Raw genomic sequence first — 72,089 nt, forward strand, 5'->3', positions numbered from 1 at the left:
TGTTTACTTTTTTTGCTTTTCGAATTTATGTCATTTTGACAGTTAAATGTTTCACAGCTTTATGAATTGTTACCATTCTGTCGTGAATTACGTGTATCTCAATGGCTGGCTGTCTTTTCAAATATCTAATTTGCCCTGCTATCCAAATGTTTATGACTGAATTTTTTTTAGTCTAGTTTATGTATTCAGTTTCAAAATAATATGTGTGATCAGATTGCTTATTATTTTATTGCAGTAATAAATTTATGTTAAATAATTTGAACAATTGTATAAAAATAAGAGTTTGCATTGTTTTGTCCAAAATATGTATGGTTGAAACGTTACTTAATCTAGTTTGTAATTCAAGTTTTTTTGGGGGTACTGTTCTGTTATTGGGACCAGAATCGGAAATGTATGAACCTGTGTTCGTAAGTATGTGCATAGATGTGTATATGTAGACACACAAACATACAAATATACAAGCATACATAAATACAATTCTGAACCCGGTCCTGATAACAGAACAGTACCTTTTTTTAATCTTTTTTGAATATTTTATAAAAGGATTAAGAATTTTTCAAACTGCATATCATTTTAAGATTCGACATGCAGGAAGACAAAACATGGTCATTCAATCAAATGCTTATGATTGCTTTTGACATTTTCTCATAAATATTGTTTGCATTTTTATTGTATTTTAGATACTTTAGTTATGTAAAATGAACATGAGAATATTAGGAAAGCTGAAGAATATGAATAGCTACCATAATACATGTATTTTTTCATCGAGCCCATTGTTTTAGAAACCAATGCACCATTATTATATGCTGGCTTATTTTATAGTTATATGCAGTTTAATTTTATGTTCATGTTACTGTAGTATTGTCATTATAATAAAAGTATTGATAATTTTTGTTGAATCTTGCAAGTTGCCTAACATTCAGAATTATTACTACCGAATTTTACTGATAGGTTTTTTCTAGTTGACATAATCTGTCTGATAAATAAAATAAACTTGTGTTTAAATTATATGCATTTCTCTTAATGTTTCATTGAAAGTGAGATGGAAATATAAATGCTATCCAGAAAAGTGAATTCTTTTTGCCTGAAATAACAAACTGTACTAAATGATTAATGTTTATATCATTTTAGAAATGTCAATATTAAAGTTTCTCCCCCTTCTCTTTGATTTTGAAATAATTTATAATAAAATAATATATGCATAAGTGTAATTAATGTAAAGTGTCATTCAATATAATTTATTTTTACTGATATTTTTATATTTCTTATCTGGGTTTTCTTTTGGTGTTAGAAGGAGGAAAAGACTGTAATGTTTTAATTAAGGAAATAATTAAAACATTACAGTCTTTCAAATAACACAGTTACAGTAATGTTTATTGAAGCAATCAGTACTGTGTGATTGCCTGTGATTGAATAATGTTAAAATGCATTGTTCATAAGGAAATTTGCTTATCTTTGTGTTATAGATTTTATTTTGACACAAGCTGAAATTTGAATTATTGGAAGCACTTTGAAAACCTGAATTATTTCCTGAATCATTAATCAGGCCAATATATAACATACAAATTTTCATGCAAAATCATTTCTTTGAGCATATTATAAAGAGCTCATTTAATTTTATTATTTGTACAAATGTTAGACAAAAGTAGCATGTAACAGTTAAAGATTTATTGAAGCCTACTTGTTACTTGTGGTAACAAAGAAGTGTGAAAGATATTGCCACATTAGCGAACATGACGATCATTGATGCTTAGTTTAGTAATTTAATAATATATTGAGAAATGCTGGGAACTTTCAGAAGTAGACATTTTGGAAATGACGGGCTTGATAAGAAATTTACATGGTTTTATTATTTATTCTTTAGTTAAGAATGGATTTTAGATGTTCATGTGAAAGAATTCTGTTTAATTATATGTGAAAGAATTGTTAAAGTTTGGCATTTAAAAAAATAAATTAATAATATGCAATTATCTTTTTATTATACATATATTACTATATATTTCTAATGCGCTATGTAAATGTCAGGGCTAAACAACAGAGATACTATTGTCAGGGCAATCTTTTCTTATACATGAAAAATTCTGATACTTTCTTATCATCTGCCCTCACAGCTTCAACTTATGCTAAAACAGCAAGAGTATGCACACGATAATAGCAAACTATGAATATGCATACCACACACATGTATTTACATGCTTTATATTTAATCTTTATTTCTGAATAGTATTCCATTGGATGAAAAATATGTGAAAATTGACCCAATGTATATATTTTTGTGTGTGTGCATCTTAAAATTTCTTGTTTCTTATGAAGTGCTTATTTGAATTACTACTTGTGAACAGAGCAGTAGATATGAACCATAAACTAACCATTTTGCCAATTTTCACAGCTTTGCAGATAGTCAGAAAGCACCAAAATTTGTAATAATGTTAAGTTTAAATGATGTTCTAAACTTTTGTGTTAATTTTTCTATTCTATTAATTCTATTACTGTGTTATCAAACTTTCTGCAGGAATTTCAACTGGTTAAGATGTTATTACCATGTGGAGAAGAATTTGGTTTTCAAGCTAGAAAAAATTGCAGCTGAAGGATTTTGTAGAAGGTCAGTCAAACTGGTTTTAGTTAATTATAATTTAATTTTGGGTGAAGAATTCTCAAATTTATTTATCATAAGTGTCTAAAGGTCTTCTAAATTAAATTCTGCTTGTTTTTGAAATTTTTCATGACATTCATTCTTTGATTATTATTATTATTATTATTATTTTTTTTTTTTTAATTTACTAACTTATATCCAGGCACATAATGTTGCATTTAATGCCATACCTTAAATATTGTAAAATGTTAAAATAATACATTTCACTTAAAAATGTAGTTGTGACAGTAAATTTTCTGTTACATTTAATCATATCTATAAACATTGGTATACATCATTTTTCAATAATCTGTATATTATTTTGTGCATTTCTTTTACATCCAAGATCTGGCATATGACTTGCTTTTCAAACTGATAACATGGTGTAATAATGTAATCTAATGGTTAAAGTTTACTATGGAATGGGCCAAATTTAATAAATTATTCTTTGATAGAAATTTATTCATGTGTTCAGTGTGTCTCATCTCTTTAAATTGCTAAAGTAAATTTTATGTACTTGCATTTAGGAATTTTGACTGTATCAGAGTTATTTTGTTTCAGTTATTATAACATGCAAGGGAAAAATATTCATTCATAGCTCCGTATTTAAAATTAGTTAATTAAAGTCCTTAATAAAGAAGGATGTTTTGTTGTTTTTAATGTCGATAGAGTTTAATTCAAAAATATGCCACATTAAGGGTTACTTTTTAACCTAATTTAAAATTTTCATTACTTTAACATGTCCAATAATTGTTATTTTAACTCTGATATTGTAATAATATCAAAATTCCTTACTTTTTGATAGGTAATCCAAATGTAAAACAAGAAAAGAAAAAATTAAAATCTAGAAGTGTATTTATTTCATACCTCTAACAAATAAAAACAACACAAGCACTTTTTACTGTCTATCTGCATAGTGTGGCATGTCCTGTAAGACTGAGATTTGTATGGTCAAATCCATGTTTCAGTTAAAGGAAAATGCATGCACAGTCTTCTGATTTTCCCTTCGATTAAGGATTCTGTATATACTAGCATAAGAAATATATTAGTTAATGCAGTGTTATACATCAATATTTATAGACAATTATTGTGGCTATGTTTATTATAATTTTGTTCACTGTAATGGCTGGAGTGCCTAAACCATCATGCTGTGTAAACAAAACTCAAATCTTCATCTCTGCATACTGCTCTACTAGTGTTTAAACCACTGAAATAGTGATTATGGTAGAACATCTTTGGTAAAAATTTACTCTACTGTAACCCTTGGCAAATCGTTTCTTTTTTTTATATCAAGATCGTCACCTGAGAGGATCGGCACCAATTTCAAGGTGGCCGCTACACAAAACCAAAATAAGAAGTCAAAGACATACACAAACTCTGTGTCCATGTACACATCGACCTATTAAAACAGAGAACTGCACAAACTGGGCATTGTGCACTGCCTTAACTTTATTCATGTACACATTGATCTATTTTCACTTTAAGAAAATCAGAAAGTTAAAAATATCATAGTTACCAGAAAAAATTCGCCACTGTCTTAACACACAGACAACCAAAAATACACAAACAGAGAGGAATAAGTTACCAAAAATACATATTTCCTAACATAAAAACATTAAACAACAAATCTTCTAACAAAAATTAACACACAGAGACAAAAAAATAAATGAAACGTCATTTTTTTAACATACCTTTTTTTTCACATGCATATGTTTAGGCTTCCCACCACCATCCTCCAGGTAAGCAATTCAATTAAATTTTTCGTCTCTTAGTCACCTCAGACATACTCAAACGATGGTACCCACACCAAAATAATAAATAGCATGTTCAAAATACAAGACCATACCACTTCCGTGCAACCAAACACAGCAATTGAAAAGAATGGTAAGAACCAAAAACCTGGGACCGTACAAAAGGTTTACTATTAAAACAGTAGCCCAAAACTAAATTTATCACAGCACGTTGGCAATATTTGCAGAAATAACTCCTTTTTATTGACAAAATTTTTTTTTTTTTTTTTTTTTTTTTTTTTTTCCGCAAAGGCTACTTTCACCAACATTATCAGCATTAGGGTTACCGAAAAACTTATTTGACGCAATGGGCTTCCACATTTCACAAACAACCCATACCACTTTGCGATTTTTTTTCAGACAGAAACCAAGGTGTACCATACAGTAAACATTAGCCACATCTTCATTTACTACTGTTACAAGTACTTCTTTGGTAAATTTCTGCGGTTAAATTCAAAAGTTTAAAATTGCATTAACATGATCAGATTCAGAGTCATAGCTAGGGTTTTCAGCGCTCAGGGACAACTGAAGATTTCGTGCCCCCTACTGCTTGCCAAGGATGGAAAACATTTAATTCTAAAATGTTCTAACATCAGTTTGGCACCTCTTGGATTCTGCACCCAGGGACAGATGCCCCCCTTGCCCCTCTCTAGCTACGCCCCTGATCAGATTTTATTTTCTGCATGTAGCTAACAATTACTTATGTGTTGTCAGATAAATGTTACCAGATGCAGTTAATTATTTTTTACTTGCCAATCTCATGAGACAAGTTTTTTTTTTTGCTCCTGCAAGACTACTTTGTGTTGCAAAATAAATTCATTCTCACTCTTTTTGGACTTGCCTACACATTAAATTTAAAATAGTTTTATGAATAGGTAAGATGCGTTTATCATAATTTTGTTTCTCTCTTTATCTTGGCAACTTTATATGTTGATTCAGTATCCAGGTTACCTACCAGTAACTGATTGATAAAACTGCTCATATGTTCAGCTGGTGGTTTGAGTTTATTTTCTGACATAAAAAATTTTAAAAGGCATCCCCCATGTTTATTTTACTATAATTGAAAAATCAAATAATTGCTACTCTGTTTATAGGTACTAAATGTTAAAATATTTTAAATGCTTCCTTTAATTTGCATTCTAATAGTCATTTGTTTAAATTTAATTATGAATTATATTCACATATAGTAATTGTGAGTGTTTTTTTATTTTAGGTGCTGTGAAAGGCAATGACAGAGATCCAATTTATCAAGAGTTCTTATATACATAAGAATACATGGATATAAGATTGTTTTTCATGAATTCAAATAAAATGTGATAAATTGGATTAATAAAAACTATTTTGAATTTTGAAAAGTGTTTTTCCTCTGTTAATCATAATATAGTGTCATAAATTTCTGAATGTGTTTATTTTTCATCCAAATAAATAGCTTTACAAAAATTTGTCATATTAATAGATATTGCATAATTTAGCATTATTATAAATATTTATTATAGCAGATTTAGCTGAACTACTTTTTTAGTCTCTTTGCAGATGAAGTCACAAAGGTAAGTGGTTAGATATTTTTCTGTATTCCCCATTAAGTAATTTTATCTGGTAAATTACCATTACTTATATACTAAAGGTGAAAGAATAAGCTTTTCTTGAAGATACAAAAATTTGCAGATATTTCAAAAAATTGGTATACGAAAAAAGTTCTTAAATTGCCACATATGCGAAACTGAAAATGTTATATATGAAATAGTTCAGAAATATAAATATTTTCACTATTTTTTAACTATAATTCACTGCATTTGTTATATATAATCACAGTTTAAGGTAGCAGTGCTTTTCTCACTGTGATTTCTCATGTATTTTGATTCATAAATACATGTACATAAATCCACGTATTTTGATTTCTCTTTTGAGACCGAATAAAAAATGAACTAAACATTGACATTGAGAGTTGGGATAGCAGCTCACCTCGAAATAAAATAATTTAATAAATTTATGGAAAATTTTTCACACATATTTAGCAGAAAGAGGGAACTCAATATACTTAGAAATATTAATAATTGGTAGAGTTGATTGCAGAATAAAGTGCCTTAATTGCATGGTAAACAGTAGATCTTCTTTTGGAGTTTCTCTGTGTTTCTGTGTTCATGTCGTCAATCGTAAATTTGTTTCGCGTTTCATTCAAATCTTGCCATTTGGCAAAATTTAACATATTTACCTTTAAAATCTAATATATTATTGACTAACAAGCCAAGCTATTTAAAAGCATTACACACAGTTCTTAACAATGCTTTTTTTAATTTTTAATCTGATTGATTTAAAATGCATTTAATTAATGATATATCTAATTGAAAACATTTTAATATTTCTACATAATTACATGATATATTTCTTCATTTTTCAAATATATAGAAGATATATAACTTTCTGGTGTCAGTATCTTATAAAATGTTTTGCTATTTCCACTGCCCCATCTGTATTGATAATCTATGCATTCATAAACTTTTAGCCTCTTTGAGTGACTGCTAAAATCTGAGGCCTTTCAGATTTTTTTTTTTAATTGTGTGAGCAGAAAGATAGAATTTTAGAAGAGCTTCTTGAGTTACCTTTTGAATGATATAAAGAATTGTTAACATAATGTCAAATTTTTACAACTAAATATTAAATATATAAAAAAGCCTGCAGCATTCTCATGTTACGAAAACATATTTATTTATTCTGAGGCTAGGAATTGATTTAGTTTTAAAAATACAATTTATTCCTTTTAACAATTTCCCAACAGTGTCATCAAAACACTATTAATTCCTTACGTGTTTTAAAGAAAGATGATTCATTTATGTAAAGATTATTAAATGGGTAATTTTATTATTCAATTTTTAATACAAATTAACTGAAATTAGAAACTGATTTTGTAAAATAATTTAATTATGAATAATTCAATTTGGGGGCTATTGGATGTTTAAAAATGATCAAAAGATTTTTAATATCTTAAAAATAAAAGCAAAATTTTCAGTTTTAATATTTTGTATTAATAATTCATTTTAATTTCCTTGCTCAGTTTTAATATATTCACAAATTCAGATTTAAAAACAAAATAAGTTGTATAAAGATTTTCAACATTTCTGATTTTTCCATAGTAACCATAGGAGAACGATTTGAGACTATCTGTGTAAAAAAAAGTAGGTTTTAGATCATCACACCTTCACATACTTTCACTGGAATTTTCCTCTGTATATATACTGGGATGTGACACTAAGCAGTTGAGAGTATGTATTTAAGAGGTTAAAGGGATATTGTAACTAGCGTTTCAAATCCTGATAACATCCCATACGCTGTCGGTGGGACGTAGATAGGATGTCCTAAGGATATACTGGGATGTGACATTAAGCACTCAGGAGGATGAGTTTAGGAGGAAATTGGGATATTACGGGATGTCCTGAGGATGTAGTAAGTAGGACTTTAAATCCTAATAACATCCCATATGCTGTCGATGGGACATAAGATGTTTTTAGGATATAATGGGATGTCCTGAGGATGTAAAGTAGGAATTCATATCCTAATAACATCCCGCACGCTGTCGATGGGACTTGGTTAGGATATCCCGGGATGTGACATTAAGCACTCGGGAGGAGATGTTTAGGAGGTTCACGGGATGTCCTGAGGATGTGCGCATATCCCGCGAGCAACATCCTTGGGATATCCCAAGGATGTTTTTGTGCTATGTGGGAAGAGACTCTTGCGAGTGCTGTGTTTAGAGGCCGGATCGGAGTGGGAGAAACATCTCCCATCTGTTCTGCTAGCATTGCGTACGGTTACACACGAAAGTATGGGATTTAGTCCCGCCGAATTAGTCCATGGTAAGAACCTAAGGACCCCAGAAACACTATTGTATGAACACTGGGTTGAGCCCCAAGAGGAGAATGTCACTGTTACGGATTACGTTCTCTCGTTAATAAATAGACTGAAAAGGTGCCAAGATCTAGCTTTTGAAAGGTTAGGAGAGTTGCAGGGAAAACGTAAACTCGGGTATGATAAGAAAGCAGTTAAGAGACAATTTAAAGAAGGGGACTGTGTGTTAGTCGTTGCCCCCTCGAAAGATCGATTATCAGTTCAATGGTTCGGCCCTGGTATTATTGAAAGTCAACTCTCAGAGACTAATTACGTAGTGAAATTACCGGGAAAAAAAGAGCGGTCTCAGATATATCATGTTAATATGCTGAAGCCGTACCATCAGCGGCCGGAGACAATTAATCTACTATTGCAAGAGGTTGATGATAAAGGTTTAGAACCGGAAGTTGCTATTCCATACTTCACTGCTGATCCAAATGTGTACGACCTTGAAGATATAACTCGGGAGAGTAAACTAGAAGAAAGGTTGAGTTCTGAACAGATAGCTCAGTTGCAGACTTTGCTAAATACATACATGTCAGTGTTCTCTAACGAACCTGGGATAACCGATTTAGTAGTTCACGACATTGAATTAATCAATAATCTGCCCGTGAGATCGAAGCCATACCGCACATCCCCTAGGAGAAATGATATTTTAAAGTCAGAAATCCGGAGAATGCTGGATATGAAAATAATCGAAATCGGCGAATCGGATTACACCTCTCCTATGATTTTGATGGAGGCTTCGAACAAAGACCCCCGGCTTTGTATTGATTACAGACGTCTGAATCAAGTAATTAGGACCGAATTTTTCCCGTTACCGAATATTGAAGAAAGGGTCGAGATGGTAGCTTCGGCTAAATATATTACTATATTAGATTTAGCAAAGGGTTATTGGCAGATTCCGCTCAGCCCCAAGGCCCAGCGTCTTGCCGCATTTGTAACTTCCTTTGGCACTTACCGTCCGCTAAGAATGCCCTTCGGGCTTAAAAACGCTCCGTATTTCTTCAGCAAATTAATGGCACAAATACTTCAGGGATGCGAAACATACGCAATTCCCTATCTAGATGACATCGCCATATTTTCAAATGACTGGAGTGAGCATTTGCCAAGTGCTACAACGAATATTGCACGCAAATCTTAAAATTAAATCGTCAAAATGCAAGTTTGCACAAAATCATGTAAAATACTTAGGGCATGTGGTAGGAAACGGTTTCCGAATGCCTACGGAAGTGAAAACAGAAGCGATTCTGCAGTTTCCTCAACCCACAACAAAGACTCAAGTCAGAGCGTTCCTTGGTTTAACAGGATATTACGGACACTACATCCCCAAGTACTCTATAATAGCTGCACCCCTCACAAACTCACTGAAGGGGAAATCTAAGAAAGGAGCTATAGACTGGACTGAAGAATGCGAGCGAGCCTTCCGGGAGTTAAAAAGGCTATTAACCGAAAAAACCTGTGTTATTCGCACCTGACTATTCAAAGGAATTCATTGTACAAACAGACTCCTCCAATGTTGGAATGGGAGTCGTTCTTTCGCAACGGGATGATCTCAACAAGGAGCACCCGATTTTATATTTAAGTAAAAAGTTCTCAAAGGCAGAACAAAACTACAGCACTACGGAAAAGGAGTGCGCGAGTATCATTTTTGCCATAAAAAAATTGCATCATTATTTAGATGGGCAAAGGTTCAAAATCGAAACAGATCATAACCCCCTGGTGTGGCTAAACAAAAACGCAAGTTCAAACCCGATATTAATGAGGTGGTCTCTAGTGTTGCAACCTTATAACTTTGAGGTAGTTTACCGCCCAGGCAAATTGAATAAAAATGCCGATGGGCTGAGTCGTTTCAAATCGGGCGAAACATAGAGTGTAAAGAGGTGATCATGCCAGTTTCTTATCTGAATAAGTATTTTGTATACAGTAAAAGTGTAATATAAGAACATATCATCAATTATTTTGTCCCTTTGTTAAGAATATTTGTGATGTGTATATGTATATATATATGTGTGTGATTCTGATTTTAAATATCCTATTAATTCTTGCTCCTAAAGTTAATGCCTTATTGACTTATATGTGAACTTTTCAATAGTGACATTACTAGTACTGTTATTAATCAATGTAGCTGTGTTCCTGTAAAGGTGTGTTTGAAAGTGTTATCGAGAGAACAGTTTATTTCGTGTCATTTTTAAATTAGTGAAATGATGAGAACTTTCCTCTTCGTTTCAACTCGAGAAAAGTTCTTCCGAAGGGGGAAGGAATCTATAGCTGTAACGTCGTCAGCTATTTTCCCACGAAGTCTGGGAAAAGGAGACTTCAAATGGGTGCCAGATGACCACCCTGATGACACTTACAAATTCTTGACGTCGAACGTGACCCCCAACAAAGTGCGGAAAGCATATTGGAAAAAGGAGAAAACTTTCATACAAGTTCTCACGGGTTGTGGAGTGTCCATTGTGTGTATGCGACAGACTGTCGCCAACTGCCTGTTTCTCGAACTAATTCAGGTAGACCTCCCAAAAAGACTTTCTGAATTTTCCCACAGAAAATTTCAGTTTCTCAGGCCGTCAAGACAGTATCTGAGAACAAATCAGCGCCTGTTAACCAATGGAGAGATGCTCCAAAAAAGACGTTTAGCGAATCACTGCAGCAGACGCACAAGACACGCCCAGAAAACCTGGACATAAAAACAGTGAGTGAAAATAATTAGATAGATTAGTCTGAAGAATACACAGTCGTTGCGTAGAGAAGAGAGCCTTTTTCTTGTATTTTACGGCTCGTCCCGAGTCGCTAGTAAGCTTTAGAGAGTCCTTTCTCTCTTGTGTATTTTACGGCTCGTCCCGAGTAACAGAGCTTAGTAGCTCTTAACAGAGCTAGCTCTGTTAAGAGCGGAAAAAGAAACTCTCAAAGAAGCGTAGCCGAACTTTTTCTCCGCTACCTTTGTTTGAACTCAAGTGATTATCGTTTCCTATGTAAACGGACTATTTTGCTAAGCAAACTACTTTGTTATGATAAGCAGTTGAACTTACCTTAAAATTCAACTTGTGTAATTTAGCACGTATCCTTCGGTTAAATAAATATTTTATTTACGCTACCCAAAATAAAAATCTGACTGTTCTCAAATCGCTACACTGGCTATACACTCTCTATAGGGTAAGAGCAGATTAGTAGAATTGGAAATAGTTCTGCCTCAGTTGTACTATGCAATTGGAATTTTTGTTATATTACATACCAAAACATTTTCAATTGGCTAAACAGAGTATTTTCCCCCTTAAATTAAGTTTTGGTAATTGCTTATAGCAGTTATCAGTGGTAATGTTTGAGTATACACCACAAGGTTTAACAAACTGGCCATTCTCTATTTTACCTGATATGCAACAGTTCCTCCCCGTCCTTAGTAAGCCTATAAAAAGTCAGACCTAGATAATCATTTTTGACCAACCTAATATATAATTTTTTTAATTGTTGACACTGTATTATTACTCTGCTTAAATTTTCAGTACACATGCTGTGGTAAATAAACTATGTCAATGTATGGATTTATGAACTAAAAATTTAAAAGCATATACCATATATTCGAGAGTATAATGCAAACCTATAATTTCAAATTACATTTTTTTTTTTTTAATGTTTAGGTATATTCTCCATATAAAGTGCACCCTTTTCTTATGAAGAAACCTGAAATATTCATATGTGATGCTCTTATTTTTTGAAGTCACTCATTCAAACAATAATATACTGAATTGATACGTGATGTGATAAGGGGAACAATAATATTTGTGTGGAAGAATAATGCTTGAAGGAGTAAATAATTCTGCAAGCAGGATGGCTTGTATTCAGTGTAGGTGAGCACAAGAGTTTTATTCTAATTTTTTTTTAAAAAGGGGGCACAAATTGGAGTAAGAAAGCATTTCCAACCAGAACCAGTTCACATAATTAAGAAGTCAGATTTTTTTTTCTTTCTCCAGTCATTTGAAGCCATGCTTTTGAAATGAACATCAAAGGCTTTAGTAAATCACATTTGCTTCAGTTGAAATAGAGTTGATTTAGTGTTCTCTTTAGCAGTAAATATGGCTCCTGCCAAATGAAGAAAAAAAAAAAAAAAAAAAACCAGTGTTCATTTTTTCAAATGCAGAGTCATTCAATTTGAGAAGAGAAAATGGAAATTGTGCTGGAGAAAGAATGTTTGGTGTTGGTGAAAGCTTCATATGCAAGTGGAAGAAAAATGAAATCCCAATAATTAAATAATTAATATACCAAAGAATAAATGTGCTTTGAGTAAAGGAATAATGAAATGGACTATCCTTGCAGAAAGTGTTGTGAACTGGGTCCTAGAAAATCAAAAGAATGGATTAATTATAATAAGAAACAGTGTACATTTACTTGCCTTAAAAAGAGGGGGGAAAATATGCAAATGAAAGAAAAAAACTGTAAAGCAACTTATAGTTGGTATAGTAGATTTATGGTGTAGTATGGTTCATGGTATAGTAGATTTATGGTACTTATAGTTGGTATAGTAGACTTATTAGTTGGTATAGCAGATTTATGGCAAGGAATAATTTACTTCTAAGAGAAAAAAACAAAAGTTTTGCAAAGGCTTCCGAAAGATTTGGATAATAAATTGATTAGTTTCCAGAAGTATGTTATTGACCTACGAAGGCAAAAAAAGTATTTACTGTCACATAGTTGGAAATATGGATGAAACTCCAGTAATGTTTGATATGATAAGAAATAAAATAATTGATACGAAAGGATTCATATGAAAATATGTGAAAAGAAAATGGAAACTGTTTGGTGTTGGTGAAAGCTCCATACGCGAGTGGAAGAAAAATAAAATTACAATAATTAATATGCTAAAGAATAAATGTGCTTTGCATAAAGAAGTAATGAAATGGCCTATTTTAGAAGTCAGAATATCCATTATTTGGTCACGAAAAATCTTATTTCATTGTAGGGCTTCCCTGCTTAGCGGACTGTACAAAATTAAAACCCATGATTACTTTTAAAAAATTGGCAATGCTTAAATGTAGGTTAGTTTAGTTTAGGTTAGGTTAGGTTAAGTGCAAGGGCCACCTATAATTTACCCCGAGTAGGTAGGTACAGGCCGCTTTCATTAGCTGTCCAGATTAGCAACACCTTCCTGGGGCCGATGGTATTGTTCTGGTGCCAAGGTGCCACTGTTACCTGATGCAACTATCATTGCAAGATCTACCATTGCTGGAGGAGTCACCGGTTCTCCCATCTTATGCCCAGACCTACTCTGGCTGGTGGAGAACTTAATTGCATGTTCATTATGCCTAGCCATTCATTGCTTATAGATACAATCCATGTACTTAGTTCTTTTACACACTTTGGTTATTATTGAGCACTTTGATTTTTTATAGCAATGTAATTTACACATACTGATTCGTTGACTTGCTGGTGTGCTTAGGTGCCTCATACTATTTATATAGCGGTGATTGTGTATGATTTGAAATGCTTTCATTGTTTGCTATGACCACTTTCAGCTAGAAATTCAAACAATAATAATTGGTGGCTTTTCTTTGTATATTGATTTGGTGAGATCACTGTGTGTTGCACAGTTCTAGACTCCTTGATGCCAGGATATCTATTATTTGGGTTATGCACTTCCTAATATGGCTATTATTGATTGCTCATCTGAGGTACTGATTCACATCTTGTTCCAATCTTTGTCTTCTCAGGTGCAGATTTATTGTCATTGTGTATCTTTTCAATGTTTATTATTATAGAATTAAACATTGCTTTTGCATCTTCTTATTAAATTTTATATAAATATGAAATAATGTGTGTTGGTAGGGTGCAAGATTTCAGAGTGGTAGGGTGCTAGATTCACTTATAAGTACAACAGTTTATTATTAAATAGTTTTTTTAAAAAGCAAATATATTAGTACTAACAAATACTGGTTATTTCTTTCACAAACATTTTGTTTTTTATTATATAAAATTGATACATAATAATGAAAATATAATATATTTAAAACATACCAAATAATAACAGTTTTTGCATTTGATATTATTTTCCAGGATCCAGATAATCCAGTTATAAAATCAGTCAGGACTAGATTACCTAAATATTCTTCTAAATTTTGTTTTTGTATTTCTCAATACACCAATCAACTTGGGAACCTCGTTCCATAATCGTAAAGCACAAGAAAGAAGCACTTGAGTCCTCAGGTTATGCTTATTAAATTCAGGTAGCATTACTGGTCTCACTCGAAAATTTAAACACCAGTTCATCTGATATTCATTCTGCATCAGTTGATATATGTAGCGAATATGCATAGCAGTACCTTGCGCCTGCTGTTGGGGGTGAATTTGTTCCAGGAATGTCATTGAAACTATGGGAACTATAAAATCCACCTGTAAAAAGGTAATTATTAATTTTTTTAAATTTTGAATGTTACTTTTATATAATAGCAGCTACAGAAAAAGTCACAGCCTTCACAATTAATCACCGAAGCTGACTGCCAACTAAAATCCAATCAGATTTCAACACCTTGTGCAAGCAAATTTAACTATTGCTGTCAACAGTTATTTTAATTTATATTTTTAATTACTTACATTTAATGGATAGGAGTTCTGCCTCAAAATATATACAGCAACACAGAATAGAACAGTTAAAATTAGTAACCAGGAACCAGAGAACAAATTTTCATCATAAATAGCTTTATCCCACAATTTTTAACAATGCATCTCCAAATATTTTCATCACTGATATACATGAATTTTGTTACCATTTTTGCACACTCTGTTATGAGGTAAAATACATTTTCTTGAACAAATCCTATATATAGCTCAGCATTGCCTTCAGTTGTACCAAAATTCATGTGGTACCAGTACAGAGGAAATTAAACTATTTTGAAGCTATATTCTTCTGTAATATTTTTGCTATTTTTGCCTGACCTTGCCCTCCTTTTTTACACCAGGCACAATTTGTGCTCTGATTTCATTCATAATAAGTTGCTATAATATTAAAGTAGCATTTAAATTATTACAAAATCAGAAAATAATGAACACTGTTTAACACTTTCAGGGGCATTAACGTGATGTAGTTATTTCTGTTAACAAATATTCACTTACAAGGAAAGTGCACAACCTTTGCCCTGTTCATTTTACCTGAATTCTGCATAATTAAAGATAGAAAGAGATCTTCTCTCCCCTTAAAAACTGGCAAAAGCATATCATTTATCACTTTGCTTCTGATTTATTATTGTCGTGGTTATTAAATATTACCCAGGAATAAGTCTTCTCCCATTCTTTGTCATACTGACAAATTCCTCACATTCAGATGTTGGAGGAATAATATGACAATTGTATCATTTAGGTTTTTTTTTTTTTTAAACATTCATTTGATATTTATTCATCTTAACAGTTTTATATCTGAAAAAAAAAAAAAAAAAAAAAAAGGTGAAAAATAGGGTTAGAAACTAACACAATAAATAAAAAATACGCAAAGTGTTGTGATGTCACCCAGAATAATGCCCAACCTTTGTAAATACAGATTAATATTGCCAAAGCAATAATTACTCCTGTTTGAAATTACACAGGGTGTCACTTGGACATTGCACTTTTGAACCTTGCTTTTGACTTAAATAAAAATTACCTGACAGGACTTTCTAACTTATGTTTGGTGGTTATTACCAGATTAAAAAAAAAAAATAATAATTTTGGAATTTTTGTTGTGAAAAGCAATTTAAAATGGGGTATTTCTAAAGTTTTCTCAAGTTAGCCATTCATAAACAGTAAAAGTATTTTCTATATATATATATATATATAAAAAGTTTACTCTTTTTATGAAATAAATAGTAAATAGACTGTTAACATAAATGTAGAATAGAAACATCTGTCAACCCTACCGGTACTGCATTTTTGCATTTTTAGTTACACACTAATTTAAATATTTGGCTCTTTAATTTGCATATGACCCTGACCTTTCTAAAAACATGACCTCAAACTTTAAAACTAAATATCTCTGTTGATTTTCATTACATAGGTGTCAAATATCTTATATTTTACTTTTTAGAATGCATATAAACTTTTACTAATTATAACTGTAGAAATAAGAATGGGATCGTGTAAAAGTTAGATTTCATAACTTTTTAATTTTTTTAAATGATAAAAAGCATGTATATATGTTTTCTTTAAAACCCTTTTGTAATTGGAAATATATGTACATGACCAACAACTGTGGAAATTAAGACCATATAAAGACCTTTATGGATATACAGTGGATGGACAAAAATATGGAAACACCTTGTGAAATGCATGTTTGAAAAGAAAGATTGATTTTAATGAAATATGTAGGTGGTGCTGGCATTTTTGACTACTGATGTCACCTATACAACTTCGTAAATGTGCTAGTTCAGTTGTTGTCGGAGTACTGTTATGTGAGGTTGTCATTGCATTATGTCAGAGTTAACAGACTTCAAACGTGGGCAAATTGTTGGAGCACGTATGGTAGGTGCTTCCGTAAGAAAGGTAGCCGAGGTGTTTAGTGTTTCAAGAGGTACTGTATCGAAGATTTATTCCGCATATTTGAAAAGCAGAAAAACATCATCTGCTAAATCACAGCGCGGACGAAATTGTGTCCTGAGTGATCGTGACAGACGATCATTAAGGGCAATTGTGGCGAAAAATAAGACCATAGCTGCAAAAGTTACTGCTGAAATGAATGTTGTGTTACTGAACCCTGTGAGTACCAAAACAATTAGAAGGAAGCTTCATAAACAGGGAATTGCTGGCCGTGCTGCAATTGAGAAGCCACTCATCAGTGATGCTAATGCCCGTAACAGGATAAGGTGGTGTTTAAGTCATAAAGCCTGGACTATAGAGCAGTGGAAGCGAGTAATATGGTTTGATGAGTCTTCTTTCACATTCTTTCCCACTTCTGGCCGAGTTTACGTCTGGAGAACGCCATCTCAAGCCTATAATACAGACTGCTTGTTGCCAAGAGTGAAACATGGCGGGGGTTCTGTTATGGTTTGAGCAGCCATATCGTGGTTCTCTGCTAGCCCCATGATAACTGTGTCAGGGCACATGACTGCCAAGACTTATGTGAACATTTTGGCCGATCAAGTTTATCTCATGGTACAAACTTTGTTCCTCGATGGTGATGGTGTCTTCCAAGACGACAAAGCCCCTGTTCACACAGCTCACATTGTCCAGGACTGGTTTTCTGAGCACGAGGATGAGTTGTCCCATCTCCCCTGGCCACCACAGTCACCAGACCTGAATATTATCGAACCTTTGTGGTCTACATTGGAACGGAAAGTGCGTTCTCGTTATCCACCGCCAACATCGTTATCTGAACTTGCCACCGTTTTGCAGGAAGAATGGTATAATATTCCCTTGGCAAACATACAGGAACTGTATTTATCCATTCCGAGAAGACTGCAAAGGTGTTTCCATATTTTTGTCCAGCCCCTGTATATTATAATGATAAAAAGTCAGCGATAAAATTATAAGCACCAGTAGACCCACTATGCATAAATAATTTAGCATGAAAGTTTTTGAAGATAATAAGCGCCATTTGCTGAAGACTATTTAGCATAAACAACGACAATACATTCTTTATAAAATAACAGGATTATGTTTTATTTTTTAATAAGGAAGCAACATAAATCCAGTCTTAGAGCTATCTATCTTCTACTGAGTACATAGCAGCCATGATTACAGTCATCTATGGAACCATCTGAAAACAATCTAATTAATTACTTTCCATATATATTGCTCAGCAAAATAAATTTAGATAGCAGACAACAGCATATTTACAATATAAAAACCTTCAAAGTAAATAAGTTTTAATAAAAAATGCACTTTTTTGTAAAATTATTTATCCTATACATCTATTTAGTAAACCCATTCTCAAAATTTCTTGTCATCTATATTAGCTGTCATTTGTTTCAAATTTCTAAATTAAGTACCCATCATTTACTTAAATTAAAACTCTAAAATAGCAATTAATTAGATACTTTAGCTACTACAATTCCAGAGAGTTTTATGACATCCAAATAAATACAAAAATCACTTTACAGAAAGACTTTGCTTACCTCGAGAAATATGGCACTTAAAGCTTCAAATGCATCAATCATTAGCAAATAGTCAACCTCATATAACAGTCTGACAATTAATCCTTCACCTTGAAGTATATTTGACAGTCTTTGAGCTTCTTCAAAGTCCATTTCAGTATGAAGAATAAAAACAGAAATAGTATCTACTGGAGGTGCAGAAGGACTAGGTGCTCTATCTATTGAAAGGGTTGAAATCTGCTTTTCAACACAAGACACTGTTTCATTCTCATAATTATTTGAAATGCACGAAGCGTTTTGTTTTTCAGCATTAGAAACAGTTCTATTTTTAGATGTATTTGGAATACATGAAATTTGTTTTTCTAAATGAGAGACGTTATTATCTTTGGAGCTCCCTTGTATACTACTACTTTCATATACAATTTCAGATGCAACAATATTCTTTTTCATACTTTTATGCACATTGCTTTCAGGTGTTTCATCTTTATGCTGCAAATCACACTGCACAGATACACAGAGACCAGTTTTCATCAGTCTAGTATTAAATTCATTATGAATCACTACTTGGCAACAATCACAAAACACAGCATTTGTTTCTAAATAAGAACTGTCATTTTCAGGAAATCGAAGTGTTATCTTTCTCAGAATACCTATAAAAAACTATTATTTAGAAATGCATGCAACAAAGTAAAAAGTTTTTTAAAAAGAAAAGAAAAGTCAGATAAGATAAATTTAATTATTAGTAATACAGTTTTCTTTTATTAATTGAATACCTGAATCATCTTTCTTAACTTGAAATTATGGCAGACAAAATAATACCTGAAGAACAGCGAATAAAAATAAAAAATAAAAAAAAAAAAGAAGGAAGCAATTAACTTTTAGTTAGTGAATTGAGATATAACTCCAGTAACCTGACAGCAAAGGAAAATAGAACAAATGTAGTTTGTTTTATTATGGCACAAAAACAGGTAATTTTATTATCATAAATTAGTTTGACTTTCAGAGGGAAAAAATATGGCAATAGAAGAATAGCATTTGCATTAAGGAAAAATCTAATTCATGATTAAGCACATCAAAACTTTAAAAATTATAAAAAATTTTGGCCTATTTATTCACTAAATTTTCATTGTAGCATTTTGTTTAAAAAATAAATAACTCAAAAGAATGAAGTATTATTTGTGGTGGGGAATTAAGAGGCAAACAGCAGGCAGTCATTCATTATATTATAATAGTGAAACTACATATCGAAACTAAGACAGGAAACAATGACATAGCAATAACCTGAGTAAACAAAAACAGAGTTTGATTGCTATAGCTTTTATTTTAACATAAATGCTTTCAATAATTCAATATTATCACCTTCTTCAATTGCAACTGAATGAAAGATAAATACTACAAACATAGATATAGGTGGACAAACATAAACATAGGTGGATTTTAGTACCTCAGCTGTCGAACCTCACAGGTGGACTTACTCTGCCCTAATTTTCATGCAGAAATCTTGAGCAATGGATCTGAGGGACTCCTATCTCTTTTCCCCTCTCAGTAGCCTCTCAAAAGGGCTTTCAGCTCAATAGTATTTTAGTGCTCCTATGCAGAAAAGACACTACAGATGTACAAACATCCATACATTCTAAGTATTCAAATGAGCTATTATAGTCAACTCATCTACCGCAAATCAAAATTTCAAGAATTTACTACAGTACAAAGTCTAAAATCTGAACATTCAGTATACAAGATGATCTAATTTTTAGACACTGAGAGGAGGGGATTCTCATTAAAAGTCTTGGATTGGAGAATATAATACTTAATAAAAAGTAATTTTTCCACTGACTAACTGAGATTTGTGGAGGTTATGAGCAGGCTCTTGAGTCACTGTACGGGGCTAGCATTTTTCTACCTGATGTAAACAGTAAATGAAGTCTCAAGACATATTTTTTAAAATGGAATGTTGCTTTTTTGGGGGGGGGCAACAAAGAAGGTAGGGGAAAAAAAAAAGATTCTAAGGAACCTAAGCTGAATTTAACCTACCAAACTATGCTTTCTAATTTGACCCAGCCTATTATTTTTTCCAGGCTATTTTTATTGCAGCTATCTTATCGGAATTAAAGCTTGAATAACTGCCATAAAAAGATCCTCAGAGTGAAAACATGCTTCAATGCTAATCAAGCAAAAAGAGGAATTGCTTTAGGAAAAAAGAAAAAAAAAAAGATGGATGAAGGTACATATGTCTCAACATTATGCAAATATTATGGGACTGCAAAGTCAACAGAAGACAATATAAAAACAGAAAAAAGAAACTATTTGAATATCTTGTGGATTTTGATATCGCACTCAAAATGAAAAACAAAAAATTGTTCATTATACTAAAAATTCTCATCATGACAGAATGATGATTGAATGGATGAGAGAGCATCAAAATGAGGACATGTAAATTATGGGTCAATGCTAATGGTTTAACCCTAAATATTTCACGAGAAAACAGGCTAAAAACTGAATGCACGTATTCAACAGGTTGGTTAATCAAATTTAAAAACTGCAATGGTACAAGGCAGTTAAAGCAGGTGAAAAACCTTCAGTTGATACTGAAACAGCTGAACAAAACGTTATCTTCAAGACAAATTTCTAACATTGACAAAACTGATCTTTTCTAGCAATATATAGTCCTCCAAATACTGTGGCAACCAAACCTGATGATGATGAAAAAAACCTGCTGCCAAAGATTTCAAAGCGAGACTAATGATTATGGCATGTGCAAATGTTGCAGGAAAGCAAAATGCATAACCATGGACATTTAAGGAATGATTTCATTCCCAAGGCTAGGCAACATTTGAACCTGGATGTTACTGGAGATATAAAAATTGCTTTTCTTACTATTATGTCTGTATTATATTCTCCAATCCAAGACTTTTAATGAGAATCCCCTCCTCTCAGTGTCTAAAAATTACTATGACTATTTGTATCACATTTCACTTAAAATTGTAGTAAAAGATAATGTCCCCATTTTGTTCTTTCATCCAAATTCTACATCAATCATTCAGTCATTCAGTTAGATTTTATGCACAGAAAAAAATCAAATTTTATTCCACACATACACACACACAGAAAAAAGAAAAAAAAAAAACAAACCTGAAATTACTTTCTTGCTAACCGAATATATGAAGATGACATGACAGAAGTTTTCCATTGCGATGACACAATGCCTCAATCATCAATCAGTTAAAGAATTGCGAATTTTGCAATATGATTTTAAATTTGGAAAATTTCCCTGCTGATAGTGAAGAAAGTAACGAAGAGTTAATTGAAATGAAAAGATACTGAATGACAATTTAGTGAGAATTCTCAACACAGCAATTATAGGACTTCAACAATGAAATTTTCTAATTGAAAAAGAAATCATGAGTCATAAAAAATGAAATAGCTTACATTGAAAGAACTGTTTAATAAAACAAGCAAAACAAGATTGAGCTTTGTTTTTTCTTTTTGTTGTTGTTATTCCTCCCTCCCCCCTTTTTTTGTAAATTTTGATTCTTTTAAGGCCATAAATGTTTCATTCTTTAATAAATAACTATTTTACATTTTTAATTTTAGAATTTCTACATATCATCTTACTAGATTTAAAATGATAATCTAAAATCTAGAATTGCCGAATTTCTAAAATTCCAGATCTTGGACTTTGTACTGTAGTAGCTACCCATGACACTATCTATAATGGATCTTGACACAGCTAAAGCATCTGACAGGACCTGGCATACATGTATCATAATCAAGCTCATGCAAATTGATTTTGCAGCCCAATTTATTCACATAATTAATAGTAGCTGACTAATCATTCTTTCTCCTGAGTTAATTAGATTATTTCATCAACCGTCAAGTTCTTGCTAGTGTCATGCAGGAATCTCTTCTTGAGCTAACATTATTCAACATTTTTATCAATGACATCCCAAGATCATTTAATGTCATTCTAGGACTTTATGCAGATGACACAGCCATCCGCTCACAACACCCAAGCTTGGACTATTCTGGTACAAAATATTATCTCCCCTGCCTTAAGCTCTGGCTCGTTACCTAGAAAATTACGATAAACATAATTAAATGTATTACCATGATTTTTTTCCAGATCACCCACCCTGTATCCCTCAATTAAAAGTTTTTTGATGACTATATTCCCTTGTCAAATACTTAAAGCATTTTAGGAGTGATACTTTATTCTAAATTACGTTGGTATCTCCATATTGAGTCCATCCTCAAAAAAGGGAGATTATCAAGTTCCAGTTATATCCATTATTAGCTTGAAAGAGCCATCTGTCTATTAAAAACAAAGCTCTTCTTTACACCTCAATCATCAGACCAATTTTTATGTATGCTTATACAATATGGGGTACTGCAGCAAAGATGCATGTCAACATGCTTCAAGCCTTTCAAAGTATGGTCCTTTGTTTAATCCTTAATGCAGCTCAGTACATTTGTAATGATATGATTCATTCAGACCTAAAAATTACATACCTGCATGCATTAATCAATATAGTCAAAATTTCTTTTCCAAAATTGAACAAATTAATAACTGTCTTCAACAACTCCCTGCCTATGACTCCGCGATTCACAGTTCAGTACACTTTGAATTGCAGGATGGGATCTAGATCCATCCAATGACGGATCTAGGTCCCTCATGGAATCTTTCTGATTGTTAATAGGCAACACCATACTCCCTTTATGTCAGTTCCAATAGCGCTGATGCCAATGATGGATGCAACACTCAGAGCTCCTGCTTCAAGAACTTAAAATGCTATGCTTATCATTCTCCAGCTCAAGATATCATCTACTACCTAAAAAGAGTCCTTTTTTACACTGTTATCAGTCTGTTTGTACTTAGAATCATATCTTACCCACATAATTAATTTCTGCTTATGGATCTTACCGCACATTATAAGCCTATAAATCATTAATTGCTTTTTTCTCTTCCTTAATTTATATTGTTGTACTGTATTTAAAAAATATTTTTAAAAAAACCCTAAAATATAAAATACAAAAAGAATACACTTTAAATTCTCTCTTCATGAGCTTTCTTGAGCCATGTGGCTAGCTAAAAATTTCCCATTATTAACTACTATGTATATTTCTCTTTCTGCTCACTTTTAAATTTTCTGATGAGGAGGCAGATGTTTACTAATTGTATGTAACAAAAAGAAACAAAGCAGGTAGTGCTATGTAAGAGTAAAAAATGGAATCAGAAATCATCTCTTTGTGAATAGGTGGAACAAACAGGCTAGAATTTTAGACATTGTTTAATGTGGGAGATAGTTATGGATATGTAAAATCCCAAGCAAATCTAATTTGCCAATTCAGTTTTTCTAGAAGTATTCATTTACAAATTCATGCCACCAATTTTTTAAATAATTATTTCCTTTAACCACTTGCGCTACGACTAAACTTCACAGTTGCGATGCCGTGCGCTACAATATAACAAGCGGTAAAGTGCCTCATTTACGCCACTCCAGGTCTGTGTCTGCAAGTGCATATGTGTGATTATGGCAAAGCCTCGACGGCCATCTGCCTAAGGGGTGGGATGCCTTTGTGGAGGACTTTCTATGGGAAACCGGCTCGTATACACGTTACACATGGGGAAAACCACGAAAACGCCCATGCAGCCACCCCATTTGTGGTATTCGAACCTCGGACCAAACTACCAGTGTTCAGCAACTTTATCGCTCGGTCGCTAGTGAGCCCGCATCTGCGAGTGCAATCCAGAGCTGTAACTCAAGAATAAACAAACTCAAGAATAAACAATCTCGTTGTCAGGCGACGTGTGCACCACGTTATTTTAATTTTTTAGCACGGTTTGAGACAAAAGCATCTCGACGTGCGTGGCACGTCTTTTTAGCGCAAGTGGTTAAATAGGGACTATATTTTGTATATAAATTAATCCATATGTCACTACTTGACATGGCCATAATTATTAATACATAGTCAGTCATTCACAAACACTAAAGCTGGCATGCATGGCAAAAGAGTACTATCACTCATAATGGGAAAAACCAAAAAAGATGAGAAGTTAACCCTTTAACTGTCAAGTTATTTTGATGATTTGGGTACACAAATTGTCAATTTTTTTTTATTGGAAAAACCAAATGTAGCCGAAATAAACATCTCCTGATATATATTCGGGTATGACAATACGATGCACTCAAAAAAAAAAATTACCCCGAGAAATACTCGGGCGTGACATTTTCGAACACCAGTGAATCTCGGGCATGACAGTTAAAAGGTTAAGACATGCCTACATCATAAAACTAATTGCTGATCCTCTGTGGCACTAAATTACCTCTGCTTCTAAACTTCAGATACATAAACTTTATAAGATTTGTTTACCAATAACTGTAAAGCCCATAAAGGCTATCAATATTATAAGGAATTTAATAAAAATGAAATTATGAATGACAGTAATGCATTGCTATGTTTGTCTTTCTGCACAGCACACATGTGGGAAAAAATAAGGCTATACATGCAGAACTACATCCTGCAGTCATCATATAGATATAATTCACAGATAATAAGATATGCAAATATACTAATAATATGCCATATTGTTTTAAGAAGCTAGTAGCTTTTAAAACAACTATGACCTTCAAGTACTCAGAACAATATTAAAATATCAGTTCTTTTCCAACTTTACTATTATTTTTATTTTTATTTTAGCATATTTTTTTAGCATCAAGAACACCAGTTTATTTTACCTTCATTTTTGATAACATTTTCCTTGCACAATTATATTTTTCATTTCATAGCTGTTTTTTCATTCAACAATAGCTTTTTTTTCCTTTACTACAATGGATTTTAATATTAAAGATTTGAAATATTTCACAGTGATTATGTTTACCCAGACCTATGACTAAATGTCATACGCATTCTTTTGAGTGCTTGTGAAATAGTGCAATAAATGCTAACCCTGCCAGACTTTTGACTCATTTAATTGAATTCATGTGGCATCATATGCATCCCAAAGAAAAAAATGTCTGCAATGCTAAATGCCATCTTTTACTTTTATGCTTGTTGTTTAAAACTTTATATTATTCTTTTCATTGCAATGTTTATTAATTAACATTAATTTTTTTTAATTAAAGTTTTGCAGTAAATTTGAGTCCACATTTTGCCTTCCTTTTGAACAGGGAGAGGGATAAGAGATTTTCAGGGATAAAACCAACAGATATCAAAAGGGAGAAATTATCAACAGAAGTCTAGTAACAAGGGTAGGAGACTTAAAATATAAAACAAAAAAGGAAAGATGCTTAGTATCGAGCCAAAGAAGTAAGTGAAAATGTACCTATATGATATTCAAAATGCATTTGGTGGCTTTAACAGAAAGTACTGAAATATTTTTGTCAGACTTAATATTTGTACTACAATACAAACTCAAGCTGGGAAAAAATACCCTTGACTTGCCCTTAGAAAGTGGCTGCACTTTTGATCCAACAGCTTAGCAAACAATAGCTCCCAACTCTGACTGGTAAATTTGGCATTTTGGGCTATACATGATATTACTTGAACAGTTGATGGCACTAGCAGTGCATTACATATTCAACTGAACATAACCACACATTACAAACTACTACTTTGTATTGCTTTTTTCTTACACAACTCAATGCACTGAGGCCATTCGTACACCTGGAGCTCAGCTTACACATACTTCTCAATACAAAGAGACTCATTTATCATATTGGCACAAGTAAGAGCACTGCGGTGGGGGTTTACTAAGTACAGAAAACAGATCTCCAACCTGCCACTGGATCATGTCACTTTCAATCTGATGAGTAAAAAGTGGATTAGAAAACAGCTGTTATCAGATTCAATTCTAGCTGGTGAAACTGACATTTTTAACACTATTCTCCTTAACAGGCAGTATTATCAGCAACATGTCACTCAACTTCAGACAGCTTGTCATTACAATAACAATATAAAAATATAATTTCTTCAAAATCTTAACAATAAATTAGAATTTGCTTTCAAAACAGTTCTATAATAAAACTTTCATTTATTTAGGGCAGCCATCAAATTATTTTCACAGCATACCAAAATACATCTGGATAATAATTAACACTGGCTGCAACATTTTGCTTCTCAGTATTTTATGCAATTCATAAAAACAAATCTATGAACAAATTCTCATTATTTTCTCTATTACTTAGCTTCAAGTAAAGCAATATTAACACAAACAAATACTATTTCTCACAATTTTTCACCAAAACAAATGCAATTAAATATTGTAATAAAATTTAATTTCTTAAACCTGAACAATATTCTCTTGCAGAACAAGTGAAAATTTCTGGAATATTTTATTTTCTACTTTAGTAAAAAAACTTATTAAAATAATCTACAAATATTTGCTTACATTTATAATGATACATTCTATCAAGAATCTTGCATTCAAATGGAGTTTTAAACAGAACTTTTGGAAAATGCACAAATACTTACTTCGTACAAATGGCTGTATATGAGCTAAAATGTCAAATCTTTCTTTAGTCAGAAAAACTCTAATTATTTGTTCCAGATATACACTTTCACTTAAAGGACCCCGCAAAGCAAAATAAAATGGGAGCTGTCTGCATAATGGTGCATGAGTTTCAATCTCCTGAAATAAAATTTTAAATTTAAAGCAATATATACCTAAAATACAAACTTTCATAAAACAGATTTGCTGAAAAATTTTTAAAATAAGAGAAAGGGGGAGAGAAAAATAGCTCCTTTACAGAAACATTCCTACACTGCTTCCCCAAAATAAAATATTTCAAATTAAACTGCTTCTGTAGTTATGAAATTTGATTGACAAATAACAAATAGTATGAAAAGTTATTGAATAACATTAATAAAGCCCCATTAACTGGAATCTTATTTTAATGAGCATTCTAATTAATGGAGAGATTTTTAAGTTTCTAGATGCTGGAAGTGCGAGACATACAGTTAGTCAATAAAGTCTGCGTACATCAAGAAAAGTAACATCAAATCCAAATTTTAAGGTGCGAAAAGGGTAGTTTCTTAAAGTTTTATTTTTTAAATATTTAGTTTCAATAAGGGACTTTGAAATTATTTAACTGTAATATTTTCCTATCTAATAATTTATGCACACTAATTTTTAAAAGATAAGTGGCCAGAAATCAAAGCCAATAAAGTTTGCGTACAACGCGAAGGAGGCGGGGGATTTTTAATCTAACTTTTAAACTTCAAACTTGAGAATGCAAAGAAGGTTACAGTTTCAATGTCATTGACTTCCGAAGCGAATTTCACGTTGATTGGAAGTTGTTATTTCTATTTTCTTTGACGAAAATGACAACCAATAAAGAAATTCCTTTAGTTACGAGACAACTAATTATCAAATTGGGAGATGAAGGTAAAACTCTTCATTATATTGGTAAAACCATTGGAAAACCATTTTCTAGTGTGCAAAGAGTTATTCAAAACTATCTTGACACTGGTAGTCTTGCTGTAAAACCAAGATGTGGGAGACCGAAGAAGCTAACGCAGAGAGAAGAAAGAAAAACTCTTTTACGATTTAAACAAAATCCTAAATTTTCTGCTGCAAGCATTGCAAAAGACATTTTTTTAACTAACAACAAGGAAATTTCTCCTGAAACTGTACGAAAACTGCTGCGAAAAGCCGATTATCATGGACGCAAACCTAGGTCTAAGCCATACATTTCCGAGACAAATAGAAAGAAAAGAATTGCTTTTGCCAAAACTCTTCGCAGGACTTCTGGAACAATGTAATTTGTTCAGATGAAAGAAAATTTACAATATTTAAAGTTAATGGCCACCCTATTGTATGGAGAAAACCAAGAACAGAACTGAATCTGAGAAATTTAAATCCAACTGTCAAACATGGAGCTGGCGGTGTGATAGTATGGGGGTGTATGTCGTCGAAAGCAGTTGGAAATTTTCACATTATTGATAAAGTCATGGACAAGTATGTTTATCTGGATATTCTGAAGAAAAATCTACGAGACAGTGCCCGAAATTTAAACCTTTCTAATACCTTTATTTTCCAACAAGACAACGACCCGAAACATACAGCTAAAATTGTGAAGGAATATCTCCTCTATCACACTCCAATACAGTTGTGTACTCCTCCACAGTCACCAGACCTCAATCCAATCGAACATTTGTGGGCAAAATTGAAGAAATGAATTCGAAAACACAATATTACATCGTGAAATGAGCTAATTAGTAAATTGCAGGAAGAATGGGGAAAATTTACGTCGGATGACACTGAAAAACTAGTTCAGTCAATGCCCAGACGTCTGCAAGCTGTTTTGAAGAATAAAGGATATCCTACAAAGTATTGAAGTAATGAAAAAAACTTATATTTTGCTTTTTTTGAAAGTGTACGCAGACTTATTGGAAGGAATTTCTGAGTTCTTTTGATAAAATATATTTTTGAAAAAATGTAAAAAGTATTACACTGATATTATTTACTTTTTATTTAAGCTTACAATTTTAGCTAATAGAAGAAAAAAATGCAATGATTAAAATACATTTTCCTATGCTTTAAGTGTTTTTTTAGTTTAAAATTTAGTCTGTACGCACTCTTTTGTGACTAACTGGTAAAAGTCTTTTGCAACTCACAGGTAAAAGTCTTAAGTGTCCCTTGATTGTCCACTAAGAGAAGGTTCAGTTTCGTTTTATAATTTGCAAGAATTCATGCTTACTTTACAAATTGTCTATATTTTTCAATTAAAATCATACCACTTGCTTGGTGCTTTTCCATTTTGGTGTATTTCTTTGACACCAGGTGTTACCAGTTCCATTTGGCTTCTTTCCTGGCGATAATTGTCTTTATAATTATTGTATAACTCATGCAACCATATTTTTCATCTAATCAGTTTATTTATTAGCCAAAAAGGAGCATTAGCCCAAATGGGCTATTTGTCTCAAAATGAGATTTTGCATTGAATTGCTGTATACGACGTACAACTATTCAAATTGTTGCCACCAAATATTATCGCACTTTTGCCATTTTTAGATATGTATATACCTCATATATATTATTCTGAGGTTGTGGCTCTTGGTTACACACTGCTTCTTTTTTTTTTTAGCATCGTTTCTCTCGCCCTCAAACGAACTCTTAAGTGGTATGCTTCTTGGCCAATGGGATATGAGACCTTAGGTAGAAGGAGTTTTACATCCGATACAACCAAGTAGGAGCAACCTCCTTTGGCAAGTCTCATCCGACCCTCGCACTGTATTATCATAATTGCACTGTACTATTTTTAAAGAAATTAAATAATGAAAAATCTGCATGAATGTATGAATGTTTTTCACAATGTAAAAAATCTGATGTATACACTTGCTTGTACGGAACTTCCACATGACTTCCTTGTACGGAATATTAAATTATACGTATTTTTTCTTGCATTTCATTTAAACTTATTGGATTGAATAAAATCTGCTTCGCCGACAGCGCATAACCACAATAGAATAAATGCATTCTTTAAAATTCACCCTAGTATTTGTTTACCATAGCGACACTCTGGCGCTAGATTCACTTAACAGTATTATATTTCGTTCATATTATAACTCATAATGCACAAAATTTATATCATTTAAAGAATAGAATTATCTAATCGTTGCCACATGTTCTATTCAAATACTACAGTCAATAGTCGTTAATTCGGACTCGTCGGGACTTCGGCGATTCCGGATTATCAATTTTTCCGGATTGCGCAGTGGTAAAAGGTCTTACGCGCACGCGTAAACGCCTATGCGCATGTGTCAACGCGGTGCATGCGCAGAAAGTTTTTAGCTTTGAGGTCCGGATTATGGGTGTCCGAATTAACGACTTTTGACTGTATAACAAAGCTAGAATGATGTATAAAAGCAATTAAGCAAACAAAACAAAAAAAGAAACAGTTTTTCACAGACAATTTAGTATTTCTCATTTAATTAATTCAGTTCTCACTTCACGAGAAGGCAAAAATATGTAAAAACTCAAAACATCTATATTAAAAATTACAAAGTAAATCTTAAGCACTTATTTCATCGAAAAAAATTCCAGAAAGGATTAAGCATGATTTAATTCGCAAAAATAAATGAAGGTGTTATCTTTGTTGTTGCGAAGCTAAGTTTCTCTAGATTGGCAACAAATCCATTAGTCTGCTGTTTCAAATGTAAACAATCAATGGCCGCCATCAAAAAAAAAAAAAAAAAAAAAAAAGGCTTAGCTGCACTTAAACAACTTTAAAATTGTGCATAATTCTAAAAATATTGCATACAGATTTACTAAAGGCATAAAAACCTTAACCAGAAGATAAAAACAACATAATTCAATCATTTTTAAAGCAAAAAATGTACAATTTACAAACATGTAAGAGTAAAGAAACTCAGATCACTGAGCCGGGTAACAGAGGGGATATATATATATATATAAATATATTATATACGTATGGCGCGGCCGATTGCAACCAAAATACGAGGTGCCCATCTACATGTTATAGTAGTCCTATATACAAAATTTCAACATTCTGAGGCTACTCGTTTTTGAGTTATGCGAGATACGTACGTACGTACATACGTTCGTACAGACGACACGAAAAATTCTGTTCAGAATTAATTTTAAAGCAGTTTTATAATTTTTTTGAAGGAAAAGAGTATTTTATTCTGTCCTTACGTACAGATATCACGTAAAAACTTTGTTAAATTGCATTCAATAGCTGTCAAAATGTATATTTTCGTTGAAATATGCTGCCTGAAACTTTTCGCGATTACAATACTTCCTTTTTACTTCGTACAAGGAAGTAAAAAACAATGGTACCTAGAGCCATCAAATTTTGAATAATGTAGGAGCAAGTGAGAATGCTTGTCGAAAATTTTAAATATATGTGGTTTTAAATATCTGGTGACTTTGCTGTTGAACTGAATTTATGTGAGTAATATTTTATTGAATTCTGAATTTATGTAGGCGTAAGTGCAAAAATTACGATATTTACAAACAAAGCTAACACACAAAATGTTAATAATAAAAAGACAAAAAACATGTTTGCAAGCCATCATACTAAGAAAACTGAACACTGATATCATGACCTGAGAAAAGAACGAAAAAATATACAAATGCATGCCAATATAGTCAAAAGTCGTTAATCCAGACACCCATAATCCGGAATGATCTATAATCCGGACCGCAAAGCTACAAACTTTCTGCACATGCTTCAACGCATAATGCGTTCACGCATGCGCATAATACTTTTACGCATGCACATAATACGTTTACGCATGCGCATTTAACATCTAACGGATGGTATAACCTAAGCTAAACTTATCTAATTATCTATTTCAGTTAATGTTACAGATTGTGTTGTTCCTTAATCTTCAAATTGGATCCCGCTTATTATTTTTTGCAGACTGTTAGAGCAATTTTATAAAAGAAAGCTTGAGCTTTCGATTATGTCAAATAGAATTTCCGAGAAAGTATGTTTCAATGTCCATCAAACAAAAAGTGGAATTGCTGCAAAAAATGGATAAAGGCATATCCTTTGTTTCTCTAACCATTCCGAAATCTGTTTATCAATTTCACACTGCTCTGTGGCCGGGGGGGGGGGGAAGGGGATGCCGCGGCGCACAATGAATTGGAAGTTGATCTGTCTTGAATCGCCGAAGTCCCGACGAGCCCGGATTAAAGACTTTTGACTGTACTTAATGCTGCATTGGGAATTCTAAATTTCGTTCAATTAAACAAAAATTTTATGATTTTACTGTTTAATTGTATTTGGCATTTAGCAAAACAAATGGGTTAGCAGGACTGACTGCATTAACAGACTAAATACACTGTGAGCTCAGCAAAAGCATAAAAAAACTTTAACAAACCCCAGCTGGGCTACCATTAAAATCTGATTTACTGTAATGGATTTCACGACTTGGAATTTGTGAAGACAACTAAGAAAGGAAGACTATTCAAATAACCACCTCATGAAATTAAAATGTAACTTATAGCCGAAACGACTACATAGCCTTCATTCATGCCAGGAAGAAAAAAAAAGTGTCCAAATATGATTTATTGAATCACACAAAATTTCTTTTACTACTACTGTGTAATTGATTTACTTATGGTGACAGGAGCTTTAACACCTTTTGAGTTTTGTGAAAGGTTGCATTAACTCTCCAAACAGCCAAAGGTTTGGCTTAGTAAGTCCAAATTTCCCAAAACTGCTATGAAAAAGAGAAAAGAGAATTTGTTCTTGATTATAAATACAGTACAAAGTCCAAATTTTAGACACCCAACATTCGGCAGTTAGTGAGAGTGTATTGTCTTTTTCCAAATAAGGATCAAATTAGTTATTTTGTAAGAGTTAGATCATATGTTAAGAACAGTACTCAATTACGAGAAAGATATTAGTCTACTTAAGCCAAAAAAAAGTTTTTTACCATAAACAAAATCTAAAATAAAAATGAGTAAGAATTTCGGTTAATCTTTGGATTATGGTAATTTGGCGATTTTTCGGCAAAAATTTGGTGAACAACCCTGCTACAGCAACCTGCTAGTTTTTGTTTGGACGCCATTTTGTTTTCACGAAGTAAAGGCATTTTTTTTTTTTTAACTCAACATTTTTTCCAACAATCTGCTAGCCGAATTACGCTTATGCTAGAACTTTTATGGAACAAAAGTGCTTAATCATGACGAAGATTAGGTGCGAAATTGGGAGAAAGTGCAGAAACGCAAACTGCTTGCCGCGTTTTTAAGAATTGCACATACACGGTATCCATGTACACGTCAACCTATTTTCACTTAGAAAAACATGCCAGAATTGCACAAAAATGGCATTGCACACACTCTTGACTTTATCCATGTACACTGCTAAAGTCCTAGCTAGTAACCTTTATCGCTTTACCAAAATGTCGCCAAACTACCTGTTACCATATTCCAAAGATTAGCCAGAATTTCATCATAATTTAATATAAATGTTAAGAACTGAATTAGACAAGATCCTTACTTTAGAAAAAATATTCCCCTACACTCTCATAGTATTGTAATAATAATAATAGTAATAATAGTAAATTATCGATATTTGTACAAATTAATATATATAAAAGAAGACATTAATAGAAAAATGCTTAAAAGAATACATTACTTTAGATTAAAACTTTCTTTTTAAATCAAAATCAAAAGTAAAAACAAAATTTACACATTCTTTAGTACTGGCTTTATTCAGTCACGAGATATTTTTTGTCACTTGTCACATATTAGCGTATAATTTATATTTTGCTTTTTTCTTTTCTTTGATAATATAAATGTCATCTTAAAGAATGTAAGTTTATAGAAATAGAGGCTAAAATATGTAATTATCTAAATTTAACTAATATATACTTTTTAAATACAGGTCTTCATGAAAGATCCAAAATTCTGCACCACTCAGAGGGTTAATATTGAACCTCCGAGAGTAATACTGATTTCAGAACTTCCAATCGCATTTTGACCATATATAGCACTCTTTAATCAAGCTCTGATCTAATAGCAAGTGATTTAAAACAAAATAAATCACACACACACACACATACGAGGGCCATCCAGGAAGTAGATTACGTTTCCGTCTGTGTCCGCTAGGGGCGGGGCTAGCGCGGCCATCTTGGGGTCAGAGCGTTGCGCAGCTCAGTCTGCATCTAGCCGTGCTAGTGAGAGGTTCGTGCTGTGCTCCGTTCAGATACTGTGACGGTTTGAAATGTCTGCGTTAATTGAAAATCCCGCGAGCTGCGAGGTGCGCTCAGTAATAAGGTTTCTGACTGCAAAAAACTGTAAACCGATAGAAATCTATCGGCAGCTTCGTGAAGTGTATGGGGACAACATTATCACTGAAGGTGGAGTGCGTCAGTGGGTCATAAGATTTCAAAATGGCCGAACCAATGTTCACGACGAAGATCGAAGTGGGAGACCCAGCATAGTGACCGCCGAACTTCTCGAAAAAGTCGATGCTAAAGTCCGTGAAAATCGAAATTTCACAATAACGGAACTTTCTTTGAGTTTTCCACAAATTTCGCGAAGTTTGTTGCACGAAATCATCAGCGAAAAGCTTGGTTACCACAAGTTTTGCGCAAGATGGAAGGCAAGAAGAGGTAACGAAGTGGTTGAAGGCGCAGGCGGCCGAATTTTTCGACGAAGGAATTTCCAAGCTCGTACATCGCTACGATAAATGCCTTAATTTGTATGGTGACTATGTAGAAAAGTAGTATTTGAGTGTGGCTTTCATCTGTATATAATAAAATTTGTTTCCTATACTTTGTTTATTTTTTTATTCCAAAACGTAATCTACTTTCTGGATAGCTCTCGTATATATATTTGTAAAGAAAAATTTTAATGAATTTTAAAATTTAATTAATAATATCTTGCTAAGAATATAAAAAGGAAATATTTTAAGACATGAAAAATTAATTGATTACGGCATATTTTATTGCAATATATGATTCAAATGGAAATGAACCAAAGTGACACAGAAAGATGAATACAGTCAAAAGTTGTTAATCCGGACACCCATAATCAGGACCGCAAAGCAGGACCGCAGTCTGGATTAAAGACAAAACTTTGTGCGCATAGGCGTTTACGCATGCGCATATTTATGTGCACATGCATATAATACGTTTACGCATGCACGTTTAATGTATAACGGACGGTATAAGCTAAGCTAAAATTATCTAATTATCTATTTCAGTTAATGTTGCAGATTGCGTTGTTCCTTAATCTTCGAATTGGATTCGGCTTATTATTTTTTGCAGACTGTTAGAGCAATTTTATAAAAGTAAAGCTTGAACTTTCGATTATGTCAAATAGAATTTCCGATGCTGGAGCTGCCAAAGGATCTACAAAGTCAAAGCATGTTTCGATGTCCATCGAACAAAAAGTGGAATTGCTGCAAAAAATGGACACAACAATTATAGGACTTGTCAGGCCATGTCGAACTCATATTTGTTGCAATAAACTTCTGATGGGAGGGCAGAGACAATTCCTGATAAACTCTAGTAGCCATCAGGAGTCTGCTCTCCATTACCTGCAATAAATGATTAAATGGACTAAAACTAACAATATAATGGAAATGTTACATGTTAATTCTACGGATGGATATTTCAGTATTGAAAGGGAATTAAATAAGTTCAGATGCCAAGGCAATATTTGATAATTTACCATCACGTAACTAATGGTCAACCAGATTCTGTAGCATAAATGATCTTCCATTCAATACAACAATACAAAGTCTGAGATCTAGAATTGATGGCACTTTAGCTTAGCAAATTTCTAGATACCAGATCATCAGTTTTAATCTAGTAAAATAACATGTAGAGACTAGAAAATTAAAACTATGAAATAAAGCATTTATTATCTTAAAGAAAACTAAATTTCTAAAAGAAAAGCTCAATATTTGTTTCTTTTATTAAATATTTTATGACACAATTGTTCAAGTATTTCATTTTTTGTGCTAGTATTTTCTCTTCAGTTATACAGCGGAACTTTATAACTGAACAAGAAATTATGTCTGTTTATAGAATTAAAGAGAAATTATTATCAGATAAAACAAAGCAACTTAAACAACTTACATTGAAAGAAATGTTTAATAAAGTAAACAAATAAATATTAAGCTTTTTTGTAAATTTTGATACCCTTTAGATCATAATCGTTCTTTATTTCATACTTTACGGTTTCATATTTTTAATTTTATAATTTCTGCATGCCATCTTACCAGATTTAAACTGATGATCTAAAATCTGGAAACGCCGAAGTCCCGATGAGTCTGGATTAAAGACTTTTGACTGAATATGGTTTCATGTTTCACACCAAAATTTCACCAACATATCAAATTACCTGCTAACAAATTATTTTACTGGTCATGATCCATTTCCAATGTACTCCTTATCCTTTTAATATTTTGAACACAGATTTCTGTGCTTGCGGATAAAAAATGCCTTGACTACGTTGCTTTCCACTGCTGATAAACGACGACAAATCATCTATGTCTTACTATCAACAACATTGAAGCATAGTATAGGTTTATAATCACCAATAGAACAGCAATTAATTAAAATCTGCACAATGATAAATATCACAGAGGCAATGGGACAAGATATTTGTCAACAGGGATGCTCAATGAGCTACACTTCTTTCCAGCAAGTAAACAATTAACACAACAAATGTTTATGCATGTAATTTTAATATATAATGCTCGAAAATTACATGTTGAGTTAGAAAACACACTTCTATAGGACCAAAACTGTTCATTATGTACTAGAAAAAAAAAAAAAAAAACCTTTGTAATGTATCATTTATATACTCTCAGCCCTTGTCGGGCCATGTCGATCTCATATTTGATGCAATAAACTTCTGATGGGAGGGCAGAGACAATTCCTGATAAACTCTAGTAGCCATCAGGAGTCTGCTCTCCATTACCTGCAATAAACGATTAAATGGACTAAAACTAACAATATAATGGAAATGTTATATGTTAATTCTACAGATGGATATTTCAGTATTGAAAGGGAATTAAATAAGTTCAGATGCCAAGGCAATATGTGATAATTTACCATTACGTAACTAACAGTCAACCAGATACTGTAGCATAAATGACCTTCCATTCAATACAACAATACTAAGTCTGAGATCTGGAATTGATGGCACTTTAGCTTAGCAAATTTCTAGATAATAGATCATCAGTTTAAATCTAGTAAAAATAACATGTAGAAACTACAAAATTAAAACTATGAAATAATGAAGCATTTATTATCTTAAAGAAAACTAAATTTCTGAAAGAAAGGCTCAATATTTATTTGTTTTATTAAATATTTTATGACACAATTGTTCAAGTGTTTTATTTTTTTTTTATTTTTTTATTTTTTTTTTTTTTGTGCTAGTACTTTCTCTTCAGTTTTAGATAGACATAATTTTTTTGTGCAGTTGCAAAGTTCCATTATTTAAGTCTTGTAACCGCCAGGTCGAGTTTTACCACTAAACTGTCAATCAAAATATTTTCATTTTCAACAACCTCACTGTTACTTTTTTCACCAACAGTAGCAATATTTTAAAATTTACTACAAATATCGCTGGTGGTCCAGAGGAATTGTGGATCATACTGGATACTGGAAATCAGGATTTCAGACTTTGTTCTGTACTTGAAATATTGAAAGGACCATTATGAAGAACTTAAAGCTGCATAAAAATACTAGTATGTATCCAGCATCAGAAAGCACACACAGACAATTTACATGATAGAGTGTAGAGACATTAGGTATTTTTTTGGAAGCAAGAGAAGTGAAAAATGAGACACGGCTTTGCCAGGAATCAAACCACAGACCTCTGGAACACGCACCTAGCATGCAGACCACCACACCAAGAAGGTGGGAGAAATAATCTTATATACTCCCCATTTTAAAAGGCGACTGGGGTTTTTAGGGGACCCAATCACCAAATCCTGGGTGTGGAGAATCATCATTCACCACTCTTTTAGTTTGGGTGTCACCGTAGAGTCATTATTATTATTATTATTATTATTATTATTTTTTTAAAGCCAGAGAGATGAAAAATGAGCAACATCTTCGCCGGGAATCAAACCACGGGTCTCTGGAATACGTGCCCAGTGTGCAGACTTTCACACCACGAAGGCATGCCAAGAAGGTGGGAGATATACCTTATAAGAGGAGTTCACTACAGTAGACGCTCGTTTTTACGAACTCGTAGGGATTACGAAAACAGTTCGTTAAATCGAGAGTTCGTAATTTAGAAAGGCATGGGAATTGTTAGTATTTCACATTTTAATGTTTTCGAGACAGGTTAGTGATACTATTCCATGCTTTTATTTATGTATTAGGAATTATTTTTAATAGTATTAACACTTAATAAATGATATCCATTCTATTAAACAAACAAGAAATATAAAATATTTGTAAAACGTACCTTTATTAAGTCATTGAGCAACAAAATAATCACTTATCTTTGTCTGTTTTAAAACAACAGATTGTACAATGCAAGACTCCATCTTCTCTATATTTGTTGGCATTTCACAATTATCACTGGCCTGAAAAAATCGTCTAAGTTCTGACAAGTATTCAGCAGCTTGTTTTAAAGTCGGTCTTGGTGTTACTTCATTTTCTTCTTCTTCTGGATCTGAAAGTCTCTCATTCTCGTTGATTATGCTGCTAATAATATCGTGATTCAATATTTCCTCCATGCAGATGACATTAGAATCCACATTTAAAAAATCCTCGAATGAAAGTTCTGGCAACTGTGGATTTCTACGGCGAAGTTCATGCATGAGAACCTCATCTTCGTCGTGAGATCTACTGTCATGGATTTCTTCAGTTACGTCTGTTTCTTTAATAAAACCTGCATGTCGAAAGGCTTTAGAAATTGTTTCATCTAAAACATCATTCCATGCACTGATTGATAAATGCATTGCACCAAGAATATCAATCTGATAAGGTTGTTACCTTTCTAAGCCAAGGATTACTCTTTGCAAGAGCACTGTCTTATATTTTTGCTTGAAACTATTGATTATCCCCTGATCCATTGGCTGTAAAACTGCAGTTGCATTTGGTGGGAGATATTCCACACGGATTGCCTGAAGCCCAGTGACTTCCATGTGTGCAGTACAATTGTCCATGATTAGGAGAACTTTGCGCTTCTCTGCTGAAAAACGGTTATTTAAATCTCTCAACCATTTTTCGTAGATGTTGCCAGTCATCCAGGCCTTATTATTAGCATAATATGCAGCAGGAATCTTCTGAACATTTTTGAAACACCTTGGTTTCAGATATTTTCCAATAAAGAGCAGAGGCAATTTTTGTGACCCAGTCATGTTGGCTGCAATCAAAACTGTAAGTCTCTTTTTAGCTTTATTACCTCCAACACATTTATCTCCTTTGTAAGCTAATGTTCTTTCTGGCAAAATCTTAAAAAACAAAGCTGTTCGTCCGCATTAAAAACGTCATCTGCAGTGTATTCAGAAAGATGCAATTTCAACTTTTCTTCTTTCCATTCATTTGCTGATGACGTGTCTACTGCTGCACTTTCACCACATACTTTCCGGATACTCAAACCATTCCAAAATTTAAATTTCTGTAACCAACCATCCGATGCTTTAAAATCTTTGATGTTTAATTTGGAAGCAAAAAAGTGTGCTTGTTCTTTAAGTACATTTCCATCAATTGGAATGTTTAAGCTTCTGATCTTTTGAAACCAAACAAGCAAAGCCTTTTCCAAATTTGGGTGTTTTGATTCTTGAAAATATTTTCGAGAGGAGGGTCCACATTCATCGTTTCCGTTTTTAGCTCCAAAGATCTTCTCTCTTGCCTTTAAAATCGTCGATAAACTATTTTTAGGAATTCCATATTTCTGAACAATTTGTGTCTTGCTCAATATTTTTTCGTCAACTTCTTTTAAAATTTTCTTCTTTATTTCAACCGCTAAACAAATTTGTTTCTTCATTTGCGACATAGCTCTAAGAATCTTACTTAACAAAAACTGGCCCAATCTCCCTCTCGACTAACGAGACTTCACTGATTGAGTTGTCCAGATCAAATGACTATGACATTACAAAAAGCAACAACTCTCTTTTAGAAGCAACCCAAAGCCCTTTAACACGAATGGTCTCACCCCCACCCAACAACATCAGGCCGATGCTCTTCTGAGAGCCTCCCACAACAAACAACACCATAAATTTGTCCTAATTCCCCCTCTTCTCCGCCCCTCCATTCTTACTGTACTTCTTTGAATGTTTCGCGCTTGCTGCCTCAAAATAGTTGGAGATTTTATTTGACCTTTACACTTCGTCCCAATGAAACACGCAGAAGTATGAAAACTGAGTTTGCAAAAAAGAGATTTTCCTGATTTGTAGTTCGTAAATAAGAGCGCAAAATTACATTACATCTATGGGAGTGTATTCGGGACCATTCGCTAGTTCGTCAAATCGAGAGTGTTCGTAAAAAAGAGGTTCGTAAAAACGTACGTCTACTGTATTTTAAAATGTACAGGTTTAGAATAGGAGTGTGCTATCCTGGACTACATAATAGCTAACAGAAGAGGACTGTTAATCCAAAACTAAAGATAAAGGCAACTCTGGCATATAAGCTTGGCCGTGTGTGTATGTTATTCACTTCTTCTTCATAGATGTAATATGGTTGGCCCTTGTGGCAAAATGAGAGCAACTTTCCTGTGATGAGATAGTTAAATGATTGAAGGTTCTAGTCATTCCTGATGAATGCTTAACAAGTAAATATAAGGCTATTGGATAAAAACAGTAACAACAGACAAGAGTAACAATAGAGATAGACTATCCAGATGCATTGCAAATTTATTTTATTCATTCATGGCATATCAAACTTGCTATTTCTTGATTATGTAGTCCATTCCCAGAATTTTTGAAAGTCACAAATTTCAAGAAATATTTCTCAAAATCTTGACAGAAAAATATTCATATATCAGTGCATACCTATGTTGTATAAAAAGTCAACTGCCCTAGTAAAACACTGTACGTAAACCTTTTTTATTGGCCATCAGAAGTTTTATAGGATTCAGAGTATACTACAAATGGAAGATTATTTCATGGTTTACCACAACTCTAAAATTAAAGCTCAGAACTCATTTTCTTTTATATATTTTGTCAGGCTGAACATAATTACAGCACTTAGTTTTTTCACTACATGTCCTCAAAACTAATGAAATATAAACTATTCTTCTACCCCTTAATATTTTAAAAACTTTTATTAAAGATAGTTTAGGACTATGAATATAGATTATTCATGCATTAAAGATATCAGAAATGTAGCAAAAATTAATGTATCTTAATAAATAAAATTTTAAAAATGATTAGAGTTTTATTAAAACTGCTATTAGTCACATGATCAAAAGAAATAACTTAATGGAAAGAATACAAATTACCTAAAGAAATTATAAATGTATCTGAAATTTAATTTTATTTAGTTATTTCTTCATATTTATACTTAAAAAAGGAATTTAATTACTCTGATCTCATACCAAATTTAATAATTAAGTACATTTCAATCATTATTTAATAAATTATATTTATTAACTTGTTTTTAAAAATTCAAATAATAAAACCAAGCAATCACCATAGCTATTAAATCATTATTTAATAAATTAATTTCATCAACTTGTTTTAAAAATTTCAAATCAGAAATTTGATTGCAGAATCTTCATTAAAAACGCTAAACAAATATGAGGAAACTTACTGATATAACTAGATGATTTGAAATACCCATTTCTTCAATATATTCTTTCCAGTAATCTTCTGATGAAGTCCGATGCAGAATTACAGCCATGTGTCTTAACACTTTGGTAGGTATCTCATAAACAGGAAAATTTGTCAAATATCTAAGATTTCTTATGTAGAAATCTTTCAATGAATCTTCTATAAAATGAAACAAATTTATTACCTTTGATTTCTTAAATTAGAATAATAATGGCTTAACACCTTTTAATATTATAATTAGTTGAGTTTATTTATTATTATTATATCCATAATCGAAATCCTTTGTTTCAAAACATAAAATTGAAAATTAAAGGAATTATAAAGCTATTCAAAAATTTATTATATTCTATTAATTATTTTAAAATTGTGTTAACCAAATTTTAAATTATTAGAGAAATATGAAAGAATTGTTTTCTCATCTACCTTAAATGAGGAAAGAAAGCACAACATTATCACACTGAGTGGGGAAAAAAAAACTAATTGTAATATCTAATAATCTTTAAATATTATCATTTTTAAGATGTGTGAATATCAGTGATATAGGAATGTTACAGAAAGTAGGCACACTTACTAACAATTCATTATTAGCATATTAATAGTGTTTTATAAAAGAGATTGAACACTTCAAGATTCCTAAATTAATTTCAAAAAATTAAAATGCATTAAATTGAAATCTTATGTATAGTTACTTAATGGTCTTCTGTAAAGCATGTGTTTATGTTCTTTTTATACTATATTTGTTTTTCGAAAATAAAATAGCAAGCTTGAAATCAAATACCTTTTAAGAAAAATTAACTTGAAAGTTCACTGATGTGACTATAAACAAAATTATATGCAAACTCTCCTTAAGTAGCTATAGAATTTGTATTATTTTATGGTTTTTTGTCCTAGCTGTTTCAAGACAGTATATGACATCAGAAATTTATAATTTAGCTCTTAATTTTCAACTAGAAAAAGAAGATTTATTATAAATGTTTTTGAAATTATTAAAGTATTCATCGGTTCTTTTATGCAATAAAATGATCATAGCATCATATATTCAGAATGAAAGGAAGAAGAGGATGATCAATGCTGGGATCAATACATAATACAATACATTATTAAAGCATAAATTAAATAACTGAAAGCAGTATAAGGTCTAAGAAACAGAATTACTTTTTAATTCCAGTAGCATTATAACAGTAATCCCATTTACTACTCATGATGATAAAGAAAAGGTTATATGTTATGGAAAAATAGAAACATTACTCTCATTCTCAAACTCTGTGAGAAATAATAACATTAAATTGTGGAATAAAATAATATGATAAAAAATTCAATAAATACACAATCAGATGCTCAGATCATTAATTTGTGATACAGCAGACAAAAAGCTTAGCTATAAAAATTAAAAATAATGAAGCTGATGCAATGATATGGAAATGAATGCCATTCAAACTGTAATAGTAAGTTTATTGAATGAAGATAAACATACAGAGTTTTAAATAAAATTTGAAATCAGCAGCAGGGCCAGTGCTAGACTTTTTCCGTTGACCTGTGCAAGCTTTATGGCTCCTAAATTTTGCCACCTAATACTTTCCTAAATTCTTAAAATTCTCTCTCCCGCAACCTCTAAAAAATGCTGATTCCATATCAAAAGCATTTTTGCCTGTTTACCCCGTTATAAAATTTTCTACCTGATTATCAAAAAAATTTTAAAGCACGTTCTTTAATATTCGTTACACAGAACATGAAATACCTAATTATAAGAAACATTTCCTCTTTACTCTAGTATTATACACATATTCTATCATATTATGAAATTTTCAATTTCTTCTCTACTATTTTCATGAGCTATAAAAAATGTGAAATACTTATAAAAGTGCGATAAAAAGACATATTTTCTTCTTCTTTTTTACAATCATTTATTATATTATCATTATGAAAAACATCACTGTCCAAATACTTATATGTTTTTCCCCCTTCCCTCACACAGGCATCAGCATATTAATAACTACAGAATTTACATAATTAAGAAATTACCTTGGCATTCTTCTTCAAGTAATATTTCTTCCATTTTCGTTTATGCTTCTTCTTGTAATATAATCAAAAAATATTCATTTTTAAACAAGGCATAAATTTGTAGAGTTCCTTATCTGTAAATGTTACAAAGGAAATACTATGATATGCACACAAAGAGGTTAGAATAGAAGGAGGGAAGGTTCAACTCAAAAGGTGAAGCTTAGTGGCCATGTTACTGTTATCGCTGTGACTTGTGCAAAAAGTCTGTAATTGCAATATTTTTTTTCCTTTTCTTTTTGAAGCATGTCAACTTGTGTTGCATATGGATGGACAAACAGATTTTCGAAAAAGATTCCTAAGATTACTTTTCATTCGTAAGTATTGATTTTCTTTTTCTATGTAATTTGATAAATATGTTAAAAAATATCACGTCATGTTGGTTTCTTTCCAGATGTGAAAAAAAAAAATACTTAATAATAATCCAAATACCTTAAATACATTTCTAACGTTTCTGTTTATAGCTGGTATCTTCGTTCTTTAACATGGAATGATATACGCTAGGATTTAAACTCTATAATTTGAACATTTTAGGTAAATTGTTTTATAATTTTCTTTAAAAATAAGAAATCAATTGTTACTGTTTTTATGAATTGTAAAGGTGTTAAGCAAAGTAATGCTTTTCATTATGTATTAATTATTATCAATTTTTAAATTTTGTGAACTGTTAGGAATATAATTTGTGCATTTGATCAAGATAAACTAACTTTTCTGTTGTTATTTTTTTTTTTTTTTTTTTTTTTTGCATAAATTTACAAATTTGTGGGAAGTATAGCGATAAAAGTAAGGAAAATATTTACACAACTGAACATGTGGGAAAGATGTATCCAAAAATATAGGTATAGGTATATTTCTGTAATTCAGCTTAATTAAAGGCAATTTCTTTGAGATTCATAAATATGAAACGCACATAAACTGAAATCACTGAATTCACATAAATCTGTTTTATTTTATTAATATTTATTTTCTTGTTGTTATAAGGTTGTTGGTTGTGAAAAGAATCTATTTAGAACTTTCATTTAAAAAAAATGCAACCTGTGACTATTTATTTAGATAATTCTCTGCTATTAATTTCAGGTTAAAATTATTTTAAATGATTCTTTAATAAATTATAATATTGTGAATAAATCATAAATATCACTTCTTAAAGGAAAAACTGGGAAGTACATCCAACAGGTTTCTAATAAAACCTAAACAAATTCTTGAAACATGCAGAAACATCATTTTTAAAGGCTTTAATGTTATGCACATGCATTTAGATTTCGAACTATTTCTTAATGATTTTCTGTACGTAGTAAATTACGGATATCATCTTTATAACTTTAAAACAAAAAACTAACAATAGCGAAGCATTTCATTATAAATTTGACCTATTTTTACTGGAAAATGCATGCATGGAACAGCTTAAAAACACATACGTTTCCACAGCCGTAATGCAATGTTTTGAAGTTACAAACATGAACGCCGCTTGTTGGTGGAGTTTGATTCCCCGATAGTGGAGGAAACTGCGAACCCTCCCTCCTTTTATTCTAACCACCTTGAAGTAGACAGATGTCTTTTGTTGCACCCGCTAAGTCTTTCTGCACCGATGGGCGAAACGAGGTTAGAATAGGCAAGGAGGTAAGAATTGTAACGGAGGACGCCCTTATGCCTATATGTTATAGAATCAAATATTTTATTTTTGTATTGAAAAATGGTTACAATTTCTGATTCGTCAGGAAAAAATATAAAATGTTGCAACCAGCTTTCTTGTTTGCCTTCGTATTTCAAATGCGCGCTATTATAATGGTATATTCTTCTTTTTACATTCTTAAATGTTAAAACTGTGCTTTCAGCATGCCTAAGTTTTGTACTCGTATGTGTGGCTCTATGCTCCCTAGAAATGGCGAACTGACATATAAAAATTATATGAATGTTGAAAGGAAGATATTCTTGAGAATGAGAGTAATGTTTCTATTTTTCGAAACTTCAACTAAATGGAATAAATGAATACGCCGAAGGAATTTCTAGAAATATTTGTTTTAAAAATTTTATTATTAAGATTTTATATCCAAAATGTTTTGAAATCTAAAGAATAATATATGTAATCCTTGAAACATTTTTGGAAAGAAATCTATCGATATAAAATCTCTTAAAATTAATGGAGTGTAAATGAATTAAAACAGTTAGTGTACGGAAGAGTTAGATATACTCCGCACAAAAAATTACAGTCAGAAGATCAATTATTTAAAGATATGAATTAATTACATTAAAAGAATTTAAAATAAATTAACATCTGTCCAAATGTCAATGCTAACAGCAATAGCGCGGATGAAAGTTATTCTTTAAATTCCGAACTTAATTCATCCGTCGGTACGCAATGATTGTGTCTTTGCGATTACTTTTCTTATAGATACTACAAAAGGCCACCAACGAAGTAGCGGTAAAATCGTTGAATACTAATAGTTTGAAGCGGGTTCAAATCCTGACGAATGGGTTGCCTGCATAGCAGATTTAGCGAATTTTTGCTGCCCATGTTTAATGTGAATATGTGCCAATTTTAGTTAGCTTTTCATTATGACGTGCCTTCACTACGAGTCCTCGCTCGGAATGTGTTTGGTTTGGCTTGTTAGATTATTAAGCACGTGAAGGCGATCTGTCTAAGGGGAGGTATGCTTTCGTGACAGATTTTCTAAGGGAAACAATCTCGCACGACAAAAAGTTAAAACCGTAATAACGTCCATGCAATCAGCTTGTTCACGGGGGTTTGAATGCAGGTCAAACTACCAGTATGTTAAGAGAAGCGATTTCAAGAATGTTTAATTATTTTATTTAGTTTGTCATAAGCTAAATAAAATAATTAAACATTCTTGAAATCTCTTCACATTACTGAAATGGCAATAACTTCGAATTATACTATGCTACTACTTTTCCTCTAATATGAAATTTTGAACTTTTCCGTTATCGGACAGCCCACCAGGGACTGAGCGGAGTCTAACGGAACAACTGGTGGTTCTGTCCGGGGTTCGAATCCCGGGAAACGAGCTGGTTGCCAGGATGATATTCTTAGTTTTCCATATGTGTAACATGTATGCAAGCTAATTTCCGTTAGGCAGTCCTCGAACGAAGGCATCCTTCACCTTAGGCAAATAACCATCGAGTACTTTGCCATAATCAAATAAACCTTTATCTATAACATGCTTCAAATATTTTTATGTTGAAAAGTTCATGCGCCAAAGTTGGCCCCCGTTGAATGAAATATGTTGTTTATTTTTTCTTTGTTTTTTATAACAACAATGTTCTTGTTTTCAGAATCTGAATTATCAATAAAATTCTTTTAATAATATGCGATTCTATTTTGTTTTTTTGTTTAATGAAAAATTAAGTTAAGCGACAAATCTCTTACATTTAGAAAAATTTTCGATTTTCGAAACGAGTTGCTGTCAAAAGCGCATCTTCTCGTTGCTGCATATATTTATTTAAAGCAAACTGCTTGGCGCGTGTGCTTTTATATTTGAAAAGATTCAGAGAATTTTCAACATGGAAATAAAGTTATTAATTTTACTGAATTTTGTGGATTCTTTGTGTTTTGAGGTAAAAGTCAAACCATCAGATATGTGATAACCTTAAAATAAGGGTATATATAATCAGGATTTTGCGGCCAGACATTCCCAGCGAAATAAATTACAAAAAATTATCTATGTAGAATTAATGTATATTCCGTTTAGTATTTTAATTTATCAGTGTTATTACACATCAGTTTATCAGTGTAAGTTATATCGAGTTTTAGTTGTGTTCGATATAAGAATTTTATTTGGTTTTTATAAATCCGATTCGTTTAATAATATTATATTTATTAAATACTATTTATTAGGTTAGCAAACCTGTCAAATCCAATCAATGGCCTCCTGGCTAAGATATCTGATTATTGCTATTTCGACTCGTATTCGAACCAAAACAAACGAACTGGTTGAATTTTGTGATTTTTCTATCTGTAACATGAACATGAGTACGTTTTACTTAGAAAGTCGTCCATGGAGACATTCATTGCCTTCGGCTGATAGATCTCGTTTCCTTTGCCATACTCAAAAAATCTAAAAATTTTTCAAAAACACTAACAGATGCATATAACAAAATAAAATTAAGTAAATGCATATAAGAAAATAAATTAAGTAAATGCATATAAAAAAACTGAAGTGAATGTATATAACGAAAAAAAAAATGAGGTAAAAACAAATTTTCAATAATTTTTCAATACAGTAGTTTTTTAAATTGCTTGTTTTCAAATTTTATTTCATTTTTATGTATGTACTAATATACAGGGTATGTGTGCGAAAGTGTGCTTGTTCGGCATATCCATATATATTAATTAAATAAATCTGATTTGAAAATGCATGCACTAACGCGCTATTCTCGTAATTTGAAAAACACTAAAGTATTGTCTGAGAAAAATATTTATAAAGAAAATTAAATTTCGTCTCCTTAATCGGTGCTGTGTAAAAATTTAAATAAGCTTATTAATTTTTTTCTTCTTTATTATAAACAAATTAGTTTCTTTTCATCTATATATGAAAAATAACAAAATCTTGCTGTCAGAATGGAAATTCTTAAAAATATGAAATTCGTTTTTTTCGAACAAAAGTTTCTGAGAAATTTCTCTAGGTCAGCAGGTAGTAACAGGACCACTGACTGCTTTGTTTGAAAAACCCGATGAAGTGGATGATTTTACCCCCAAAAGGGTTTGATGTACGTGTGAGTAACACGTGCATACGAAAATATCCCTAACATTAACTAGGAAAGCCGAAATCTTAGTTAAGATAGACATGTTACAATTAATAATCAAATTTAATAAGGAAAAGTAACAGTTGCCGGGTACATTATAACGGCTTAAGAAATTCAGAGCACAGTACAGATGCGAGTACACAAGTTTACATATCTCGGCGAAGCAGAGACGCACACCTTTGTTGAAGTAGTTCCGCTTGACTGCCGGGGGAAATTCTTCTCTCCCCGTCAGCCTGTAGGTTTGCCAAACGGGTTTACTGTTTCGCCAATTGGCGCTTTTCTGTACAGTTTTTAAGTCCGTATCGCCTGTTTGGCGCTGCCGCTGCATACTCCCTCCGCAGTGTCAACGAAATGTGACATACCGATGCGGGGGTCGGCTTAATCGTCCAGAACGGGTGATACAATTGTCCGAAGTTTTTTTCACACTCTTGGAAGCAACTTGAGAAGAGTCCATGGTTACAAAAGCGGGTTTCAGTCTATCTATGGAGATCGTTTGCTTAGTCCCTTTTATTTCGAGATCAAACGTTTTATCTCGTCTTTCTAGCACCTTAAATGGTCCATCATAAGGAGTTTGAAGTGGTTTTCTAACTCCGTCGTCTCGAACAAACACATATGTGGACTTGTGAAGGCGTGGATGAATGAAACATGTTCGCTGGCCGTGACTAGAAGTCGTGGTCGGGCGGACACTGGCAAAGTGAGATTTTAAATCCTCCACAAACTGTTTGGGGGACGCATCCGGAGGTGTCGGATTGAAAAACTCTCCTGGGAGACGGATAGTCTTTCCATACACCAGTTCAGAAGTGGTTGCTCCTATGTCCTCTTTGAGAGCGGCGCGGAAACCCATCAGCAGCGTTGGAAGGGCAGCCACCCAGTCACTGGTATCGTGCGCTTTTAAGGCAGCTTTCAAAGGACGGTGGAATTCCTCGATCAGTCCATTCGCCTGTGGGTGGTACGGAGACGTCCTGATCCTCTTGATTCCCAATAATTGGGAAAGGGCTCGAAATAAGCCGCTTTCAAACTGTCGCCCTTGGTCGGTAGTAATAACAGTCGGACAACCAAATCGAGTAATCCAGTGGTCATAAAAAGCCTGTGCTACTGTGCGTGCTGTTATGTCTGGTAAGGGTACTGCTTCGGGCCATCTAGTAAATCTATCTATCATAGTTAGACAGTAATAATTATTTTGAGAAGGAGGTAGGGGACCAACAAGGTCAAGGTGGACGTGATCAAACCTCTGTGATTGGTCTGGAAACTTCATTAACGGGGTTCTAGTATGCCTGCTTACTTTTGCTTTCTGGCACGGAATGCACTGCCGTGCCCATTTCGCGCAATCTTTGCGGATGGAAGACCAAACAAACCGTGAACATACTAACTTTGTTGATGCGCGAATGCCGGGGTGAGACAAATTGTGCAAGGTGGCAAAAACTTTCTCACGGAATGCCGGAGGAATGTAAGGGCGGGCGTTACCTGTTGACACATCACAATATATCGGTAAGCTACAATTCGGTAAGGTAAGTTTTTTGAGATGTAGAACTTTTGACTCTTTAAGCAATGTTTGTAATTCTGGGTCGATTTCTTGCATTTTAGCGATTTCCTCATAGTCGATAGGGTTAGGCATGCTTATTGCTTCTATACGCGAAAGTACGTCGGCAGCGATATTCTCCGAACCTTTTATATGGCGAATTTCAGTGGTGAATTGTGAGATAAAGTCTAACTGCCTAGCCTGACGAGGTGAACACTTATCCAAACGCTGTCGGAATGCATACGTGAGCGGTTTGTGATCGGTGATTAAAGAAAAGTTCCGTGCTTCCAACATATGCTTAAAATGCCTAATAGCAGCATAAACTGCCAACAGCTCTCGATCATACGCACTATAGTTCCTTTCCGCCTGCGAAAGCTTTCGTGAGAAAAATGCGAGAGGCTGTAAATTTCTATCAACTATTTGTGATAGCGTTCCACCGATCGCGAAGTCTGACGCATCAACCTGTAAAACCAACTGGGCATCTTTCTTCGGGTGTGCCAAAAGAACAGCATTAGCGATTAGCTGTTTGCACTTTTGAAATTCACTCCGCGCTTCCTCAGACAAATTCAGGATTGTCTTATCATTTTTCTTAGCCCCTTTTAAATGCGAAGTTAAATGTATTTGATTCTGGGCTACGCTGGGTAAAAATCGACGGTAAAAATTTAAAAATCCTAAAAATCTCTGCAAATCTTTTACCGTTTTAGGAAGTGGGTAGTTAAGTATCGGTTCCACTTTGTTCGTCAGAGGCTTGGTACCATCTTTATTGATTATATGGCCTAAAAAAGATATTTCCGGAACGCCGAAAACACATTTCGAAGCGTTAATTGTCAATCCATATGAAGTTAATCTTTCAAAAACAGTACGTAGGTGAGATTTATGCTCATCTTCCGTATCACTAAATATCAAAATATCATCTAAGTAGACGTAGGCGAATTTTAGATCTCCAAGAATTTCGTTCATAAACCTTTGAAAGGTTTGAGCTGCTCCGCACAGTCCGAAATTTAAAAACGGAAATTCGAAAAGACCAAATGGGGTGCAAACTGCAGTTTTCGGTATATGATCTGGATGGACTGGTATATGATGATATGCCCGAACGATATCAATTTTTGAAAAAATTGTCTTTCCGCTAAGCGTATTATTAAAGTCTTGTAAATGCGGGATAGGGTATCTGTCGGGTTCGGTGCACGCGTTTAGTTTTCGGTAGTCTCCTACTGGCCGTATGTCGCCCGAACTTTTAGAAACTACATGAAGAGGTGATGACCATGCTGATTTTGATGGTCTACAAATACCTTGATCCATCATAAATTGAAATTCTTTTTTTACTGCTTCGTATAACTTAGGGCTTAACCTACGCGGTTTACTGTGCACAGGAGGACCGTTTGTTTCGATGTAATGAACCGTACTATGCTTTACTTTACCCGAATCGGATTTTAACTTCAGTACTTCCGGAAAGTCTTTCAAGATTCTGTGATATGGTGAATCACCAGATATTAACTTTACCGAAAAATAATTTTTAGAATCGGAAAGAGAACCAATACGAGTTAATTTCGTAGTATTATCGATAAGCCTACCTCGTTTTAAATCGATTAAAAGATCAAAATGCCTTAAAAAGTCGGCTCCTATTATAGGCACTGGTACATCGGCGATTAAAAACTTCCAAGAAAAGTTTCGTCTAAGTCCTAAATTCACAGTTAACAATTTTGTTCCATACGTAGAAATTCTGGAATTATTCGCGGCAAATAATTGAAGCGAATCAGGATGCATTTTCTTAAACTTAGAAGTCGGTGTCACACATGAAACATCCGAGCCCGAATCAATCAAAAAGTTTAAATTTAATCTGTTATCGTAAACATGTAAACGACATGAATGCGCGACTGCCGATGAATTTCGATCGACAGCCGCTACTACTAGTTTTCCTGGGCCGTAGTGTTCTGAGAAAAGGAACAAGGTGCTCGACATTTTCGTGCATTATTACCGAATCGCGAATGAAAATAACAATAATTGTTCACACGCTCTCGGGAATGCCCACGCGAAAAACTACGTGCTGTGTTATGTTGATCCCGAGGGAAATTATTCCTCGTTTTTCCGCGGGAGAGTCGCTCGACTTGTTTACTTAGAGCAGAGATTTCACTCCTTAAGGCCTTAAGCTCCTCGAGGGGGGAACCAGAATCGTTAGGGTTTCTGGGGGAACTCGCCGAAGCTGCCTGGACCGCGAACACGCTGTTGTTCGTTGGCGTGCGCACTTCAGCTATCTTATGAGCCATTTTTGCTAAATTGTCTAAGGATTCCGAACTTATTGATAAAATGGCATGCACCTCGGAAGGTAACCTTTGCAGCCATAATGATTTTAAAAATTCGTCAGTTATACAGTTTCCACCTAATTCTCTCAATAAGTGATATGGTTTGTCGTCCCCTAAATGCAATTCAGAAATAAGTCTGCGTATTTGCTCGCTTTCCGAATCTGAGAATTCTACTATTAACCTAGCTTTAAGGGCATCATATTTAGCCGTCGCTGGGGGATTAAATAAAATATCTGATACTGCGGAAAGAGTTTCAGGGTCTATCGAAGAAACCACGTGGTTGTATTTTGTACTATCGCTACTAATCTTCGCTAAAGCAAAGTTACTTTCAACTTGAATAAACCAAAGTTTAACATTTTTTTTCCATAAAGGGGGAATTTTAACTGCCACGTGTGAGATTTGTGGCTCCTGAACCGCCATATTCGATTCCTCGTTGGTTTGGCCTTCCGATCCTGGCATGGTTGCCAATTATAAATATATCGTAAATCGTAAACTTAATGTTTTGCACTATACCTTATCAAAACAGTATCAATTTAGAATAAAATAATGAAGACATTCAATATCTCAATAAAAGTGTGAGCACGAATATTACCCAAAGATCAATTTTAAACAATCAGTAATTAAATTAAAACTATAATTTTAGAGCAAAACATATCACAAAAACATAATTAAGACCAATCACAGATAATTAAAAAAATTTGACCACATACCTGTAAATCCTCCTTAAGTGTGATAAACCACGTGTAATCCGTACGATAAAATGAGGAGGAAATAAATAGGGTTGAGCCTTTATCAGTCATAAGGAAGAGCATTGGCATCAAAATAAGGCATATTTTTAGTTTTTAAACAAAGATTGAGACACATAGTCATTAGAGATCGAAACAGAAGGAGCGAGGGACAGGGTCACCAATGATGTACGTGTGAGTAACACGTGCATACGAAAATATCCCTAACATTAACTAGGAAAGCCGAAATCTTAGTTAAGATAGACATGTTACAATTAATAATCAAATTTAATAAGGAAAAGTAACAGTTGCCGGGTACATTATAACGGCTTAAGAAATTCAGAGCACAGTACAGATGCGAGTACACAAGTTTACATATCTCGGCGAAGCAGAGACGCACACCTTTGTTGAAGTAGTTCCGCTTGACTGCCGGGGGAAATTCTTCTCTCCCCGTCAGCCTGTAGGTTTGCCAAACGGGTTTACTGTTTCGCCAATTGGCGCTTTTCTGTACAGTTTTTAAGTCCGTATCGCCTGTTTGGCGCTGCCGCTGCAGGTTTCTTTAACAAAGCAGATGCGGTCCAAATGGCTTTTCTGAGAAGCGTTCGTATTTGAATAGCTTGAAGCTTGAAAGCTTGAGTTGGAAGATGTTCCCGAAGTTAGACAGCAATAAAATTTGTTATAGATATTTCTCTCTCTCTCTCTGTGAGTTCTTGAAATCTTGGAATGGGTGAAAGTTTATTTTGTTTTACATATATAAGGAAACTGCATGTAAAGCAAAATAATTCAAGGCACCCATTGTATGTTAATCATTGTACGTCCCCTCAGCTCTTCGGTTGGGTATTAAAAAAAGAAATTCCTATACTGCTTTTGTATTACTTGTATAGTGAAAGATTTGAAAAAAATAGCTTCATAGGAAAAGTTTTTCTCCGATGAACGAATACAGCTGAAACATGTTTCTGTCTTCAAGTATATCCACAAAACATGAAATAGTATTGTACGCTTTTGTATTCTATTGCATTTTTATATTACTTCGTGGTAAATTTTTTTATTCTTAAATTTCTCTCTCTCTTTTCTTATAATACACAAGTACTCTTTCAAATATGGCTGACCTATGAACCTAAACTTTTATACTATAAAATTTTATATAAAAATTAGCCGTAATCATTAGACACAGCTTTGTGTATATTATATTCTTGAATACATGCCTGCAATTAATACTAAGAATACTATTGATAAAATTCGTGATATAATTAATAATGAAAATACTGTTTAAGCTAAAAACCGATTTGAATCTTTTTTTCATTATAGGGTAACATGAGCCAAACAATTTTCGTTAGAAATATACAATTATGCTAACATGACACATCAGATAGAAAATATTTTATCGTCATCATCGGCTATGATAAAAGATTTATACGCTTAAGATTTTGGATTATGATAAAGCACACAGGACCTATTTGTCTAAGGGAAAGGAAGTCTTCAGAGTAGATTTTTTTTTGTTGGAAACAAACTGTTAATTCAAAATTAATTGTACTTATGAAAAACCCTAAAACTCCCATGCAGCCGCTAAAATTTACCGGTGCTCAGCTATCTTACCGCTTGGAGACTAGTTGGCTTTCTGAACTTACGCAATATCTATCTGAATTTGAATATTTGCATAAAAAACGAGCAAAATAAAATGACACACTGTAAATAGTACATTTTACTAAAATTAAACTTTCTTTGAAAAAGGAAAATTAATTGTAAGGAATAAGATGGATGCATTTAATTAAACGGCGGGCAATAACAGCGCTGATCATATGTTTCGTATAGGAAATCATTTTCTTCGTGTTATCGTATAACGGAAAATATCCACAGATTATATTTTACAGTTTTTAAGAAGTCATGGGGTATCTGCTTTAAGAGAACACCTTCGTGGGCAATTTTCTAAATAAAATTGGCTTGAATTCACGTTACGCATCGAGAAAATCATAAATACCACAAGCAGCTAAACTGTTCGTTTGCCAACAACAAAATACCAACATCCAGCAATCTTATTCACTCAACTATAGTGAACTTAAACTAATGTTTGTATATTATTAGTAGTATTAAAATAACGAAAATATTTATTCTAATAAAAATTGTTGTTTGAATATCCTCCCTAGTAAGGTATTTCCTTTGGTTGGAGATTTGTCAACAATAAATGCTATGTTTAAACAAGACATTTATTTAGAGCATAATGCTTCAAAAATGTATGCTGGGATCCCTAGAAAAAAAAAAATATCGCCGGAAAATATATTTCCGAAAAAATATTTAATTATTCATATTCTTATGATTAATTATTAAATAATTAATAACTTTTATAATTATTAAATGAAATGCTTATTTATACTTTACCAAATGTACAGCGACACTCTTTCTTTACAAAAATACCATATTGAATAAATTATATTGTAAGCTAATAAGTAACAACATTGCTTTGTTTAATTAAGATACAATAACAAGCCGAACAAACATTAAATTGGAAGTCAAACAACAAAAATCAGCGTTATATTTTCAAATTTTCACAATCTAATTTTCATTATATCTTATCTCGTTCATTTGCGCTTTTGAAGCTGAAGATGATGGTTCGGTAAAACCATCGAAACTAGTCCTGTGAAAATTTGAAAATATAACGCTGATTTTTGTTCTTTGACTTCCAAATTAATTGCTTTCTTTGTTATTAATATGTCTCATCCTTCCTATTTCAGATAAAATTTACTAGTGTTTCTTGGACAGGAAAGCAAGAATTTTTAATTTGAATCCATAAATTTATGATACTGAAAACGGTTTCATGTTATAATTCCCTTTCTGAATATCTTGAATGTATATGAAAAAGTAAAATGCAAATTCAATATTAATATGACCTCCCTTAAAAACACCCAAATATTTCGTTTATTACTCTCTTAAAACTACGTAATAATTAAGGAAAAAAGAAATTATTTAAAATAATTACTAGTTGCCTGCAGTTGAAGAATATAGGAAAATGCAGAAGGTTTTAAAGATTTTTAATTAATGACAAAAATACAGAAAATCGGAAATAATACGAAATGTTTCAGCAATATCTCAGAAGGAATGAAAGTTGCACCAGATATTTGTCAGAATACAATTTTAGTGATAGCAGTTTAATCAGTCTGCATTGAAATTCCGGTGATAATCAGTGACATACAGATTTAGGTTACTTAGGTTAAAAATGCGTAATAATTTTAAATTTAACCCGGTAAATTTTAAAACCAATTTATTTGAAAACTATCAGCTTCGCTGCGAGCCTTCGTCTGGCATTTAAATGTACCGGAAAAATGGCTGAAGGGAACTCCAAACGTTAAATTTAAAAACTGCGTAGGATTTTACTCTGCAGAACAACTTCATAAAAAAAGTTATTACGTATAACAAAATTACAATGAAATAAGCAATGTCCCTTAATACAAATATTAATTATCCTAATAAATAAATTAACCAAATTCCCTTTGCAAAAATCTTAAGAACTCAAATGGTATAAAGGAGGTCAATAACTTTGTTTCCTAAAAAAATCAGTCAAAACTTTACAATATCTTAAAAACAGTGAAATGAGCAATAAATAAAATAAAGGAATGCAAAAAACAAAAAACTCTGAAAAGCAAAGTATAATTAATGATATTTTATCTTATGTTTTCAAGGGAAAAAATTACAATGAAACAAGCTATATCCCTTAATACAAATATTAATTATCCTAATTAAAAAATTAACCAACTTTCCGTAGAAGAACAAAAATCATGTAAAACTTTTCAATATCTTATAAACAGTGAAATAAGCAAAAAAATGACATGAAAGCAACTCAAAAAACATAAAATTCCGCGCAGAATTTTACTCCACAGAACAACTATATCCAAAAAAAAAATCAATAAAAATATATTATATTTATATAAAAATAACAATGAAATATGCCAATCTCTTAAAAACAGTGACATAAGAAATACTATGAAAAATTGCTGCCAAACCCATATTTCTAAAAGAATGAAACTATTCAAAATGATGCGATTTCATCAAAAATCTATCAACAATAATAAGACAGGAAAATTGTTGCCCAAATCACATTTTTAAAGATGTGAGATGTGAGAAATGTACTCGGAAGCTTCATTTAAAAAATCTTTTAAAAATACAAAATATTATCATTTTTCCAAAATTCTTTTTGTAAAAGCATTCGCAAGGATGAAAGTTTAACGTGTCCAAAAATCAAAGAAAAATAATCTGTACATTTTTAAAAATAAACTTTTTTAGAAAAAATCCCATTGAAAAAGTGTTAAGCTCCCTTTGTTAAATAAATTCGTATTTAATCGATTTATTGAAACACGAAATTTATTTTAAGTTCGTAAAATAGCTAAGTGCCTACGTTTCATGACGATGTGAAAATGGAGTGTGTAGAGGATTACTTAGAGTACGGATTTCTTTCGATCTATTGTGAACGAAAACGGCCCAGTTTTCATTCTTTTTTTATCCAAAATAATGCATCCATAGAATCACTCCAATAATAAATAGGCAAGCTTTCTAGTCTCAAATCTTCCTTAACACGTTGTGCCAGTCTAGCACCAGTCGTACAAGCTAAGAGCTCTAGTCGTGGTATGGAAATCGGCTTGATAGGTCCACTCTGGATCGAGCTGAGATGAGCTGACATGTAACGAAATTTTCATTACAGCTTCGCATAAATATGCATGTGGCATAAGCAGATTTACTCACGTCACAAAACACGTGTAAAGATAAATCGGAAATTCTCTCGAAGTCAGCAAAAATTCTTCTGGGTATAGCTATTTTTTCAAATTGTGCAATTTATTTTTCCAACTTTTGAATTTGTCAGGAATGCTTTTAGGTAAATTGTTATCCCATGAAATCTTCTGTTTCCAGCATTCTTGAAGCATTAGCTTAGGAATCAGAGTAACAGGAGCTGTAAACCCAATCGAGTCAAAAATCCTGTGTACAATATATTCCTTTTGCTGACATGCTGTTTCACAGAACTATCTTTAAAGTCACAGGACAAATTGTCATTTGATAAATTCCATTTCAACCCCAGAACTGATACGGTTTTATCGGAGTCTTCATTGCAAGGATTTACTTTTAAAGTTTCACCAGTAGGTTCATTGTAACACCATCCCCTTAAATCAAATTTAGCAGTCGACATAATTTCCTTCGACACATTAATGAAAGTGTTTAGTTCTTCAATAGTATCAATGCTGGCCACACAATTGTCGACGTACATTGATTCCCTTAATTTCTTAGCTACCTCTTGTTGATGTTCAGGAACATTCTCGATATGATAATTCAGTGTGGCTGCGAGAAAAAAGGACTGGCATTAACGCCAAACACAACGCGCTTATGTCAATATATTTTCAATTTTTCGGAATCTCCTTCTTCCCACCAGAGAAATCTAAGAAAGGCTCTATCTCTAAGACAGAAATCTATATGCAAAAAGGCCTTACGTATATCCGAGATAACCCCGTATTTACCTAGGCGAAATCTGTTTAAAATACTCGGTATTAATTCCAAATACTTTGGGCCCTTTTCTAAACAGTCATTTAACCCTTAACCTGTCGAGTAATTTTCTGCGAATCCCTTTAAAACTGTCGCTAGTTTTGGACCCAACTTCCCTAAAATGTCGCGAAAATAACCCTAAACCTCTGAAAATTGTCAAGCAGTTCTTTTGTTATTTCCCATCCCTCCCAGAATTTTACTTCAATGATTCCGCTAAGTGAGCTCAATTTCACTAGATATTGTTCGGTAGATGTGAGCTCTCAAGAGAATTGCAAAATGCTAGACTCTCCGTGATGACCGTCTTAAGGGTCAGGGTACAGCTGCGAAACTTAAAAGTTTCCTTCCTTAAACAATCTTATCTCTACATATCTTCTCTACATATAATAAAAGAAAGAGTCTGTGTGTGTGCGCCTTTCGTTCGCGCTGCGCGTAAGCTAACAGACCCACGGCTACGAAATTTGGTACATAGGTGTGTCCAGACAAGGGCCAGCGAAGCGATTTTTTCGAAATTCGAATTTTTTTTATTTCATGTTTTGTGACGAAATCGTGTCATTTTGAAACATAATGGGCTATAGGAAAGCGAGATTTTACTCTACACACTCCATTTTTACATCGTCATGAAACGTAGGCACTTAGCTATTTTACGAACTTAAAATAAATTTCGTGTTTCAATAAATCGATTAAATACGAATTTATTTAACAAAGGCAGCTTAACACTTTTTCAATGGGATTTTTTCTAAAAAAACTTATTTTTAAAAATGTACAGTTTATTTTTCTTTGATTTTTGGACACGTTAAACTTTCATCTTTGCGACTGCTTTTACAAAAGGAATTTTGGAAAACTGATAATATTTTGTACCTTTAAAAATATTTTTAAATGAAGCTTCCGAGTACACTTCGCACATCTCACATCTTTAAAAATGTGATTTTGGCAACAATTTTCCTGTCTTATTGTTGTTGATAGATTTTTGATGAAATCGCATCATTTTGAATAGTTTCATCCTTTTAGAAATATGGGTTTGGCAACAATTTTTTATCGTATTTATGTCACTGTTTTTAAGAGATTGGTATATTTCATTTTTATATTTATATAAATATAATATATTTTTATTGATTTTTTTTGATAAAGTTGTTGTGTGGAGTAAAATTCTGCGCGGAACTTTATGTTTTTTGAGTTGTTTTCATATTATTTTTTGCTTATTTCCCTGTTTAGAAGATATTGAAAAGTTTTGCAGAATTTTTGTTCTACGGAAAGTTGGTTAATTTTTTAATTAGGATAATGAATATTTGTATTAAGAGATATATCTTGTTTCATTGTAATTTTTTCCCTTGAAAACATAAGATAAAATATCATTAATTATACTTTGCTTTTCAGAATTTTTTGTTTTTTGCATTCCTTTATTTTATTTATTGTTCATTTCACTGTTTTTAAGATATTGAAAAGTTTTGACTAATTTTTTTAGGAAAGCAAGTTCTTAACCTCCTTTATACCATTTGAGTTCTTAAGATTTTGCAAAGGGAATTTGGTTAATTTATTTATTAGGATAATTAATATTTGTATTAAGGGACATTGCTTATTTCATTGTAATTTTGTTATACGTAATAATTTTTTTATGAAGTTGTTCTGCAGAGTAAAATCCTACGCAGTTTTTAAATTTAACGTTTGGAGTTCCCTTCAGCCATTTTTCAGGTACATTTAAAAGCCAGACGAAGGCTCGCAACGAAGCTGCTAGTTTTCAAATAAATTGGTTTTAAAATTTACCCGGTTATATTTTAAATTATTACGCATTTTTAACCTAAGTAACGTAAATCTGTATGTCACTGATTATCACCGGAATTTCAATGCAGACTGATTAAACTGCTATCACTAAAATTATATTCTGACAAATATCTGGTGCAACTTTCATTCCTTCTGAGATATTGCTGAAACATTTCGTATTATTTCCGATTTTCTGTATTTTTGTCATTAATTAAAAATCTTTAAAACCTTCAGCATTTTCCTATATTCTTCAACTGCATGCAACTAATAATTATTTTAAATAATTTCTTTTTTCCTTAATTATTACGTAGTTTTAAGAGAGTAATAAACGAAACATTTGGGTGTTTTTTAAAGGTGATAATATTAATATTCAATTTGCATTTTACTTTTTCATATACATTCAAGATATTCAGAAAGGGATTGGACTTTACATACATCTTCATCTGTTTTGCGTTTATGTCTTTCGCACACTCCTTCCAGCAACATCTGGAAGGGAAGATACTTTAGTAAAACATAATAACAATAAGTGCTAGGTAACGAAGACTTGTTTTCCTACCCTGTAACTTTACACACATAATCATTCAAGCAAAAATTAAAATTTTTTTCCAAATTTCTTTTTTTAACATCGCATTCTACTGGGACAATAGTCTAGACTAAATTGTGCTTTACTTCTACAGACTTTTAATAAAAAAAATTTAAAAGTCTTTCGACAAAGTATTATAAAAACATTTAGCTAACATTTTCATAGCAATTCATTGCAAAACTAATATCTTCGCAATACTTCACAGTATATCTTAGAAATATTAAGTAATTTTAAACCAAAACAACTTTTAAAATAAGTAAGCGTTTATCGCCCACTTGGAGTAAAAGTCAACCTCGCTTGAGGTAAAAAGAGATTCTGCAGCTTGCAGTAATACCTGGAAATTAACTAAACGTTAGAATGAGAAATGCTGCTTATCTGTTGTTGTAGTCATCGATTCGCTTCTTTAACCCAGTCGTTGAAGGTTTCGAAGAGCTCCGTTTGATTTAACTTCCTTCTTGACCTGGGGCGGCCACCACTGGTGTCCATCACACGCTTTCGTTTAAGACAGTTAGGCTCCAGTCTGGGACATTTACTCCCGCCTCTCGGCTGCTCTGCTGTCTGCTGGGCGTTTAGTCGATGACCTCCCTGGACCCCTCGGTGGATTTCTCCTTTGCTGCTGGAACCTTGTTCGTCGTTGCTCCGGCCTCCTGCTGTATTCAGGAACTGTATTATAAGGCTACAACTGGGGCTGCTTGGTTTTCCGGGTCCTTTCTGACTTTTCCGCTCCCCTCTTTACTGCCTTGGCTTGGCCTTGTCCATTCTTCTTTGGTCTTTTATTTTTGCTCGAAGTCCTATTCCCTTCGCTCTTCCTCTTTATTCCTTGATCCACGGCGACTTTCGTCCTCTTATTTCTTCTTTGTTGATAAGGGGCTTTTTGTTTCTGACCCCTCGTTGCAATTGTTGCCGGTTGTGGTTGTTGCCGCTGAGTTAAGTCCTCCGTGGAAGTCGGGTCTACCCGGATCCTGCAAAAATTCCTCAAAGATTTTCATTCTATTACGATTATAATATGGCTTCAGTTAGTCCACAGTAGCAGTAATTTTTTCGCCATTATTGACTCTTAACACTACCACTGCTTGGGTGATTTTCTCAACAAGGAAAGGATATTTACTTCAAAACGCGGAAAGAATTTCCCCATTTTTTCCTCTGGGGCATTCGATAAAGGCATGTTTAATCTTCAAGACTTCATCTCCGACTTTATAATTCACCTCTCTTCTCTTCTGATCACAATAGTATTTCTGTTTTCTTTGGGCTATTTCAGAATTCCCTTTTGCTTCATCTATCAACTTTTGAATATCGGTCATTTTAAATTCTTGTGCCCTTTCCTGGACAAAGAAGAGTTTATCTAAGGGTGTCAAAATCTTTCTTCCAAGAAAAAGTTCAGCAGGTGTTTTCAACGTTGTATCGTGTTTGGCCGTTCTAAGAGCATATACAAACTCATTTATATGGTTGTCCAAGGTAGCGTGATAATTTTTGATAAAGCTTCGAATAATTTTAACTACGTTTCGGTTAACCCGTTACGCTATGTTTGACTGCGGACGATACGGGACCATTTTTAAATGGCATATGCCCAGTTTTACACACATTTCCTCAAAAATATTACTAACAAATTGGGGACCATTATCGGAAATAACTTTTATCGGCGCCCCATGCTTTAAAATATACTTGTTTAAAATTGAATCCACTACTATTTTAGCAGAAGCACGTTTTAACGGAATCAGTTCCAACCACTTGCTAAAATGGTCCACTAGAACTAAAAGATATCGGCTTTTGTCAAATTTACTTCTGGGGTAAGGTCCAAGTAACTCGATCCCTATTATTTCATTCACTTGCTAAAATGGTCCACTAGAACTAAAAGATATCGGCTTTTGTTAAATTTACTTCTGGGGTAAGGTCCAAGTAAATCGATCCCTATTATTTCATTTGGGAATTCTGATTTAACACTATTTAACCCTTTGAAGGGCACCGATATACCGGTTGTTTGTCAATTTTTTAGCGTCCGAAAAAATGCTAATTTTTCTACACCAAAAGCTATAATCGTAAATGTCTAGTGTTTGCTTTTGATTCTAAATGGCAACATCACCCTGTGAATGCTCAGTATTTTTCAGTTATGAAATTAATATACCTCGTCCCAAGGTATCATGTTGGAAGACTAATAAATTCTATTAGATGGAAAGAAAAAATTCAAAATCTGCAAATATATGACGTACACATGCTGAATCTTACATATTTACTTCATTTCAGTCAGGAGTGATAATTAACAAAAGATTATTTATACGATTTTAAAACCGGTATATAATATATACCGGTGCCCACACTGAGGGTACCACGCCAATAGATAGCAGCACCAGTCTTCTCCTTTTCTACTCTGTGACATGACAGAATTTCTTTATTATTATAACAGTTTATGGTGTAATAATTTTTCATGTTTAATTTATAAGTCGTTCAGGATTAAATAGTATGTTCATGAAGGAATGAGGAATTTACAGACCCTGCGCTAGGACTGAATACAAGTATAATAGTTTCATTTATTCTTTGTGTACTCAGCTCGTTTCATCAGTCTGCGTTTGGCTAAAATTTTTATTTCAGCACTTATCCCTTTCCCAAGAGAAAGACTCATCGATTTCAAAATTGCCATCTGGGGTCAAAACTTTACACAATTGTGGGGGTTAAATGTCGCATGCTAGCCCCAGAAAGACACCCGTTGCTTCGTGTTCTCCAAAATCCTAGAATGCAAGGAAAATGAAAAGAGGTGATTGACAACCAATTTGTCATTCGGGAGTCACGCCTTCTTCTCTTTGTGAGGTGTGATAGGATCACACAAAGGGAAAGCTCGCATAAAATGGAAATGTACTTAAGTTCCATCTCATAGTGTAATCACAAAAACTGCTGGTTTGAAGGAATGCTTTTATTCTTTAGGGAAATTCTTTTTAATTCTTTGTTAATTTCAGATGAAAGACTAGAGAAATTTGCCCTCTGGTTAATACAAATAGGTTGTTTCCGAAATAAATTTTCACAGTTGTCGAAAGGAGGGAAAATATTTCTAAGGCTCGTTTTAGATGCCAAAATGTTTAGATGCCATGTTTATCCAAAAGTTGAAAAGGAGCCCCTAGGAAGCCAAAAGGGTTAAAAATCGGAATAAGAGCCAAAGAATAGCTTTAAGGTGTATCAAATAATAAAATTGTTTAACGGCGTTTCTTCCTGACAAAAAGATATATTACAACCTATATTTACAAAAAATAAAAAAGGGACGCTTACGGTCCTCAATCATCTAAAGTACGTACGCGTGGAGGGGGGATTCTTCGTATCATAGTATGAAGTATGGATTTTTTCCGCATATTATCTAAAGCATAAAATACAACTTAAAAAATGCAGCATACTTTCTCAGCTGAGTCATAGCGTTTCATTCTTCAATATTGTAAATTTTCGGCTGAGTTACATCTGCTTGTAATATTATACTAGTTCAGTTACAGCATGATAAGATTTACGCATGCAGTGTTATATATATATATATATTTTATAAAATAATAATATTGAATTTAAATCATTTTGAAAAGCTTTTTACCCATATTTTACGTAAGTATGCTCAGCTGGGTTGCATCCTCAAAGTGCATAAAAACATAAATTTTATTTTTAAAATTTTAAATTTCTACCGAAATTTTAAAACTTTTTGTCTTCAGACTTACATAACTATATTCAAGCACTCATCACTACAGAAGCACATAAAAAGTACGCAAAATTAATTTAAAAAACAAAAATTAGCAGTTGGCAGCTACCTGGAAAAAAGGCTCTCAAAATTCAGGATTTCGCTGTAGATTTTTTTTAAGTCTCAATTCTGTGTCCTTAGAGTCCATAAGTTGTAGTTCATGCAAAATTTTACTACAATTTAAATTATTTTATATACCGCCCCTCAAAGGGTTAAGAACACGGCCGGGCGATAATTAATGTAATTATTAAATTGGCATGTTGGGCATGACTTGACATACGTCCTAATAAACTTTTGCAGTTCGGGGGAAAAAATGCCTCGCGAACTCTTTGGACTGTTTTTCGCTGGCCCAAATGGTCGCAAATAGGAGAATCGGGCAATTCTGCCAATATACTAAATCTAAGGCTTGCTGGAATAACCGGCCTAAACTCGTGATTTTCGTTGGTAGTTTTTGTATAAAAGAGAAGTCCATCAATTATTTCATAATTTGCCGCCCTTTTTCTTATCGGCACAATATCTACTACTAGCGCTGTAGACTTCACGTTATCATGAGCGCTGTAGCGCTGTAGACTTCACGTAACAAGATAACGTGCAGCGCTTATCAAGGGTCTTCCTTCACTTCTGTATGTATTGTCAAACTTGGAATAGCAACAAAAACCTTAAGATAATGCATTCTTTCGCGTATGATTATCAGAGTTTTAGAAATTTTCCATTACTCTATCATGATAAGTGGATGATGCTTTTAAGATTCTCCTTATGCATATATGTAATATCGAGGTTCAGAATAACAACATTAGGACACTATAAGTCTTTCCCACTATCCTATCATGATTATTTTTACACATATGACGCCGGAAAGACTGGCTTCACAAACAAGACATGACAAGAATGTATTACGATAAGTGTTGATGAAATCATTTCGTTAATGTATTTTTTAGATAATTTTTGCTATTTAAGAATGCTACGTATTTCTATATCATTCAGAATTGTCGTTAGATTCAAAAGCGAATATGAGGAATATATGTGATACAGAGTTAAATGTGGAATTATACGAAGAATTTTATTCACGAAATGAAGCTGATATTTTGCTAGATGAACTATCAAATTATGATTTTAAAAATATTAGTTTTGAAATTAATGGGACTCAGCATGTTCCACGAAGAAAAGTACTCGGTTTTGGTGATGAAGGACTTAGTTACGAATTCTCTGGAACGAGCATTTGTGCAGAACCATGGACTCAAACTCTTCTAAAAGTAAAAGATTATGTTGAAACGATAACTGGCAAAAAATATAATTTTGCTTTATTGAACTATTATCCTGACGGAGTGGCGAAAATTTCAACGCATAAAGACAATGAAACTTGTCTCGAACCTGAAAGTGATATACCTATCATCAGTTTAGGTGCAAAACGTCAAATGGTATTTACCAGGCGAAATTTCACATCTCGAAGCGTGGACTTAACTCATGGAACTCTCCTTGTAATGAAACCCCCAACGAATCAATTTTGCATGCACGGAATACCCTCTCAACCTGAAGTTAAAGATCCTAGAATTAGTATCACATTCCGAAACATAAAAATTTCGAAAATTAAAAAACGACGCTTGGAAGATAATGAGGATGAACTTCCAGAGGATGACTGGTTTGCCCACTATATGAAGTCTGTTCCTGAAAATATCTTCATGCCGAATAATCGAGAACAGAAAAAAGAAAGTTCGAAGTTGATTGCACAGTGGACTCTTGGTTGGGGATATTTTGTGTCCATAAATCAGTTTGAAAACAGAATGAACATTCATCTACGTGAATGTGTGGAACAAAATAAAATATTATACCCTACTACACGCGGTGTTGTTATAACTCCTGCAACATGGCAAGAATTTTCCTCAAAAATATATGAATTTAATCTTGTCTATACGAGTGCCAGCATAATTTGCAATAATGAGTTGGTAGTTTTCAACAAAGAAGGTGAGTGTATTTTTCAACAAGTTTTCAAAAAAGATTAAAATTCTTTTAAACTAAAACCTACATACCTAAAAGTAAACTGTGATATTTTAAAAAAATTGAAAGAAATTATTCCTGATGTATCTAATACTTTATATAAAAGTATTTTTGAAATTATTTTACCGTTGCAAATCAAATGTAAAAACAATTGTTCGGATATGGCAAGTGATGATGATGAACTTTTTAAAGAACTCATAAACTCTATCAAAACTGAATTAAATTCAGTGATTAAAAAACTATTTAAATGCGAAGGTTGCATTGTAAATCATCCTTCACAAACAAGACATGATTGCATTATAATAAGTGTTGATAATAGAATTAAAGATATTGGTGAAGATATATTTTTATGTATTAATTTTAAAAATATAAGAGATTCTTTAAGGCAGAAAAAAATTTTTCATTTATTTTGTGATAGGTTTTTTGAATCGAAATGTTATGAAGATTATAAAAATGCACTAATATAAGTACAGCTATTCTATTTAAATTTCTGTCTTTGGTTGATGTTATGAGTATTTTTTTTCCTTATGTTTTTTTAATAGAAATATATTGAAATTTTAGTTTTAATTTTAAAGCAAACATGTATATCAAATGTCAGTAAATGAATATTGTTGTTAATTTGATATTAACTAATGAAAGAAAATTCTAAGTATATTTTATGTATAATACAGTGTGTGTGTATTTAATTATGGCAAAGCACACAAGGGCTATCTGCCTAAGGGGAGGGATGCCTTTCGTGGAAAACTTTCTAAGGGAAACTGGCTCGTATACACGTTACACATGGGGAAAACCACATGTATAATACAGAAACTTGTTCTTTGGAAATAAATAAATGTATTTAAATAGAAAAGCTTCTTGGTGAAATGAATGTATTTTTATTTTTTATAACAATTTTTTTAAGTATTGTATGTTTACAGTGCAGTATATGCTTCAAGTGATTCACTCGTGTTGAAAATTTAAGAGTTTATGAAGCGATTATTCGCTGAACTTATGTGATATATTTGCGAGGTTTCTTGAATACGAGTAATCTGAAGAGATATTTGAAATCTCACGAAAGAAACATCAGATGTAGTGTATGTCCTAAGAAATTTAAGTTTATAGTTTGAAAAGTCGCGAAGCTTCTCGTCTTAGAATTTTGTAGTGAATAATCACAAGTTCTTTTCATGTAAAAAGGATATGAAAACTTATAAAGTTACTTTTAAGACTAAATCATGATAAAAAATATTTAGTGAGCATAAGAATTTAAAACAATATGAATCTTTACATCGTATTGAATGTTCGGACATTTTTTCAAGTAAAACAGAATTTGAAGAATATCTCACGAATTTTTTTTTTTTAAATGTTGCCGGTGTCAAAAGAAACAGAAATATGCTGATGATGATGTTTTGAAACAGCATGATACTTCTCTTCTTATAAATTGCATCCATTGTTTACAAGTGTTTAAAAGAAAAAGTGATCTCTTACACCACATTCGAATGCGACATGATTTGATGTGAATCTTATAAAAACGAAGAAACGTTGACATCGTTAATACATGCAAGTCTTCTAAAATCGCAAGTCTTAATAGTATGTTCGCAATTGAATCGATTTGCTAGAACATAGAAAATGATCATGTCTTAGATGTACTTCTTGAATATATAAAATTGTAGTTAGTAGGGAAAAAATGAGTTATGATGTAGTTTTACACTGAGTTATGATATCGGTGTTTGAAATGGTAATCAATAGTTTCATTTAAAATTTGTCGTGAGTGTGAAAATGCAGAAATAAAAGAGCTTTGGCGAATTTAATAAACGCGGTTCAATGTGGTTGATGGAAAAATTTGTTCCATGTGAATTAAATAGTGTAAGATATGAACCTCTTTCTCTCAATAGTTAATTATTCAATTGTAAGACAATTAAACTTTAAATATATATGCATATAGTACATGTAATGATTATTATTACATTGAATTATGTAAATAACTGATGATATGTGTATTAACATAGTGAATGTTCGCTTTTATGAAGTTCTAAGCATTACTTTAAATACCATTCATAAAACTTTTATCTCATATATACAAACATGACAATATCTATTGAGTTTTCGTTTATTCTTTGGAATGTATGAAAGTTTAAATATTTTTTTAATTTAATGTAGATTGGAGTAAAATATCTGTATCTTTCTTCATTTCAATCGGTAATATCTGTATGCTGGTAAAGGTACATATGTTCGTAAGAATTATACTGTGTCACATTTTTGACAATCTTCTTTCATTCATATTAGCTAATAAGAGAATTATTGAAATTAGTAAAGTAATGAAAATCAACGTTATTGAAAGAAAAAAACTCTAAAAGAATTTACATTTCCAGAAATATATCAAAGTTCCTTTTCTTAAAAACACCAGGTGTATCGTAGTTTTTGATTATTTCATTAAAAGCTGAACTTGTAAAATAAAAATTTTCTATTAGTGTAAGGTAAACAAAAAATCAAGAGACAATCCGTATCATGACTGAAATTCAAGTCTTACATCGGATTTAAAAAAAATATTCTGAATCTAAATGTTTATGCCTATTTAGCACAAATGTGTTTATTTGTCTGATAAATTTAACTAAAACCATTCTTATAACAGTATGTTGCCTTTAAACTGGGTAAAAATGTTAAGTATATTTTCTGATGGTATTGATATACTTGTCAAAGAAGTTCTAGAAACTTCAAATGTCGAAAGAGCATATGATAAGAGTCTCCTTTCCTATCGCTACGTCAGTTACAGGTTAAGGGGTGTCTTGAATGGATGAAGGTAAAAATATAGTAGTTCTATTTTGAACTGAGAAATGATTCGCTTTTTGTCAATTAAGGAAACTTGTAGTATTATTAAACAGAATGTCAGTGAAAGACATTGCGTTTGCATAGCGAATTATGAAGGTATTGAAAGGTAGTAAAGAAGGTGAATTAAAGAATTAATTTGAACAAATAAGGTAAGGCTATCATTAAAAGAAAAAACTGTTTGAAAGATGTATGTTAGAATTAAAAGTAAGATGTTAAAATTTAAAAAAATGTAACAGAGTAAAACCAAAGAATACTGGTATTTCCCATCTGGAAAACAGTAATTTGAATACGATATTGAAAAAGTTAGTTTTAAGAATTTCTTTATGCATGTGATGCAAAACAATTGCTAGTTTATCATGAGTGCTGACATAGATGCAATTAGTGTAGAAAAAATAGTAAAATTAGTATAGTCAGTGTCTCTCAAACATGAAAAAATAATAGTGTGAGCAGTGTAAATTCATTTGAAGTACTGAAATATGACATAGACTAAATATCAGAAGATGTAAGAAATATTTTGGTATGTGTGGATGAAACACTGAACGTGGTTGTAAAATTAGAAATGAAAATTATGAACACACATAAAGGTAATAGGGATTTAAAACTAAACATGATGTTAGAAACTTTGAAGATCGTAAAACTATATGAGAAAGAAATGCATTTAGATATAAATGGTATTAAACTGAAAAGTTGTGAATGGAAATTTCTGAGTAAAACCTGTAGATGATCTATTATGATCGAGGAATAAAACAAGTATTATAAAAATTGTAAGGAAATATTTGAATATGGAGTAAATGAAAACAATCCATATCGTTAAAATGAATAAAAAGGGATAAAATGTTGGAATTACGAGTGATGAGACAGAAATAAAAACATTATAATAAATAAGTTAAGCTAGAATTAAGAAATATAAACACAGAAGGGAAATCATGAACGTAAGAAAAGCAATTAACAGTTATAGACTTAAGTTTTTTTTTTAAATATTCGGTAATGTAAGGAAGATATTGTTAAACACGTGAAAGAAATTAGAAATTGTGTAGAAAATTTAGTAAAAGAACTAAGATCATGAAAAATAAACGTTTCTTTTTAAATACAATTTCATACCACTAAGTTAAAGTGTGTATAGAATACTAGAATGGTTTAAAAAAAGTAAATGAAGTTAAAATTCAGAATATATTGAACATTGTAACGTTAAATAAAAGTGTGAAATTGCATCTAAAATTAAGTAGTGTAACAAATAAACAGCATGTGCGGGAACGTTTGTGAAATATAATATATAAGTTAAAAATCAGGTATTCTGAAATTTATGAAAGGTATGAAAAAAAATAGTATGTGGAAATTAAATAAAATATTACAAATTAGAAACGTTAAGTATTAAAAAAATATGACAGTAAATGAATATGTTATTATGAACAGAAAACCTAAGAAATAAGTTAAAGTTTCATTTAAAACTAGAAAGGATAAAAGTATCAGAATAAAATTGAGTAATAAAAAAAAATTATCTTGTAGTTTCATTTACATGACATGATGAACTATCATTAAAGGAAAGTCTTTTTTATATTTGTTTCTTTTACATTGTTTTCAGAGTCGCGCATTGAATAATTTTAACACCAGACTTAAAAAATATATTTCTAAAACATATAATTCACTTTTTCATTAATAGAGGGCAGCATCGTTATATCATCAAAATTAAGATGCAGAAAATATTTCCCGTTGCCAATATAAAAAAACTAACATTAAATGAAAAGCAGGAGGTCTACAACTCAATCAGTAGTCTACGAACAACTCAATTCCACTCGAAACCACGCCTCCTAGTGTGATGACGTTGCCTTTGACCCCGCCCTCTGTGTGACGTCATTGACCACGCCCCCTGACCCTCTGACCCTCCTGTTGCAGAACTGTCATTTTTATACTACTATTATGTCAACGAAAATTATTATCGTACGGGGTGCTAATGGATTTCATAAGAAATAATCTCTTATGGAGTTCTAATCGTTACGGGAGTTCAAGGCACCATAACGAGTACTCGATACGTCAGTGATGTTCTACGAGCAGTCACACTTTCCTATTTGCGGCGCCTATTTCTGATGCTGATGTAGTTTTTCAGTAGTACAGTGTGCTACTTCTCGTACTGTAGCAATAATATGAGCCTTCTGCAAGAATGAATAAAATTCCACTTCTTACTTGGTTGTCTAGGTCAAGTTAGTTATCCCCCCTTCGAAAAATGCATAGAACATGTTTAAACAAAAAATGATGAGTTCTGACAGTCCTCCATGTCTTAATGGAGTTGAATGCAAGTTGCAACTTGTATGGTGACATCTTCACAAGACATAATAAAATTTTTGTTTTATTCCGTAACCTTGGAGCGTAAAGCACATAATATAATCCAAAAGTGTCCATTCATATTATTAACTGTATCGACATGTATAAATGCATATTATTTTGAAATGCTAAACATTTTATCCTTTATTTCCTGTTTTATATATCCTACACACACACACACACACACACAAAAAAAAAAAAAAAAAAAAAAACTTGTAACTACTCGATATTTTTTTTTTTTTTTTTTTAAGAGTAGAAGTAAAGTAAGAGTATGTTCTTGAAACTCATCAGATGCGTGCTTTTCTTTATATTAATTGTAGATTAAATAGTTTGGCAGAGTTTCATACAATGCTTTCTTCCTGTGATTGTGCAGTAGTACATATCATGGTAATACAGTTATTTTGGAGGAAAATCTAAAGTGTTGTTAAGAGTTTCTTGAAGTGACGACTTGAGTTTCATGTCAAA

At 32.6% G+C, this 72,089-nt stretch overlaps 1 protein-coding gene across 4 annotated transcripts; it reads right to left on the minus strand.

Moving 5' to 3' along the window:
* Positions 1–14,232: 14,232 nt before the first annotated feature.
* On the minus strand, positions 14,233–45,173 carry LOC146994053 (uncharacterized). 4 transcript variants are annotated; one of them, XM_085826757.1, is made up of 5 exons: positions 45,055–45,173; positions 41,559–41,737; positions 26,826–26,982; positions 18,378–19,006; positions 14,233–14,688 (listed from the first exon to the last, which is right to left on the minus strand). In XM_085826757.1, exons 2-5 carry the CDS (start codon positions 41,646–41,648, stop codon positions 14,392–14,394), a joined length of 1,173 nt encoding a protein of 390 aa, XP_085682883.1. In that variant the 5' UTR covers positions 41,649–41,737; positions 45,055–45,173; the 3' UTR covers positions 14,233–14,391. The 4 variants fall into 4 exon arrangements, with proteins under 4 accessions (XP_085682883.1, XP_085682881.1, XP_085682882.1 ...); XM_085826755.1 differs by lacking the exon at positions 45,055–45,173 and adding an exon at positions 43,601–44,288; XM_085826756.1 differs by lacking the exon at positions 45,055–45,173 and adding an exon at positions 43,432–43,538.
* Positions 45,174–72,089: the final 26,916 nt, after the last annotated feature.

The sequence above is a fragment of the Stegodyphus dumicola genome, chromosome 11, assembly GCF_044657685.1.
Source record: "Stegodyphus dumicola isolate Sdum_Otavi_A_Nest chromosome 11, ASM4465768v1".
In the NCBI taxonomy this organism is placed as follows: domain Eukaryota; kingdom Metazoa; phylum Arthropoda; class Arachnida; order Araneae; family Eresidae; genus Stegodyphus; species Stegodyphus dumicola.

Excerpts from the sequence above, each read along its gene's own strand:
- LOC146994053 (XM_085826755.1), bottom strand. The coding sequence starts at position 43,634 with ATGGAAGAAATATTACTTGAAGAAGAATGCCAAG. Across the intron at positions 26,983-41,558 it reads CAAATCATCTAGTTATATCA|GAGATTGAAACTCATGCACC; the intron begins GTAAGTTTCCTC and ends ATTTTATTTCAG. Across the intron at positions 19,007-26,825 it reads TATACAGCCATTTGTACGAA|GTATTCTGAGAAAGATAACA; the intron begins GTAAGTATTTGT and ends AGTTTTTTATAG.